General features: G+C 42.3%; 2 protein-coding genes and 2 non-coding genes across 8 annotated transcripts; 2 read left to right on the top strand and 2 right to left on the bottom strand.

Annotated features, from left to right (window-relative positions):
* Positions 1-1653: 1653 nt before the first annotated feature.
* LOC112913061 (U1 spliceosomal RNA) lies at positions 1654-1817 on the bottom strand. Its single transcript, XR_012002359.1, has one exon. It is a non-coding gene; the product is annotated as a U1 spliceosomal RNA (small nuclear RNA).
* A 5095-nt stretch (positions 1818-6912) lies between these two features.
* LOC140599471 (U1 spliceosomal RNA) lies at positions 6913-7076 on the top strand. The gene has a single exon (XR_012002364.1). It is a non-coding gene; the product is annotated as a U1 spliceosomal RNA (small nuclear RNA).
* Positions 7077-9035: 1959 nt separating this feature from the next.
* Positions 9036-25800, bottom strand: LOC112926607 (sorting nexin-6-like). Its single transcript, XM_072760476.1, has 6 exons — positions 25767-25800; positions 23071-23159; positions 20333-20419; positions 11884-12043; positions 11719-11804; positions 9036-9746 (listed from the first exon to the last, which is right to left on the bottom strand). Exons 1-6 carry the CDS (start codon positions 25798-25800, stop codon positions 9693-9695), a joined length of 510 nt encoding a protein of 169 aa, XP_072616577.1. The 3' UTR covers positions 9036-9692.
* A 2084-nt stretch (positions 25801-27884) lies between these two features.
* Positions 27885-50876, top strand: EAPP (E2F associated phosphoprotein). Of its 5 annotated transcripts, XM_072761406.1 has the most exons (6): positions 27885-28391; positions 33817-33998; positions 35571-35666; positions 37614-37731; positions 42640-42753; positions 50229-50876. In XM_072761406.1, exons 1-6 carry the CDS (start codon positions 28318-28320, stop codon positions 50503-50505), a joined length of 861 nt encoding a protein of 286 aa, XP_072617507.1. In that variant the 5' UTR covers positions 27885-28317; the 3' UTR covers positions 50506-50876. The 5 variants fall into 5 exon arrangements, with proteins under 5 accessions (XP_072617507.1, XP_072617508.1, XP_072617510.1 ...); XM_072761407.1 differs by lacking the exon at positions 35571-35666; XM_072761409.1 differs by lacking the exon at positions 37614-37731.
* Positions 50877-60948: the final 10072 nt, after the last annotated feature.

Raw genomic sequence — 60948 nt, 5'->3', positions numbered from 1 at the left:
AGAAGGGGCTGAAGGAGACTAGGTTGGGGGCTCATGGTGTAGACCAGCGGATCCTCCCCCTGAGCTCATGGACTGTTTTTTCACAGCTCTCACGGAGGGGCCCAAGCGCCCAAGCAAATGACCTTCAGAGACACTACTGTTGAAAATGACCAAGGAGAGAGTGTTTCCAACTCTGTGATTTCTCTGTAGGAAGGATACAGTGTTAATAATCTTACCTGGACTCAGAGCTAGAATCTGGAACATGGTTGGAATCTACTTTTTTAAGCCTGAGATCAGTAAGTGAATTCATGAAGTATATTAAAAGCCTATTACATAGCCATGCGCTATTCCAGCCAAGTATGAATGGAAGAGTCAACAAAATAAGCAAGAATGCCTGCCCTCAGGGAAGTTAGGTCCCAGTGGGTAAAGTTAGAAAACCCAAATATACACCGTGTTAGATCCGTGCTTCTCACACATCAATGTGTATAGAATCAACTGGGACTCTTGTTAAACTGGCGAGTATGATTTGGTAAGTTGTGCAAAGGGGAAGCCTAAGATGCCTCATCCTTTGGGGCAGAGGGAGCGGCAGAGGGTGAGGGAGAGGGAGAGGGAGAAAGTTACGCAGGTTCCACTGAGACCCTGAGATCACGACCTGAGCTGGTATCAAGAGTCTGAGGCTTAACCCAGCGTGACAGCTAGGAGTCCCTAAGATGCTGCATTCTTAAGCATGCCCCCAGGGTGGCAGGTGACGCTTCTGAGACTGCTGGTCACTGGACCACACTAATGAAGGTTTTGATAAAGCCTTGATAATAATTCTGCAGGAAAGAAGATGGGCAGGAAGAAGTGTTGAGTTGAAAAAGGGTTCTCAAATAAAAATCTTCAAAAAAGAAGAAGAAGAAAAGAAAGAAAGGAGGAGGAGGAGGAGAAAAGAGGAAAAGAAAAGAAGAAAAGAGAAAAGAAGAGAAGAGAAGAAAAGAAAAGAAAGAAAAAAGAAAAGGAAAGAAAAGAAAAAAAAAAAAAAAAAAGAAAAGGTAGCTCGGGTGACTCAGTGGCTTAGCGCCTGCCTTCTGCCCAGGCGAGATCCTGGAGTCCCGGGATCGAGTCCCAAATCGGGCTCCCTGCACGGCGCCTGCTCCTTCCATTGCCTGTGTCTCTGTCTCTGTCTCTGAAGAATAAAAAAAAATCTTAGAAAGAAAACGCGTTCTCCTGGTTTGGGCAGCCCAGGTGGCTCAGGGCTCAGCGGTTTAGCGCCGCCTTCAGCCCATGGCTTGATCCAGGAGTCCTGGGATCGAGTCCCGCGTGGGGCTCCCGCCCGGCATGGAGCCTGCATTTCCCTCTGCCTGTGTCTCTGCCCTCTCTCTCTCATGAATAAGTAGGATCCTAACAAAGCAAACAAACCCACAGGAGATTTGCTGAAAGCGACTTGCGCCTCTCTAGGTGAGTCTTTTCAAAGATACCGAAAACACTGAAACAAAGGATACTACCTCTCCATTGCTGAGGGATCCGGCCACCGCTCAACGTAAAGAAGTTGTTCTTCGCCACATAGAGACACCCGAAAGCGAGCACTTTCCGGGATGGTCACAAGGACAACAAGAAGAGAGAGAGGAGCGACCGAGGAGCCTCCCGGTGCGCCCTCGTGCAGAAGCGAGATCTGATCTTAGCCACCAAGACTGTCAGGGGAAAGCGCGAACGCAGTCCCCCACTACCACAAATTATGCAGTCGAGTTTCCCACATTTGGGGAAATCGCAGGGGTCAGCACATCCGGAGTGCAATGGATAAGCCTCGCCCTGGGAAAACCACCTTCGTGATCATGGTATCTCCCCTGCCAGGTAAGTATGAGTTGCTCCCCGCCCCGACGCACACACCCTCGCGCTCGCCCCACTCCTTACACACGGTCACTTCACGCCCGCCGCCTCCGCACCCCGCCTCCCCGCGCCACCCCCGCTGACACCTGCGCCCACCCCACGCACCGCCTCCGGCGCCTTTATCTCGCCCCACGCGGGCCCCGCGGGCCCCGGCGCTGCCGGACCAGCGGCCTCTGCGCGCCTGCTCATCTGCATACGCCACGCCCCCGTCGTGGCGTCCCCATTCCCCCCCGCCCCCCGTCCGGTCCCCGGCTCTGGGACGCCGCCGGACGTCCCAGTCTTTGGCCGCGGCGGCCGCGGACGCCTGGAGGGCAGGGGGCCGGGGTGGGGGTCGGGCGGCCGGGAGGCGGCACCCGGATCGGAGACCCGAGAAGGCGGGGTCCGCTGGAGCCCCGCGGGAGTGGTGGTGGCTCAGGGCTGGGGTTCGGTCTCGCCTTCCTTTCCGCAAAGATTACACGCAATACGCAACAGACAGTGGTCTAAACGTTACATACCAAGATGAGAGTTTTGTCACCGATTTAACATGACATTTTGTTTACCCGGGATGCCCGGTTGGCTCAGCAGTTTAGCGCCTGCCCTGGGCTCAGGGCGTGATCTCGGGGTCCCAGAATCTAGTCCAGCATCGGACTCCTCGTGGGGAGCCTGCTTCTGCCTCTGCCTCTGCGTCTCTGGTGAATGAGCAAATAAAATCTTAAAAAAAAAAAAAAAAAATTCTTTTAACCCTGATTATGACCTTTCAGATTATGGAGTAACCTAATCTTGCAACAAGGAAAGGAACCTTTGAACAGGACCCCGGGCAGGGCAAGGAGTCCCTTCACAGAGTAGATGGTGGGCTGGGGAGGAGTGTTGAATGCTCTCCCGAAATCAAATGAACAGAAATGTCCCACTTCCATCCCGCCGGGTTAGGTTACCTCTCACGCTGCCCACACTTGTCCTTTCCTCTTGTATACAAGAAGATCCTTTCTGGGTATCCAGTGGAGGTAAATATGAAGATCCTCTCCCGATATGAGCAAGATCATTGAATTGTTTGTGTCCCTGGATAATTGCTGCTCCGGAGCAGAGCAAGGCAAGAGACGGTCAGCAAAGGCTTCCCTGAGGTTCTAGCAGCTTAAAGATCCGAGGAAATGTAGCATAGCATCCTGTTTGGTTGAAAAAAGGGAACATTTTCAAAATGAAGGAATTCACGTTGATACAATATTATTCCTCTACAGGCATGATTCCATTTCCATCAATTGTCCCAATAATGTCCTTTACAGCAGAGGAAAATTCAAAATCGTGCGTTGCATTCAGTTGTCACCTCTCTCTCTCTCTCTCTCTCTCTCTCTCTCTCAAGATTTTATTGATTTGAGGGGTGGCTCAGTCAGTTTAACATTTATTTGTATTCGGATCAGGTCATGGTCCCAGAGTCCTAGGATGGAGCCCCACATAGGGCTCCCTGCTCTGCAGGGAGTCTGCTTCTTCCTCCCTCCCTCTCCTCTCTCTCTCTCTCTGTCAAATAAATACTATCTAGTGCACATGCACAAGCGGGGATGGGGTAGGGGTGGGGGTGGGGGGGAGGAGCAGGGGGAGGGGGAGGAGTAGACTCCCTGCTGAGCAGGGAGCCCAGTTGTCAGGTCTCTTTAAGCGACTTTACTATGAGATGGCTCCCAGGTAATTCTTTACGTTTCATTTTGCAGGCATTTCTGAAGACTACAGGCCAGTTATTTTGTAGAATATCCTTCAATTTTTGAGTCGTCCTATGTTTCCTCCTAAGTATATCCGGGTATGTATTTTTGATACCCAGACTACATAAATGATGTTGTGTCTGTTATGGGTTGGCTCACGTCCTTCCCCCAAAAATGTTGAAGTCCTAAGACCCGGTACCTATGAATGTGACCTTATTTGGAAAAAGGATCTTTGCAAGCACCGTCAGGTTAAGGCGAGGTCACTAGAGTAGGCCCTAATCCAGTGTGACTGTTTTCCTTATGAGAGGAAAATGCCTGGTAAAGATACTTGCAAACGGAACACGATGTGATGACAGAAGCAGGGATTGTAGTGATGTAGCTGCAAGCCGAGGATTGACCGTGACCGCCAGAAGCTAGGGAGTAGCAAGGAAAGACTCTACTCAAAGACTCAGAGAGCATGGTCCTACTGGCACCTTGCCTTTGGACCTGTAGCTTCCAGAACCGTAGGAGGACACAGCTGTGTTCTTTGAAGCTACCCGCTTTGTGGTACTTTATGATGGCAGATCTAGCAAATTAATACGGGGTGTTCCTCTGGGCACCACCTTTGGAGGCCCAGGAAGCGAGTTTGTTCAATTATTGGTGGTATTAACGTTGATCACTTAGGGGCGTCTGGGTGGCTCCATGGGTTAAGTGTCTGTCTGACTCTTGGTTTCAGCTCAGGTCAGGATCTCACCGGTCCTAGGATCTGGCCCCCCATCAGACTCCGCACTCCGGCAGTCTGCTAGGGGGGGCCCAAGCAAGTGGAGGGAGGGGCAGAGAAAAAGCATCTTCAAGCCAACTTCCCTCTGAGTGACTGAGCCAGTGAGGGCGGGGGGGCTTGATCTCAGGACCCCCGAAATCATGACCTGAGCCGAAACAGAGTGGGAACGTTGAACCGACCAAGCCACCCAGGCACCCCTAACACAATAGCGTCCTTTGAGGACTCTTGCGTTCTAATTGACAAATGTTGATCTTCTAATTCCATCATTCATTCTCCATTTATTAGTTGGCGTTGTAGTGTACGGAGGAACTTTGCCTCCTTCCCTGTGTACCATCCATATGAACTCATGGTGGTTATTTTATTCAGTTGTTTGTAACCAATAACTGTTTTTAAATTTATTTTGATGTTCAGATGTTATCAGGTTGGGCCTATGAAAGTCGGTTCAGGGTGGCTACTGTGAATCACTTCTCCGCCTCTTGGCTAAGATCAAGTGCAGGGTGGCTGCTGCTGTCCTTTGACACGTCCATACGATTATTGGAGCATTTCTTTGTCTTCTGGCACGAGATGTTCCTGGGTCACTTTGTGCCTTTCTTGACTCCTGAAAAAAATCTACTTTTCCAAGAGGCCTGGTTCTTTTAATTTTTTATATACTTTTTTATTTTTTTTAAGATTTTATTTATTTATTCTTGAGACACACACACACACACATACACACACACCCAGAGAGGCAGAGACCCAGGCAGAGGGGGAAGCAGGCTCGTGCAGGGAGCCCGATGAGGGACTCGATCCCGGGACTCCAGATTCACGCCCTGGGCCGAAGGCAGGCGCTAAACCGCTGAGCCACCCAGGCTGCCCGGCCTGGTTCTTTTTAGTGGAGAACGGCATTTAGAAAGCAAGATCCTGGCAGGAGGTAAGCTGAATGCTGTCTTTCCTTCTAGTCCCCTTTGGTGGATAGAGGTAAAAAAGAAAGAAAGAAAAAAAAAAATATATATATATGTATGTATGTATGTATACGTATCCGTACCTGTTATATTAATTCTATTAAAAGTAATGAGCCCATCCCAATACCGTCAATTTCCACTTTCAGTTTTACACACATGGATTCCCCTTGCCTTCCACCACCTCCTTTTTTTTTTTTTTTTTTCACCACCTCCTATTTGTATCTGTTTTCTCTGGCAGTGAGAACCTTGACTCCCCAATCTCCATTTACTCATTAGCTTAAGCCTACCATACATGCAACATTGTTACAGAATCGTTCCACAGACATAGCTATGAACTACAAACCTACTATGGGACAGTTCAGAGTTTGTCCGCAGTTCTTGTCTTTGGACAAGGTGTTTATGAGATGTTTATAGTCAGTGTACTGTGTCCAAAAGTCATTTCACTAGGTTATTTTTTATTTTTTTCCTATTTCAGTGGGGTTTATACTACTCATCTGAGACAGTTTGTTTCAGCCGTGCTTATATGCAATTTTAGGGATTTCCCCCCTGCAGTTTAAAAATACAGGTAAAGCATTGATAGAGTTCCCAAAATCAGAATTACAAAGAAGGTACACTCAGTAAAGTATCACTCACTCATCACTCTTTCTATTCACCCCGCCCCAACTGTCATCAGTTCTGGTTTATTATTGTCTTTTTGAAAGACTGTATACTTTTCTTGTTTTCACATTTTCTCTAGACAAACGGTAGAATACTATATATGTTTTTGGAGTTTATATGTATATATATAATATATTTAAGATTTTATTTATTTATTCGTGAGAGGCAGAGACACAGGCAGAAGGAGAAGCAGTCTCCATGCAGGAAGCCGGATGAGGGATTTGATCCCAGGACTTGATCCCAGGACTCCAGGATCACGTCCTGGGCCGAAGGCAGGCGCCAAACCGCTGAGCCACCCAGGGATCCCGACATTTATTTATTTATTTATTTATTTATTACCTAACATAGTTAGCGTGTCATCCCCAGAGAAACTTACAGGTCAAGGAAACCTGCCCTCACCTGCTGGAAGCCGCAGGTCAGCCAAAGAAAAAGTAGACACCCATGGAGGGATGACTGTCCAAAAGACTATTTCTCAGTGGCAAAAGGTTAGAAAAAGATAAGGAGAGTGTCAAACGCCTCAGTCTGGCCTTAAACTACAACCTAGCGTGTGGGGAGCCTGGCTGGCTCAGAGTACAGCAGGCGACTAGGAGGCGGAGCTCAAGCCCCCACACTGGGAGTGGAGGTTACTTCAAAACAAAACAAAACAAACAAAACAAAACAAAACAAAACAAAACACCAAAAATCAAAAACCGGAACTATAAACTAACGCTTATTTTCGCTTAAAAAAAAAAAAAAAAATCAGAGCAGATCCCGCCTGGTCGTCTATTTTTATCTGCAGGGCGCCGAACAGAAGCCGGAGAACGGCGGGACGGGGCGTGGCGTATGCAGATGAGCAGGCGCGCAGAGGCCGCTGGTCCGGCAGCGCCGGGGCCCGCGGAGCCCGCGTGGGGCGAGATAAAGGCGCCGGAGGCGGTGCGTGGGGTGGGCGCAGGTGTCAGCGGGGGTGGCGCGGGGAGGCGGGGTGCGGAGGCGGCGGGCGTGAAGTGACCGTGTGTAAGGAGTGGGGCGAGCGCGAGGGTGTGTGCGTCGGGGCGGGGAGCAACTCATACTTACCTGGCAGGGAAGATACCATGATCACGAAGGTGGTTTTCCCAGGGCGAGGCTTATCCATTGCACTCCGGATGTGCTGACCCCTGCGATTTCCCCAAATGTGGGAAACTCGACTGCATAATTTGTGGTAGTGGGGGACTGCGTTCGCGCTTTCCCCTGACATCTGGGTGTTTAACAGCAGCTTCAGTTATGCTTTTTGCGGGTCCAGCGTTCCTGTGGCTTCGCGGTTGGGGTCGCTTCGCGTTCTTATCTCGAGCCTGGCAGCGCCACTGCGGTTTATATTTGCGACTTCCCGCTGTGCGCACGGCCGGGACGCCGCGAGCCTGCGTCCGGTTTCAACGGCCTGCTTGCCCACGGCTGAACGCTGGAGTTTTCCTGTTTGGTCGGGCTTCCACAGTTCCCCCTCCTCTGCAGTTTCTTTATTTTTCCTTTCCCGCTCTCACCCGCGAACTGCGTTCCCCTGCTTCCCATCCCACCGTTCCCATCCCGGATTATTCCCAGTGCCTAGGTCGATCTTTTCCTCTCAGAGGGTCAGCAGTCACCCGCCGGAAACTCTATACTACCCGTGCAGGGTGGCCACCGGGCATCCTCCTGTTTCTCCTTCGTGTCCCCCAGGGGCACGGGGGCCAACAAACGTGTAATGAATGCCACGGCACGAGAGCCGTGAAACCTTGGTTTTCTGAAGTCAGCAACTAGCAGTGAAGTATGGAATGCTTCGGTCGTTCTGGAGGTACCAAGTAGAATCTTTCCTTAAGTAGGCCCTTGAGGGAGTAACCTTTGTTCTTATTTGTGTTTTGTGAGAAGGCCCTGGGACAGTGTGGTCAACTCATTTATATGTATTCATCAAGCCCCCCCCCCCCCCCCCCCCCCGCCCCATGCTCTAATACGTACGTACTGCTGCTTCCAGTCTAACCCACCCCAACAAACACTGTAAAAATGTAACCCAGGGACCAAAGGATGTATGTTAACACTCTCCTACGCCTTTCCCCCAAAAAGACCTCCTTGGTACAGAGTAGCTGAGGGCTACGTGGAACGTCGTACGTTGCTTTCTGCCCTGTACTTGCTATTTCTTAGCATTTACACAGCATCTTCACATTTCCAAAGCACTGTACCAATGTTTATTCATCCTCACAACACCCCTGTGAGGTAGGTCAGTACGTCCTTTGTGGTAGAGAAAATGAGGCAGACACGGGTCAAGCCAACCCGCCTCAGGCCACAAGGGCAGCCGGTGAAAGGACCGCACCCGAATCCGGAGGCCAGGGCTCTCTGTCCCATGTTCACCCACCGGAGAGCATCGCAGGGGCCTATTTTCACCAGTGAAGGAGACGTGGGGGAGGAGAAAACACAGATATTTCTCAGGCAACAGAAAAATCAGGCTCAAACGGCATCAGGGAACCACCTCAGTGAAAGAAACATTAAATGGCACACCAGTAAGGCAAGAGAACACGCGAGGCTGGAATCATGGTGACTACCCTTAAGACCCACAGACGGGGTCTGGGAAAATGTAAACGAGGAACCCACCCACCATACCTGTGGCTTCCAACTGGAGGAAAACTTAGACAGTGAAAAAGAAAAAAAAAAAAAAAACCATACAACCTAATTTTAAAGGAGAAATGACAGGATGTTAATTTACATCCAAAAGGCCAATAATATTCGTAATTACTGACAATTAGTATCCTTTTTATTCCAACTGTTCCCCCACCGACAAGTGCTGTTCCCTAGAGCACTCTTCCTCTCTACCTGCAGATTTACGCACCAGTATGACTATCAAGTGGCTCAATGGCACGTCGCATGGTTCCTTAGTTGAACTAGATGGAGACTGAATTCAGGAAACCGTAACAGACCATTTATTTTGTCTGCTCCCGTAGTTTAGAAATGGCTGTTTCTAACCTGCCTCTGCCCGATTCCATCTTCTATGAAATGCAAAAAAGCGCACACAGGAAAGCAGCTCATCCTTTTGTAGAGGGACTGGTGAACTTGGTTCAATATGCCATTTTAAGAAAAAGAAAAAAAGAAAACGTAGGACCTGTACTGTAAAGCATAACAAAGGAGTAGACGGGTTATAGCTACTCCAAATTTTAGAGTGATACAATGACCACAGAGTTAAAAAAAAAACTATCACTGTTATCACTTTTTATTTGATAATAGTTGGTTTAGTCTACAGTTTAAGGCAAACATACTAATGCATTTGCTTTTCATCAGAAATCATACTTATAAAGATTACATAAAGTCTGTCCCAAAACTTCTAAGAAATGTTCATTAATTAAAAAATAAGTCTGATTACGATGCTTTACCAGGATACATGAATGAACTAAGGTGGTACACAATGTCTTTTGAAAACAAAATTCAAAAGAAGGTGACGGCCGGCAATCTTTACCTTGTTTGAACAATGTATTTTGAAAAGGGTTAAACTTCAGAAAGTACTTAAACGTAAATGAGGCTGGCAGCCATAAGGAACACTACGCGTAAAATAAACACAGCTACGGAGGCTACTGAAGGAAAAGACTGAACTTTGGGCTTTGGAAGGGGAGGAGCGCGAGGTGACCCACGGCTGTCCCAGGGAGCGTTCGGGTACAGGAGGGCAGTGTCCCCCCACAGATCGGCAGAACCCACGGACGGCTCCGCTCCATTGTTTCTCAGAAAAAAGGAGAGTAGATGCACTTTGTCAGCTGTTTCTTTTCTTCCCGGTGAGCAGTAGATGCTTTAATATCATTCAGAAAACAAAAATAAAATCTGAAGGAAGGCAGCCCTTTTTAGCCGAAGGTGGAGTGCGGCTTATGTGTCTCCATTTAACACTGCCAAGCAGTTCTGCAGCAACTGTAGGTTACCCTAAACAGGAAAGGAGAGTAAGTTACGAAGCCCAGAAGAACCGGACCGGAAAGTCACAGCACGTGGAAAACAACTGCTTCCTTATACGGAAGTAACTGTTTAAAGACCTAAAACTATTCAACCTGTTTCACGTACAATATTTTCCACATAACCAGATGCTTCAGTAAATGTCCATGTACACCAATATTCCTGTTTTGGATTACCTGGCATGATCTACTGAGAGAGAAGAGGTGCTCTTTGTGTCCAAGTTAAACTACTGAACATTCTTTTCTTTTTTTCTTTTCTTTCTTTCTTTTCTTTTCCTTTTCTTTCTTTCTTTCTCTCTCTCTCTCTCTCTTCTCTCTCTCCCTCTCTCTCTCCCTTTTTCTTTCTTCTTTCTTTCTTTCTTTCTTTCTTTCTTTCCTTTCTTTCCTTCCTTCCTTCCTTCCTTCTTTCTTCTTTCTTTCTTTCTTTCTTTCTTTCTCTTTCTTTCTTTCTTTCTTTCTTTCTTTCTTTCTTTCTTTCTTTCTTTCTTTCTTTCTTTCTTTCCTCTTTCAGATTTATTGACTGGGGCCCCTGGATGGACAGTGGTTGAGCACCTGTCTTTGGCTCAGGTCGTGGTCCCGGGGTCCTGGGCTAGCGTCCCAGACCAGGAGCGTGCTTCTCCCTCTGCCTATGTCTCTGCCTCTCTGTGTCTCTCATGAATAAATAAATAAAATCTTTAAAAAAAAAAAAGTGATTTTTTTTTTAGCTAATCAAAACACGATACTGGTTTCCGTCCTAGGTACTAGAGTCTCGCAGAGCTGACCGTTTGGAGAAACTGTAGATATTCTTGTTTGAATTAGGTGCTCTGTAAAATCCCTCTCAATTTTCTCTCTCTGGCTCTTTTAAAAATTTTATTTATTTATTCACGAGAGACAGAGAGTAGGCAGGGACACAGGCAGAGGGAGAAGCAGGCTCCCCGTTGGGAGCCCGATATAGGACTCGATCCAAGGGCCCCGGGATGACGACCTGAGCCAAAGGCAGACGCTCGACCACTGAGCCACTCCGGCGCCCACATCCCTCTCAATTCTAAGATTCTTTAGTTTTAAAATCACTATAAGGTTTGGGCCAAACTTTATCCTTTTTAAAAAAATGGTTATTTGAGGGATCCCTGGGTGGTGCAGCGGTTTGGCACCTGCCTTTGGCCCAGGGCGCGATCCTGGAGACCCAGGAGTGAATCCCACATCAGGCTCCCGGTGCATGGAGCCTGCTTCTCCCTCTGCCTATGTCTCTGCCTCTCTCTCTCTCTCTCTCTCTGTGACTATCATAAATAAATAAAAATTTAAAAAAATGGTTATTTGAGAGAGAGAGAGAAAACGAGTGGGAGCGGTAGGAGGAGAGGGAGAAAGAATCTCAGGTGGACTCCATGCTGAGCCTGGAACCCACAACTCCAAGACCACCACCTGACCCCAAAGCAAGAGTTGGACGCTCAACCAACTGAACCACCCAGGTGTCCCCGAAGCTGTATCTTTATATTAACTACAAGAAAGGGCTTGATGTGAAGGAAGCAAACGCTACAGAAAAACCCCAGAAGAAGGATGTTTATTTTCTAAATCAGAATTATTTTGAAGTAGTAAAATAATCTTCAAAAAGTATAATTCCAATTATTATGAATTCTAATTCAGAAATACTTCTTTGTGTATGCCTGTAGGAAGAAGGAAAAGGTCATTAAAGAATTATTATCAATTCCACAATGAATTTCTTTCTTTCTTTCTTTCTTTCTTTCTTTCTTTCTTTCTTTCTTTCTTTCTCTTTCTTTCTTTCTTTGTTCCTTCTTTCTTCCTTTGTTCCTTCTTTCTTCCTTTCTTTCTTCCTTTCTTCCTAAAGTAACCTTTACACCCAACATGGGGCTCAAACTCAGGAGCCCAATGAGCTGGCCAGGCACCCTGTAACTGACTCATTCCTAAATTAGAAGTCATTTAAATTATTAAGCCTTCAATGTGACACTAACCTTTGCATGCTTCAGTTCTAACTCTGCCAATTCCACTAAGTTTTTTCTGAACGCAGCAACTCTTCTTGTCTTAAAATCTATAAGTTCTGTGAACAAAAGAAATGAGATTAATTTTATAGAATAGCTTGAAGTATACTTCAGGATCAAACGGTAAGCTAACAGTACCTTGTTTTGCAGATTCAGATATTTTTTCAAATTTCTGACAACATAACTGTTGGGATGTTTCAGCCTGCAGGACATCTTTATTTTTTGCTCTTGCTTTATCCAGTGCTTTATTCGCATTTTCATAATCCACTAGTGACCTAGATCTTCGATACAGGAGATCCTATAAAACAGAATGCTTCCTGGTAATACACGCTGCATGTTTCTTTTCTTTCTTTTTTTTTTTTTTAATATATTTTTTTAAAATTTTTCTTTATTTATGATAGTCACACACACACAGAGAGAGAGAGAGAGAGAGAGAGAGAGAGAGGCAGAGACATAGGCCGAGGGAGAAGCAGGCTCCATGCACCGGGAGCCCGACGTGGGATTCGATCCGGGTCTCCAGGATGGTGCCCTGGGCCAAAGGCAGGCGCCAAACCGCTGCGCCACCCAGGGACCCCACGCTGCATGTTTCTAATAGTTACGCCGCCACCCCATCATCAGCAGAGGGAATACTTCAACTATGGATACAGCACATGCCAGTTACTCTTCTAGATGGTTTTTATAACAGCTTTACCGAGAGAAATTCACCTATGAGGCACCTGGGTGGCTCAGTGGTTGAGCGTCTTCCTTAGGCTCAGGTGGTGATCCCGGGATCGAGTCCCGCATGGGGCTCCCTCCACGGAGCCTGCTTCTCCCTTTGCCTATGTCTTTGCCCGCAGCGACCCCCCCCGCCCCTGCCCCATCTCTCATGAATAAATAAAATTTGAAAATCTTTTAAAAAATATTTTATTTATGTATTCATGAGAGACACACAGGCAGAGGGACAAGCGGGCTCCATGCGGGGAGCCCGATGCGGGACTCGATCCCGGGACTCCAGGATCACGTCCTGGGCCGAGGCAGACGCTTAACCGCTCAGCCACCCAGGCGTCTCGTTATTTTTGAAATTTGAACATTTTATTTATTTGCGGAAGAGAATCCCGCATGAGCGCGCGTGGGGCCGGGAGCGCAGAGGGAGAAGGAGAAACAGACTCTACTGAGCAGGGAGCAACAAGTGGGGCTTGATCCCGGGTCTCTGGGATCATGACCCGAGCTAAAGGCAAACGCTTAACCGAATGAGCCACCCAGGCACCGCTCAACAGTTTTTAGTTGCACAACCAGAATTGCACATCCAACACTGCAATCAGTTTTAGAACAATTCTGTAACCCAAAGGGAAACCTATCCATCAGTAGTCATTCTTCATTTCCTCTCACACCACCGTCCCCCCCCACCCCACCGCCCCCCACAACCACTAATCTGCTTTCTTTGATTTGCCTATTGTGGACAGTTCATAAAAAAAAAAAAAAAAAAAAGGGAATCCTATAATATGGGGCCTTTTATGCCTGGCTTTCTTTACTTAGCATAAAGTTTCAAATTCGTTCACGTTATTGTGTGAACCAGTACTTCCTCCCTTTTTATTGCGAAATAATATTTCATTATATGGAAATACCACATTGATTTATCCACTTATGAGTTGACAGACATTTGGTTTGTTACCATGTTTTGCCTATTATGAATAATACTGTTATGAATACTTGCGCAAGTTTTTTGTGTGAACATGTTTTCCTTTCTCTTTCATATCTCATTACTTAGGAGTGGAATTGCTGGGTCATTTGGTAACTCTATGTTGAACCTCTTGAGAAGCTGCCAGACTGTTTTCTAAAGCAGCTGTACCATTTTATGGTGCACTCTTGCTTGCTTTGCTTGTTTTTTTTATAACATTTTATTTATTCATTTGAGGGGGGCGGGGAGAGAGCGAGCAAGCATGAGCGGGGGCGGGGGCGGAGAGGGGCAGAGGGAGAGGGAGAAGCAGACTATCCACGGAGCAGAGAGCCCAACACAGGCCTCCATCCCAGGATCCTGAGATCTGCCTTGAGCCAAAGGCAGACGCTTAACCCACTGAGCCAACCAGGCACTCCCCATTTTCTATTTGCACTGACCGCTGTATGAGGGTTCTAATTTCTCCACATCCTTGGCAACCCTTATCTGTCTTTTCGATTAAAGCCACCTAGTGGGTGTGAAGTGGTATCTTGCTGTGGTTTGGTTTTGTTTTTAAAGATTACATTTGTTAAGCGATCTGATCTCTAGAACTGACAATTCCAAGATCAAGAGTCGCATGCTCTACCCACTGACCCAGCAACCCTTGCCATGGTTTTGATTTGCATTTCCCTGACGAAGAAGCGTCTTTTAATGTATTCATTAGCCATTTGTATATTTTCTTTGGAGAGAGGTTGATTCAAGTCCTTTGCCTATTTGGTAACTGGGCTATTTGTCTTTTTATCGAGAAGATAAAATTAGTTCTCTACATTCTCTGGATCTCAGCTGCTTATTAGGGACTCGTATGACTTGTAAATATTTTCTCCCAGTCTACGGGTTGGCTTTCCACTTCTCTTCATAGTGTACCGTGACACACAGACGTTTTTAATTTTAATAAGGTTTGTCCAATTTATTTTTTTTTACTTTGGTTACTGTGTTCCGGGTGTATCTGAGAAACCAACATCTAATCAAAGGTCACAAAGATTTACATTTGTTTTCTTCTAAAAATGTTAAAGTTTTAGCCGTTACAGTTAGGTCTTCGATTAATCTTGAGCAAATTTTTATGCACAGTGTGAGGAAGGGGTCTAACTTTATTTTCATGTGACTATGCAGCTGACACAGTACTACCATTTGTTGAAAAGTCTATTCCCCACTAAATTGTCTTAGCACTTTTGTTAAGAATCAACTGACTGGGGGGGCCTTGGTGGCTCAGTTGGTCTGCCTTCCGCTTAGGTCATGAACCTGGGGTCCTGCGATTAAGCCCCACATGGGGGGGGGGTCCCCTGCTCAGCAGGGGGTCTGCTTTTCCCCCCTTCCTCTGTTCCTTCCCCAGCTCGAACTCGTGCCTGAGCTCTCTCAAATAAATAAATAAATAAATAAAATCTTTTTTTTTTTTTTTTTTTTTTTATGATAGTCACAGAGAGAGAGAGAGAGGCAGAGACACAGGCGGAGGAAGAAGCAGGCTCCATGCACCGGGAGCCCGATGTGGGATTCGATCCCGGGTCTCCAGGATCGCGCCCTGGGCCAAAGGAAGGCGCCAAACCGCTGCGCCACCCAGGGATCCCAATAAATAAAATCTTAATAAAAAAAAAAAAATCAATTGACAGCTGTCCTAAAAAAAAAAAAAAAAAAAAAAAAAAGTTTCTGTCCTTTAAAGAAAAGCAACTGTTTCAGCGCACAAGGAATATAAAGTGTTTCCTCGACTGGATAAGGAACATCTACCAAAAACCCTATAGCTACCATCACACTGAATGGTGAGAAACTGGAGGCTTGCCCACTAATATCAGTAATAATGCATGTTCCCTCTCATCACTCCTTCTCAACATCATACTGGAAGCCCTAGCTAATGTGATAAGGAAATAGGAAGTATATAGATCGGGAAGGAAGAAATAAGACTGTATTTATTCACAGATAACATGACTTGTTTACGTAGAAATTTGTAAAAGGCAACAAAAAACCCTGGAACTAAGGAAGGAGTATGATAAGGTTGTAGAATACAACATTAATACACAAAAATCCATGGTTTTCTTATATACCACCAACGAACAAGTGGAATTTGAAATTAAAAACATGTTTACATTAGCACCCCAGAAATGAAACTCCTAGGGATTAATCTAACAAAAGAAATACAAAGTCAACTTGAGGAAAACTACAAAACTCAAGTGTAGGGGCAGGACCCATGGACAGAAGGAGTTGCATCTTCTGCTGCCTGCTGCCAAAACGACAAAACCCTGATAAAAGAAATCAAGGAAGAGCTAATAAGTAAGCAGAGAGCTATTCCATGATCATGAATATGCAGACTCAACACTGTCAACATCAGTTCTTCCCAACTTGATCTATTCCTTCTTCCCCCCTAGGGGATAGGTTTAACTAATCCCAATCAAAATCCCAGCAAATTATTTTGAGGATCTTGGCGAACAGATTCTCAAGTGTAGGGAGGCAAAAGGCAAACAATAATCATCAACATATTGAAGGAGAACAACAAAGTCAGAGGACCGACGTATGTACTTGAAGCCCGACTATACAGCTACCGTCTAGGCAGTGTGGGACTGGTGACAGAACAGACACGTAAGTCAACAGACAGGACGGAGAGCCCAGAACCAGATACAGTTACCTATTTGTTCTTTGGCAAAGGAACAGGAGCAATACCATGCAGATAATACAGTCTTCAACAAATGGTGCTGGGCAAGCTGGACATCCGCACACGGAGAAATGAATTTACACACAGACCTTACGCCCTTTACAAAAATTAACTCAAAACGGATTATAGCTCTAAATGTAAACCTATAAAACCCCTAAAAGGTAACATAAGAGAACATGTTGGGTTTGGTGAAGACTTTTTAGATATAATACTAAAGGCATGATGTATGAAAGAAATAATTATAAGGTAAGCTTCATTAAAATAAAAAACGTCTCCTCTACCAAAGACACTATCAAGATAATGAGAAGACAAGTCACAGACCAAGACAAAGTATTTACAAGAGATGTATCTGAGAAAGGACCGCTATCCCAAAAATAGAAAAAAAAAAAAACAAAAAAAAACAGGGATCCCTGGGTGGCGCAGAGGTTTGGCGCCTGCCTTTGGCCCAGGGCGCGATCCTGGAGACCCGGGATTGAGTCCCACGTCGGGCTCCCGGTGCATGGAGCCTGCTTCTCCCTCTGCCTGTGTCTCTGCATCTCTCTCTCTCTCTCTCTATGTGTGACTATCATAAATAAATAAAAATAAAAAAAAAAGGAAAGGAATACAATAAATTCAATAGTAGGAAAATGAACAACCCAATTTAAAATGGGCCAGGGACAATTTATTTTATTTATTTTATTTTATTCTTATTTTTTAAGATTTTATTTATTGACTTGGGAGACAGAGAGCAGCGACAGAGCATGAGCAGGGGAGGGGGGAGAGGGGGAGGGACAGGGAGAAGCAGAGTCCTTGCTGAGCAGGGACCCTGATGTGGGGCTCAATCCCAGGACCCCGGGACCATGACCTGAGCCAAAGGCAGATGCTTAACCAACTAAGCCAACCCAGGCGCCCCTGAGCTGAGCCATTTTTAATTTTTATTTATTTTTCAAGATTCTCAAACTCTCAACTCTGAGATCAAGAGCTGCATGCTCCACTGACTGAACCAGCCAGGTGCCCTTATCTTTCTTTTCCCCACTAAAGACTCTTATTTGTTTGTTTAAGATTTATTTATTTGAGAGAAATAAGAGTGCATGAGGGGCGACGGCAGAGGGAGAGGGAGAGAGGATCTCAAGCAGACTCCACGTTGAGCTTGGAGCCCGAGGCAGGGCTCGATTTCATTATCCCGAGATCATGACCTAAGCTGAAACCATGAGTTACATACTTAACTTACTGCACCACCCATGCGCCCCTAAAGACCCATTTTAATTTTTATTAGTTTTTAAAGATTTTATTTATTCATTTGACAGAGTGAGAGAAAGCACAAGTGGGAGGGAGGAGCAGGCTCCCCAGTGAGCAGAGAGCCCAATGCAGGGCTGGATCCCAGGACTGCAGCACCACATCCCAAGCCAAAGGCAGACACCCAACCAACCGAGTCACCCAGGTGCCCCTAAAGAGAGGGAGAAGCAGACTCCCCACCGAGCAGGGAGCCCGGCGTGGGGCTTGAACTCATGGACCCTGAGATCAAGAGTCGCATGCTCTATCAACCGTGACCTGAGCTGAAGGCAGACAGTCAGCTGACTGAGCCACGCAGGTGCCCCCTGAGGTGCCTTTTAAAAATGGGTCTTTAGAGTCTCTGTGCTCAGCATGGAATATGCTTGAGATTTTATTCACTCACTCATGTTCAAGTAGAGCTGACACGCAGTATTACATTAGTTTCAGGTGTGCAACAGTGATCTGACAACTCTGTATGTTATGCTATGCTCACCACAAGTACAGCTACCATCTGACACCATACAATGCTATTGCAGTGCCATCGATTCCTATACTCTCTCTGCTGTACGTAGTTTTAATTTTTTTTTTAAGATTTTATTTGTTTATTCATGAGACACACAGAGAGGGGCAGAGACATAGAGCAAGAAGCAGTCTCCTCGCAGCGACCTGATGCGGGACTCGATCCCCCGACCGGGATCACACCCTGCGCTGAAGGCAGATGCCCAACTGCTGAGCCACCTAGGCGACGCTGTAGTTTTAATTATTGCAATTAAATTTCAATTATTTCTTGTGGTCACTAATAATTTGGATTTACTTTTATTTTTATTTTTAAAGATTTTATTTATTAATATCGTGAGAGAAACTGAGAGAGAGGGAGGCAGATGCTTAACTGCTGAGCCACCCTGGCGTCCCTGCATTTACGTCTAATTAGTCAATTAATTAATTAATCTTTATTTAAAAGATTTTATTTATTCATCACACACACACACACACACACACACACACACACACAGGCAGAGACACAGGCAGAGAGAGAAGTAGGCTCCATGCAGGGAGCCCGATCGGGGACTGGATCCCGTGTCTTCGGGATTGTGCCCTGGGCTGAAGGCGCTAAACCGCTGAGCCACCAGGGCTGCCCTGCATTTATTTTTAAAGCCATGTTCTAAAAAGTATGCCTTAGCAACTGCGTAGTATAATAAAATAATGAATTTAAAGTCCTCAAAGTAAGTAATTCATTTTATCCCTGCCCACACATGTGAATGGTTTATAATCTGATATGGACAGTATTTTTGCAAGTACCTAAGTCCTCAAAGTTGAAAGAGTTATTCAGGGACACCCGGGTGGCTCAGTGGTTGAGTGTCTGCCTTCAGCTCAGGGCATGAGCCTCGTCCGAGTCTGAGTCCCGCATTGGGCTCCCCACCGGGAGCCTGCTTCTCCCTCTGCCTGTGTGTCTGCCTGTCTCTGTGTTTCTCATGAACAGACACAATCTTAATAAACAAAAGGGTTATTTATACTTTATGGTTATTTATTTAAGTAATCTCTACACTCAACATAGGGATTGAACTCATGACCCTGAGATCAAGAATCATATGCTCTTCTGATTGAGCCAGCCAGGCACCCCTATGATATATATATATATATATTATATATTATATATATTATTATATTATATATTATATATATTATATATATTATATGATATAATATATATATATATATATATTTTTTTTTTAATAAGCTCTGTGGAGGCACCTGGTGGCTCACTGGTAATCTCTACACTCAACATAGGGATTGAACTCATGACCCTGAGATCAAGAATCATATGCTCTTCTGATTGAGCCAGCCAGGCACCCCTATGATATATATATATATATATTATATATTATATATATTATTATATTATATATTATATATATTATATATATTATATGATATAATATATATATATATATATATATATATTTTAATAAGCTCTGTGGAGGCACCTGGTGGCTCACTGGTTTAGCATCTGCCTTTGGCTCTGGGTGTGATCCTGGGCCGGGATGGAATCCTGTAGTAGGCTCCCTGCAGGGAGTCTGCTTCTCCCTCTGCCTATGTCTCTGTCTCTCACAAATAAATAAATAAAATCTTAAAAAAAAATAAAGTAAGCTCTGTGTTCAATGTGGGGCTTGAACTGAGGGATCCTGAGATCCCTCAAGAGTTGCATGCTCTACCAACTAAGCCAGCCAAGTCCCCAAGGGTTATTTATAATTTGATAAGGAATGAAAAACCGGTATAAAGCACCACTGATCACATGGGAATTTTCTGTACAATATATCGATTCATAAATTAACAATGAGTTTAGAATATCTTTTTTTTTTCCCTAAAGATTTTATTTATTTATTTGTGAGAGAGCACAAGCTGGGGGAGAGGCAGAGGGAGAGGGAGAAGCAGGCTTCCCACTGAGCAGGGAGGGAGCCTGACATGTGGTTTGATCCAAGGACCTGGGATCATGACCTGAGCCAAAGGCAGACGCTTAATGGACTGAGCCACCCAGGTGCCCTGAACTTAGAATATCTGGGCCACTACATTTTCAGAGCTTTAAAGATGCTTCTGTGTAACATTGTTTTGATTCATAAGAGTTTTAATCTTGCACACAGACTTCCAAAGGGAAATGTGACTTGCCTTAAAATAAAACATATCCTGGTTTTATAGCTCTTTCACCTTCAATAGAGAACTTAGGAATCCTTCAGCTATATAGACTGTTATTTGGAGGTTTACTTTTTGTTTTGTCGGCATTTTAACTGAATGAATATACCAAGTTAACAAAAACGAAAAAGTTCTAGATTATACCATGTGTTAAGTTTATAGAGGAGACTTATGTGGGGTTCAATGACCAACAATTTATAAAAGGAGAACAAAAATTCACACTTGAAAATCAAATTTAAAAGATAATCATTAACAATCTTAAGTCTAACAACCTCTAAAGAGATGGATTTTTGTAAAACAATGAAGAATCAAATTACCTTAGCAGCTTGAGATTCTCTTAAGTAATATTTTAAAAGGTTGGAAAGCTTGAGGTCCTCATCGGCAGACACTCGTGCTTCTATTTTCTGACAAAGGGGGAAAATTAGGCATTTAATTAGCACATGTTCTACAGCCAATGTTTTCTTTAACTACTATAAAAAATTTAAAGTAATAAATAACCAGAGTATCCATTCTTTTTCCACCTGAGGTTCCCTGCCTTCCCCTTTCCACTAGCCTATTCCTTTTCTTTGTGACTCTGACAAAAAATGAACAGAAAAAAGAACGAGATCAGATAAGATGACTGAAATTACGGAAGGACTCTATATTTGACTCAAGTTCTTGGCTATGACTTTTAATATCTTTCGGTATGACTTGTATTTCTCTCTTGTTACACTATTTCAATGATGTGGACACATGATTTTAAAGTGATGAAGGCTGGGACGCCTGGGTGGCTCAGTAGGTTAAACGTCCAACTCGATTTCAGCTCAGGTCATGATCTCAGGGTTGTGAGATCAAGCCCGAGTTGGGCTCCATGCTGCGTGTGTAGCCCGCCTAAGATTCTCTCTACCCCTCCCTTTACCACTCCCCCTGCCCTAAAAAAAATAAAGTGATAAAGGCTGACAATGGAAGACTAGGTCATTCAAAGCAGCCTTCCTACTGAGAACAACCAGAAACATAGTCAAAACATTAACAAAATGTGCCAGCAGCCACCAAGGAGTAATAAAAAGATGTAGATAGTTTGAGGCAGACTGAAATGATGAAACTAGTCAATTTAGTGTGGAGAGACAGACAAAAAAAAAAAAAAAAAAGTACTGTGTCAATCAAATACAATATAGGGACCTTGTTTGAATCCTAACTCAAACGAATTCCACTGTAAAAAGCCATCCTAGGCAACTGGGATCGTCTACATACTGAATATTTGATGATATTAAAGGGAATCATAGATAATTGTATTGAGTATATTAAAATTAATTCTTATCTGTTTAAAAATTCTTATCTTTTTTTAAAAAAAGATATGCACAAAGGGCAGAAGAAATGAATATGGGCCTTTTGGGGGAAAAGTACTTTTTATTTTATTTTTTTGATTTTTTAAAAAACTTCTTTTTTTTTTTTTTATGATAGTAACAGAGAGAGAGAGAGAGAGGGGCAGAGACACAGGCAGAGGGAGAAGCAGGCTCCATGCACTGGGAGCCCGACCTGGGATTTGATCCCGGGTCTCCAGGATCACGCCCTGGGCCAAAGGCAGGCGCTAAACCACTGCGCCACCCAGGGATCCCCGAAAAGTACTTTTTAAAAGGAATATTTTAATTTTTTTTTTTAAATTTTTATTTATGATAGGCACACAGTGAGAGAGAGAGAGAGGCAGAGACATAGGCAGAGAAGCAGGCTCCATGCACCGGGAGCCCGACGTGGGATTCGATCCCGAGTCTCCAGGATCACGCCCTGAGCCAAAGGCAGGCACCAAACCGCTGCGCCACCCAGGGATCCCTAAAAGAAATATTTTATTTACTTATTTTAGAGAGAGAGAGCTCTCTCTAAAAGAAGGGGGAGAGGCAGAGAGAGAAAAAAATCTTAGGCAGACTCCATATTGAGTGCGGACCCAGACTCGGGCTCCATCTCAGGACCCTGAGATCATGCCCTGAGCTGAAATCGGGAATCAGACGTTAAATGGCTGAGGTACCCAGTTGCCCCTTTGGGAAAAAGTACTTTAAGCAATGTAGAAAATGTTAACATTCAGGAAATCTGGGTGACACATAAACAGGGTTTCTTTGTACTTTTTTTTTTTTTTTTAAAGATTTTCTTCATTTGTGTGTGTGTGAGAGAGAAAGAGAGCATGGGAGTACAGGCAGAGGGGAGAAGCAGATTCCCCACGCAGCAGGGAGCCTGACATGGGGCTTGATCCCAGCACCCTGAGATATAATAGGAGCCGAAGGCAGATGCTTTACCACCTGAGCCACCCAGGCTCCCGTCTTTGTACTATTCTTGCAACTTTTCTGTAAGTCTGAAATTACTGTTGCAATAAAGTTATAATTTAAAAACCCTACGCATCCTGCAGAATAACTAAAACAAAAAAGATAGGGCAGCCCCGGTGGCACAGTGGTTTAGCGCCGCCTGCAGCCCAGGGCGTGATCCTGGAGACCCTGGATCGAGTCCTATGTCAGGCTCTCTGTATGCTGCCTGCTTCTCCCACTGCCTGTGTCTCTGCCTCTCTATGAATAAATAAATAAAATCTTAAAAAAAAAACTTAAAAAAATAAAACAAGAAAATAACAAATATTACAAGCCTGTTCAACAACCCAATGCTCACATTTCTTCTGGTGGGAATGTAAATTAGTAGAATCACTTTGGGAAACAGGGGAACGGTTTGGCACTATGAAGGCTTTTCACATAGAGACTCTATGGCTCCTAGTTCTCCTCCTGATTATACACACCCAACAGAAATACATATTTATTTTCAGCTGAAGATATGCAAGAACGGTCTTAGAGGTACTATTTTTTTTTAAGATTTATTTATTTTTCATGAGACGCACACACACAGAGAGAGGCAGAGACACAGGGAGAGGGAGAAGCAGGCTCCATGCAGGGAGCCTGATGTGGGACTCAATGCCAGGACTCCAGGATCATGCCCCGGCCCAAAGGCAGAGGCTCAACGGCTGAGCCACCCAGGCGTCCTAGAAGTACTATTTGTAAACAACGGTGCCGGCCCAGCAGCCTCTGCGCGCTGCTCATTTGCGTACGCACGCCCGCGTCATGACGTCATCCACGCAGTCCCGTCCTGGACTCTGGGCCAGCGGACGTACTATTCCCAGGCGGAGGCAGCCGGCGACTGGAGGGCCAAGTGGAGGAGCGGGGATTTGGGATATGGGGTGGAGGTTGGGAGGTGGGGCTTTGGGGGTGAGGGTGAGGGTGGGGGTAGGGGTGGAGGGATGGGCGGTGAGGAGTCTGCGGCCAGGAGTTGCATGTTGAAGGGGAGGTTCTCCCAAGTCTGGTCTCCCCCAGGTAGTGGAGCCGTTGCCCGCCCCACTAGAGGGTGGATGGGGGCCGGAGTTTGATCCCGTTCCCCTCAGCGAAAAGGAAGTTTCAGTCGGTTTTGCTTAGCCGCCTTGTCAGCTCATCCTCATTGGACAGATTAGTAGGTCATTTCCCCTTCTGAAAGTGTGTCCCGTAGGATTAATGAGGTTGAAGCTTGCAGAAAATTTAGTTTGTTTGTCAGAGAACATTTTCCCCGAATCAGCTATTGTGTCTTTTTTTTTTTCCTTGAAAGATTTTATTTATTTGACATAGAGGAAGCACAGGCAAGGAGAGTGAGGGAGAAGGAGAAGCAGGCTCCCCACTAAGCAGGGAGGCTGATGTGGGACTATATCCTGGAGTCTGGCATCATGACCTGAGCCCAAGGCAGACGTTTAACCCACTGAGTCACCCTGGTGCCCGTATTGTCTCTTTTCTGACCCCCACTAATGAATTTTCTAGGTGTCCCTACAGAAACCTGGATTCAAGGCCAACTAATTCTGGTTCTCTAGCCTCTGACCTATATAATCTATATAGCCCAAGGTAACCAACCCAAGATCTCATCCAGTTTATACCAGCTCTTGGAGCATGCCCATAGCCCCTTCTCATTGTCCTAGGATAACCCGATGTGAGGGACTGAATTTGTTTTTTTCTGATGTTAAGTCTCCACTTGAAGCGAACGTGGGAAGTATGTTACATATACACTTGAGCAATGCGCATGCTCCATCTTTACTCATGAATGGTCATATGTTTCTTTGCTCTTTTCATCAATATTTATGTATGCAGCCCCCATGATTATAAAAAACTTGTTCTCTCCCCCTTCAAGGAAGCAGATTTGTGGTTTGCTCTCCAATCTCCTCCTTTGGCTGCCTCTCAATAAGCCCTTTATTTACTGCATACCTGGTGTCACATTGGTCGGTTTTGTGTGCATCAGGCAGACAGACATAGGTTCAGTTACACTCCCCCCTCAAGCACTTAAGTACTAAAACTTCCCCAACCAACTTAACAAGGATCATTTTTTTGTGGCATCTTCCTGAGTAAGCCTGTCATAAACTCCTTCAATATATGAACTTCTTCAAAGTACACAAGTAAAGCGGTATCTAGGTGGCTTAGTCAAGTGTCTGCCTTCTGCACAGGTCATGATTTCAGGATCCTGGGAGTCTGTTTGTCTCTCTCCCTCCCCCCATTTTTGTGTTCTCTCTCTCTCAAAACAACAAAAACAAAACAACCCCCTCCATATATGAGCAAGCCTAGTAAAACCTAAAGGAGGGGTGCCTGTATGGCTCAGTCGGTTAAGCTATTGATTTTGGCTCAGGTCATGATCTCAGGGTGGTAGGATCTAGCCCCAACTTTGGCTTGCCCTGGGCAGGGAGCTTACTTGAGAGTCTCTCTCTCTACATCTCCCTCTGTCCCTTGCTACTACTCTAAAAAAAAAAAAAAAACCCTAAAACACCGTAAAAGAAAAAAAGTCAAGACTCTAAACTCGAAGACAGAAAAACACAGCAAAGTGCAAACTTCATCCACTGAAGAAATTATGCAGGGGCCAAGTACATATTACTGTTAAAATATTTTTATTTTTATTTTTTTAAAGATTTTATTTATTTATTCATGACAGAGAGAGAGAGAGGCAGAGACACAGGCAGAGGGAGAAGCAGGCTCCATGCAGGGAGCCTGATGTGGGACTCGATCCCGGGTCTCCAGGATCACACCCTGGGCTGAAGGCAGGCGCTAAACCGCTGAGCCACTGGAGCTGCCCTAAAATATTTACAAATACTTGAGAAACTATAAGTATACTATTATGTTTTCTAGTCAATTCACAACATCTGAAACATTCCATTTAGTCTGTTCAGCTTTCTTTCTTTTTTTTTTTTTTAAAGTAGGCTCCACACCAAGTATGGAGACTCATACTGGGTCTGAACTCAGGACCTTGAGATCAGTACCTGAGCTGAGATCAACAGTTGGAAGCCTAAGTAACTGAGGTGCCCCATTCTCATTTTGCTTTTAGATGGTGAGCCAAATGCAATTTTTTAGGCTGTAAACTGAGAACTTTTACATCTTGGCTGCTCTGTCCATTGAGAGGTGGAGTCTATTCCTTCCCCTGAAATCTGGATGTAGTGACTAGCTTGATCAATAGAATGTGGCAGTCATAATGTTCAGGGAATTCTTTTTTTTTAAAAATATTTTATTTATTTATTCATGAGAGACACACAGAGAGGCAGAGACACAGGCAGAGGGAGAAGCAGGCTCCATGCAGGGAGCTCGTGGGACTCGATCCTGGGTCTCCAGGATCAGGCCCTGGGCTGAAGGCGGCGCTAAACCGCTGAGCCCCCCCGGGCTGCCCCTGTTTAGGGAATTCTGAGGCTAGGTCAGAAGACCCAGCTTCCATCTTGGTCTCTGGGAACACTGTCTGGGAGATTTGGGATACCATGTAAGAAGGCTAATTGCTTCGAGGCTGCCATGTTGTGAGGAAGCCGAAGGCTTTGTGGGGAAAGATGTGTAGAAAGAGTGATGCTAATCCCCAGCTGTTTCAATCTCAAACTGAGACCCCAAATAGACCCAAGCAGAGTAAGGCCGGCCAAAATTGCATATTTGTGATCAAAATAGAGGACTGTTTTTGTTTCAAATCTCTCAAGTTTTGGGGTGTTTATTTGTGCAGCAGTAGAGAATGGAACAGGGAGATGGAAACAAGCAAACAAGTAATATGAAGTAGAAGAAAAAAAAAGTGGGCTAAGGGATAGAGAAGATGGGATAGAGAGAAGGCACTGGGGAGGAGGGCTTAGAGCTTTTGACAAGGGAGTTAAGGGAAGCCTCTCTGCTACATAGTCCTGCTTTTCTTTGCTTGTTCATCATCAGCACACAAAACTCCCCAACAGCCACCCCAAAATGGCAGTCTCATTTGGCAAATTCCCTGAGCTTCCTTGTCCTATTATAAGTTCTAGGACCACGGCTAACTCCTTAGAACCTCCAATTCTTGGTTTTAACTTTATGAGAATCAGTAAATAACGACCCAACCTTTGTGGAGCAGAATGGACATGCTGTTAAGGGCATATGCCAGAGGAGGGCAATGAGTCCCAGTAAAGAGAAAATGGGTTCCCCAAAAGATATCTTCTTGTCATCACTGTGACTCAGGGAGAGTATAATATTTCTCAAAAAGTGGGTGGAACAATTGAAAACCAGAGAAATCCATGGTATGTGATTGGTACATTATCCCATAAGAGTTCAAAGCAGAGAAATATCCCATGTAGAGGGAGAATCTGAAAAGGCACTGTAGAAAAGGTACAGGTTAACTTCTTATTACTGCAGCATCTCATAGCTGAGAGATACCCTAAAAAGGTCATTCTGTCTAGTTACTGACCCATCCATTGCTTGCAAATGCATCTTGAAGGATAGGTAGGGTTTGGATAATGGAATTAAAGATAGGAGGAGGAGCTCCAAGGAACAGCATAAACAAAAGCCTAGTCATGGAAGGCATGATACGTATTCTTTTTTTCCTTCTGGGACACATTCTTGAATCAGCAAATTGTGTTGGATATGTGTAGGGATATCAGTTTGGCATGATGTATTGAAGCATTGTGGAGGGCCAAGAATACTGCATGATAAGGTGAAAAGATCAACAGGTAAAGGCAAACTATTAGAACTTTTTAGGTAGGAAATTGTCCAGATTGGAAAGGGTTACTCTGCTATATAGAGTGGCATAGAGGGAACTAAGCAAACAAGGCTGTCAATTAGGAGCCTATATCAGTAGTCAAGGTGAGAGGTGGGGAGATAGGATGTGCATGAAAGAGGCATTACTAACTGATCATAGGACTTGGGAATTAAGGGCTCATGGAGGGACAGAGGAAGGAGTCAACCAAGATTCAAGCCTATAGCAGTAGTAAGGATGGAGGAAGTGAGCAGAAAATCAAGAGTCAAAATAGCTATTGGTTGAGGTATAGAAATGGGGTGGAAGATGCTGAGTTGGGTTTGGACTACACCGATTTGAATTACCAGTGGTGCAGCTGTGGAGATTATCTGCCCAGGCAACTGGAAATCCATTATAGTACCCAAGGAGAGGGCAAGGACCAAATAAAATGGGTAGTTATCTGAATAGGATCACGAAGAGGAACAGGAGCTTGAGAAAAGGCCACTATAGAAACAAGGCGGCAAACAGTTTCACAATCAAGAGGCCTCATTTCAAATTATCATCTGCCTCACCTCAAGTACTGAGCGGAAATGGACAAGGACCAAAGGCTGGGACTGAGAAGAGGCCAAGAAAAGGTAATTAGGAATTAACTGGTGACAGCTAGCAACTTTCAGTAGACAGTCGGGCCGAAGTCAGAGGAGCGAATAGCGGCGAAGATGAAGGTGAGGCAGCCGTGCGGTAAAAAGAAGTCAGAAGGCCTTGAGGCTTGAAGGTTGGAGGGACATCAATCAGGTGCTGGTGTCTGGGACCTACTGGCTCAGATTTGTCTGCATGTCCCCTCAGCATCTAGTTTTTTTTTTTTTTTTTTTTTTTCTCTTTTAAAATTTATTTATTTATAGAGACACACAGAGAGAGGCAGAGACAGGCAGAAGCAGGCTCTATGCAGGGAGCCCGACGTGGGACTCGATCCTCGGTCTCCAGGATCACACCCTGGGCTGAAGGCGGCGCTAAACCGCTGAGCCACCCGGGCTGCCCAGCATCTAGTTTTCTGCTTCTTCACGTCACGACGTGAGACGCTGCACATAGAGGGCTCATCTCAGAGACTGCTACTTAGGAGGCTGCCGATTAGTATTTTCGGTAATTAGGCAGCTGCTTCCAGGTAAGCAGAAACCGCGCACCGCTGCGGAGAGGCACTAGGACTCCGCCCCCGCCCTGGGACGATCTGCGCAGGCGCGCGGGGAGGGCGCGGAAACGTCGGCGGAAGTGGAGGTGCGGACGCTCTAGCCCGGGTACTTGTGGCGTAAACAGATGCTGTGTGGACGCTTGTAGTCGGCGTCCGAGGGTGTAGGTCACCATGAGCCGGCTCCAGGATGAGTACGACCCCTACGCAGTGGAAGAGCCTAGCGACGAGGAACCCGCTTTGAGCAGGTGGGCCCCGGCCCGGTTCCGGTCCCCGAGGCTTCGGCCCGAGGCCTGGCCTTGTTAGCCTTCTCCAGTCGCTGCGCCTGCCAGGCCCTTGCGGACCCTTGGCCCAGCCGTTCGGGCGCCTTTTGCGCCCCGCTCTCGCCTGTGGGACGCCGAGTGGGGTTCTGGTGAGGTGGCGCAGCCCCGGGGAGGCGGGGCCGACACTTGAGCGGGGAACCGGGATTTTCGGCAAGGACGCGTAAGTCTTCAGAAGCCTTGGGATCAAATTCTGCCTCTGCAACTTATTAGCACTGTGGGTGAAAACAAGTCACTTACCTTCGATTTTCCTCGCCTATAAAAAGGAAATATAATAGCGATATCTGAAGTGTGTTGTGAGACTAGTGGGGCTTGATGTGAAATGACCGTCTTGAAGACTAAAGTGCCATCAACAGAAATAAGGGAATGCTCAGGCTTTTTTTGAGCACCTATTATATGCTTGCTCGGGGCTACAGTTTTCTACGGGCTCTCAGTGTAGTAGGGGAAATAAGATGCGTATCTCGGAACATATATATATACCTTGGAAATAAGTATGTTTCTCAGAAGAGTATTTAGAAAACAAGGACCTGAGATAGACACAGATGAAGTTCCATGGGAAATTCCAGGAAGAGGGATTAACCCTACTTGGGGGGAACATGCAGGTATGTTGGCAAGAGATTTCTTGGCAGATTTATCCGTTTTTTATTTTTTTAAGATTTTATTCACGAGTCACAGAGAGGGGCAAAGATACAGGCAGAGGGGGAAGCAGGCTCCCCACGGGGAGCCCTGTGAGGGACTTGACCCAGTCACACCCTGAGCTGAAAGCAGACCCTCTACTGCTGAGCCACCCAGGCGTCCCTTACCCCGTTTTAAAAGCTGACAGCAGATCCTGTTCATAAACTCTAAAGCATTCTGCTCAGCTAAGCTTTCTGTGAAACTGTCTTTCCTCCAATCGTAATGTTTCCTCATATTATCCTGGGGAAGAGTTGTGGGCTTGGGAGATCGGACTGCTGTGAAGATTTCTCTTGTGGGGAGTGAAGATGGATTCCAAGATTTCTTGCGAAAGTTTCAAGTAATGGGTCTGGTCTGTTAAAGGAAGTATATGAATTAGTAGGCCTCACTTAGTAATTCAGTTTATTTTTTTATTTTTTTCAGTTTATTTTAAAAAAATATTTTATTCACTTATTCATGAGAACACAGAGAGAGAGGCAGAGACACAGGCAGAGGGAGAAGCAGGCTCCATGCAGGGAGCCCAATGTGGGACCTGATCCCATCCCGGAGCTCCAGGATCACACCCTGGGCCAAAGGCAGGCACTAAACCACCGAGCCACCCAGGGATCCCCCAGTAATTCAGTTTAATTGGAATATAGCAGTGTTTCCTGGACCTGAGTTAGTCAGCCATTACAATTTCCACATTCACATGTTACAACTTATTTAAGATTTTTAAGTTTTTTATAGTTCTTTTCTTTTCTTTTCTTTTCTTTTCTTTTCTTTTCTTTTCTTTTCTTTTCTTTTCTTTTCTTTTCCTCTGTAATCCTGTGACAGTTGCCACTGGTAAGGTTAACTAAAAATAAATGCTGTGAAAATGAAACTAATTACAGTTGTGTTTTTTTTATTTTTTTGGCCTGCTCGAGGCTCTGAATCTAGTGCTTGTCCTTTTTTTTTTTTTTTTTTTTTTTTTTTAGATTTTATTTATTTACTTGAGAGAGAGTGGGCCTGCAGAGAGAGAGCAGGAGCCGGGGGAGCAGCAGAAGAGGGAGAAGCACACTCTCCACTGAGCAGCGAGCCTGATGTGGGGCTGGATCCCAGGACCTTGGGATTATGACCTGAGCTGAAGGCAGACGCTTAACCAACAGCCACCTAGGTGCCCCAAGTGCTTGTTGTCTTAAAAAGGGAGATTGGAGAGATTTGAGAGGTGTTTAAGAGGTGTCTCTCAGGATTTGATTTTACCATATTTATAAGCTAATATTTTATAGCGTGTTACTGTTTCATAGAACCTGGCAGAAGATATGAGACTCCTAGGTCAGAGACTACTCACGGTGCAAGCAGCATGAGCATCATGTTCGTGTTGGTTGCTGTTACTTCCCAACTCTTACAGGGGTTGCACAGAGAGACTCAGGTGGATGCTATACACTCAACGGGTTGGCATCATGGCTAAGGACCATTTGAGCTTGGAGCATCCACTTCTTTTACAGTAGTCAGTAAATAAGCAAGTCCTTTCTTCTGGAAAGAGACATCACCTCATCCCTCAAGGTTACATACTACAAACATAACCCTGAGAAATGGCCTGAGTGGTGAGAACCTTGCATTCTTGACACACTCATTAAGAATGTACATGGCCGGTAATATATCACCTCACCTAGCAGGGCTAAACACTTCTCTTGGAATAATCACAAGGATTAGATAAAGTTTGTAATAAAACTAACTCTCTTGCCTTGTGATTTAAGTTTTTAAATTAAACTTTATTTTGAAGTAGGTTCACATGTAGTTGTAAGAAGTAGTATGCTAAAAAAAAAAAAAATCAATGAATTGGGGGCACCTGGGTGGCTCAGTGGTTGAGTGTCTGCCTTTGGTTTAGGTTATGGTCCCAGGATTCTGGGATTGAGTCCTGCATTGGGCTCCCCTTAGGGAGCTTGCTTCTCCCTCTGCCTATGTCTCTGCCTCTCTCTGTGTGTCTCTCATGAATAAATAAAAATAAAATCTTAAAAAAAAATCAGTGAAGTTTATATTTAAAAATGCATGAACTGGGATCCCTGGGTGGCGCAGCGGTTTGGCGCCTGCCTTTGGCCCGGGGCGCGATCCTGGAGACCCCGGATCGAATCCCACGTCGGGCTCCCGGTGCATGGAGCCTGCTTCTCCCTCCGCCTGTGTCTCTGCCTCTCTCTCTCTGTGACTATCATAAATAAATAAAAATTAAAAAAAAATGCATGAACTTATGACAGTAAATTATGCCACAAGAAAAGTTAGAAAATAATACAGAGGGATTCTGTGTCCCCTCTACCCAGTTTCCCTCAGTGTATTTTACAAAATTTTAGTGTAATATCACAACTGGGGTATTGACATTAATGTAGTCGAGATAGAGAACATTTCCATCACCATAAGAATCCCTCATTTGCCCACTTCTGCCCCATTGTGCCCTACGTAAATGCTGGTAACCATTAATCTATTCTCCACTTCTATAATTTTGTCCTTTTCAAGGGTATTAAATAAATGGAATCATGCAGTATGTGACTTTTGGGGATTGGCTTTTTTCATTCAGTGTAATTCTCTGGAGATTCATCCACATTGTTGCAAGTATCAGTGAGTCATTCCTTTTTTATTGCTAAGGACTATTTCACATTTGTTTTAGCCATTCCCTTATTGAAAGATGTCTAGTTATTTCTAATTTTGACTCGTGAATAAAGCATCTATAAACATTCATGTATGGGTTTTTGTGTGAATGTATTTTCATTTCTCTGGGATAAATGCCAAGGAATGTGATTGCTGGGTTGTATGGTAGTTGCATTTAGTTTTATAAGAAACTAAGCAAGCTGTTTTCCATAGTAATTGTATTACTTTAGATTCCCACCAGCAATGGCTTCAGAGTTATTAGTGGCTTGTCTATCCTGAGACTCCTTAAAATAATCTACATTCCACTTTGGAAAAACTGGAATATAGGATAGATGAGAGTTTCTCAGCCTCAGTAGCATTGAGATCTATTGTGGGGGCTGTCCTGTGCATTGCAGGATGTTTAACAGCATCCCTGACCTCTGCCCACGAAGTGCTACTAGCCCCTCTTCCTTGTTGTAACAGTAAAAAATGTCTCTAGCTATGCTATATGTACCCTAGAGGGCAAAATACCCCCCAGTTGGAGACCAGTGGTGTAGTTCAAGGGTGAGATGTAAGGTTGAAAAGATAAGTTGAGGGCAGCCCGGGTGGCTCAGCGGTTTAGCGCCACCTTCAGTCCAGGTCCTGATCCTGGAGACCCAGGATCGAGTCCCATGTCGGGCTCCCGGTGCATGGAGCCTGCTTCTCCCTCTGCCTGTCTCTGCCTCTCTCTCTCTCTCTCTCTCTCTGTGACTATCATAAATAAATAAACAATTAAAAAAATATTTTTATTTATTCATGAGAGACAGAGAGAGAGAACATATGGAACATAATATAAAGATTTTGAAGGCCTGGAGATTCTTAGTATATGGTGGGACGGGCAGAGTTAAGAGGACCCAAATGAATATAGTGGTAATGGAGAAAGGGAGCCTCATCCTGGTCAGGATGAGGAATGTTAGATGGGGAATTCTCTTGGGAGTAGAATCCGGCTAAGGCCTCCATTATTAGCAAAATTGATTGGTGTGAATTGCATTTTTTGGATTTATCTTTTGCTGGAGGCTCAAAAGCATTGTTCTAGAAGAAGAAAACAGAGGAATAAAAACCAGGGGCATTCTGTTGCTGTTCATCAGACCACAAATAATTGGACATTATTTATGTCCTATTGATTATATTAGAAATACCTTAGGTGTTTCCTTCATTTTGATAACATTTCGTTCTTTCTGATATCTCCTTTAATCCTGTCATACTGTTACTGATGGGAAACCCAGGTGCAAAGGGCCAAGTAAATTAGCAGTAATTGCTCAGGAGAATTTGTAATATAATCTTACTTTCTCTTTATAGTTTTCTATAGCGTTGTGCCTTTATAACTAATATGTAATTATATTTTAACATTTTGTTTGGGTATATTATCTGTATGTTAGTTACATATATTAAGTTTTATTTAAATACTCAGAGTTTAAAAAAAATCCCAGTTCTGTGAAGTAAACTTTTCACTGCTGATGGAGTTAGGAATTGATGCAGTGCTTTAGGAAAGCAGTGTGAAAATTCAAGAAGTCAGAAAGATGTTTATATGTCTCCTTCTAGACATTTATCCTAAGGAAATCAATGGAGAGAAAATTATACTTTACAAAGATATTCATTGTATTAGCAAAGAGTTACAAGTGTACAGCATCTATAAAAGGAAGTGTAATGCAGACATTAAAATTGAATTTGGAAATATGTAGAAATGGTTGATCTTTATTTTTTTTTTTAAAGATTTTTATTTGTGAGAGTGCAATTACATGTGCATGATGGGGGGGCAAGGGGCAGAGGGAGAGGCAGAAGCTGACTCCCTGACTTCCCACTGATTGATGTGGGGCTCTATCCAGGACTCCATGATCATGACCTGAGCCAAAGATAGATATTTAACTGACTGAGCCACCCAGACATTCCAAGAAATGAGAATAGCTATATGTAGTATGATAGATAAATGCAACCTTGTAAAACTTAAAATCGTTGGACGGCGAGATGATGGATGTTTTAAATTATTTTAATTCTTTAGTATTTATATGTTTTATGATTTAAATGCATACTAGTTCTTTTTTTTTTTTTTTTTAATGCATACTAGTTCTGAAGATGAAGTGGATGTGCTTTTACATGGAACTCCTGACCAAAAAAGAAAACTCATCAGAGAATGTCTTACTGGAGAAAGTGAATCATCTAGTGAAGATGAATTTGAAAAAGAAATGGAAGCTGAATTAAATTCCACCATAAAAACAATGGAGGACAAGTTATCCTCTCTGGAAACAGGTAAACTTTTAGTTAGATTTTCATATAAATAATTTTCTAAGCTCCACGAGAATAGGAGCCTGACATGGGGCTTAATCCCAGGGCCCCAGGATCATGACCTGAGCTGAAGGCAGACACTTAACCAACTGAGCCACTCAGGTGCCCTGTAATTTTTTTTTTTTAAGATTTTATTTATTTGAGGGGATCCCTGGATGGCTCAGCGGTTTAGCGCCTGCCTTTGGCCCAGGGCACGATCCTGGAATCCTGGGATCGAGTTCCGCGTTGGGCTCCCGACATGGAGCCTGCTTCTCCCTCTGCCTGTGTCTCTGCCTTTCTATCTCTCTATGTCTATCATGAATAAATAAATAAATAAATATTAAAAAAAGATTTTATTTATTTGAGAGATTTTATTTTTTTATTCATGAGTGCACATGAATGGGGGTGGAAGGGAGCAGAGGGAGAGGGAGAAGCAGACTACTTGCTGAGCAGGGAGCTTAATGTAGGGCTTGATCCCAGGATCCTGAGATTATGACCTGAGCTGAAGACAGATGTTCAACCCACTGAGGCACCCAGGCTCCCCTCCTTTTGTAATTTTTACCCCAGGATAAAAAAGACACAAGCTTTTAAAGGTATTTTTAGGATTATATAGCACTGATATGGCAGATTGAATGATTGGTCACCACAAATTCCTATCTCATTTTATTTTATTTATTTATTTATTTTTAAATTTTTATTTATTTATGATAGTCACACACACAGAGAGAGAGAGAGAGAGAGAGAGAGAGAGGCAGAGACACAGGCAGAGGGAGAAGCAGGCTCCATGCACCAGGAGCCCGACGTGGGATTTGATCCCAGGTCTCCAGGATCACGCCCTGGGCCAAAGGCAGGCGCCAAACCGCTGCGCCACCCAGGGATCCCTCCTATCTCATTTTAGAAAGTAATGAAACATACTTCATTTTGATACTTCATTTTTATGTAAAGTGTACCTTACCCAAAAACTGATTTGTGCCTCAGCTTTGGTTTCCATGTATTAATTGTTAGGAACAGAAAACATATATAATAGTAATAATAAAAACAAAAGCAGATGTGAATTAAGAGGAAGAATTAGGGAGACAGGGATATGAGGACATGAATATAGTCTGAGTCATGGCATGAGGGAAGACTGAAGAAAGGAAGAGTGTGTGTCCCTGAATCATGCCCCTTGCCTCTCTTAGGGCTCTTATCCTCTCTCGCTTAAAGCCCCCTACAATGAGATGTTTATTCCTTGTTTGTCACAGTGTACTGCATGGCTGAAAGGTAGAGCTGTGTATGGTGGCAACTTAGAAATAGGCTATTTTATTGAATTAGATTTGTGGGAAAGGTGAGAGATTTTCTCATGATCTGGAACACTTAATTACTGTAATTAACAATTATAGTCCTCTGTAATTGCATAGGGCACAGAAATTCAGTAAGTCATTGATGTGAAAGTCTTTTTCCACCCACATGAGATTGGAAATGAATTGATAATACTTTGAGGTGATAGAAGAGTATATTGAGTTTTTTTCCTTTTTAGTTCCATATGATTTAGTCTGTAAACTGTCCTTATGTAAATAGGGTCTTCCTCAGGAACTGGAAAAGTTGGAACAGCTCTGACAAAGTACTATGATGATATATATTTTGATTCTGATTCTGAAGATGAAGACAAAACAGGTTAGTAGCATGTTTACCAGGTTTAGTGGTTACATTTTATAGAAAAAAGGTTTACCTAACAATTTTTGGACATTAGGGTTTCCCTCTGAGTTTTATCTTTTAGAAATTGTAGGCCATTGATGAAAACAAAAGCAGGAATGATGAATAAGAACAGATAGGAATGCACATATGAGGACGTGGGACCAGCCATGGTGCTGCATGGGCATACGACAAGGAGAGTGTGTCCTGACTCAGTCTTGACTTCCTTAGGGCTCTTGGCCCCCCCTTCCTTAAGGTTCCTTAGTGCAATAATATTTGTTTTCACACCTGTGAATAGTTCCTATAGTTTTACAGAAAATATACAAACATATATATTTTATATTTTTCTAACTCATTGCTTTTTTATTGGCTTCTCTATTCTCTGGAATTGATTTTGTATAAAATCTGAGCAAAAGTGAACATAAGAGTTAAAATTAATATCATAATTACACTGGAATGCACAAGTGACATTTATATGGTAAAGAAAAAAATTTATATATACATATTTTAAAGATTTATTTGTTTATTTTAGAGAAAGTGCACATGCATGTATGGGGTGGGGAGGAGCAGAGGGGGGAGAGAGAAAGAGACAGAGAGATGGAGAGTTTCAAGCGGACTCTCTACAGAGTGGGGCTCAGTAGGATCATGATCTGAGCCAAAACCGAGTGCTCAACTGACTGTGCCACCCAGGCACCCCAAGAAACAATTTTATATTTTTATATATTATTACTTGAGATCATGACCTGAGCCAAAACCGAGTGCTCAACTGACTGTGCCACCCAGGCACCCCAAGAAACAATTTTATATTTTTATATGTTAGTACTTAAATATTAACCTATATAAGTACATTTTAAAGTCTAGTGCATGGGGATAACCAGTGTTTTTTCACTTTTTAAAAAAGATTTTATTTATTTATTTTGAGAGCGATCACATGTGCATGTGCCTGCTTACGGGAGTCGGGGGAGTGGCAGAAGGAGAGGGAGACAGAACCTCAAGCAGACTCACCCTGAGTTCAGAGCCTTACGTGGGGCTCGATCTCATGACCCTGAGATCATGATCCAAGCTAAAATCATGAGTTGAATACTCAAGTGACTGAGCCACCCTGGTGCCTTTGTTTTTTCATTTTTGAAATATTTTTGTTCTGATTTCAGTAGCATTTTATATATAGGAACTTGTTGAAAATTATAACATCAAAATGTTTCTGATCTTGGTTCACTTTGAGTGGCTTTTCTGAGACCAAATTCTCATTATGTCAGTTCAGTTCTTGAGATAGCACTATGTTTTTATTTTTTTTAAGATTTTATTTATTTATCCATGAGAGACACAGAGAGATGCAGAGAGAGAGGCAGAGACACAGGCAGAGGGAGAAGCAGGCTCCATGCAGGGAGCCCGATGTGGGACTCAATCCCGGGTCTCTAGGATCACGCCCTGGGCTGAAGACAGCGCTAAACCGCTGAGCCACCCGGGATGCCCAGCGCTATGTTTTTTTTTTTTTTTTTTCCCCCAGCACTATGTTTTTAGTGAAGAAACAATTTTTTCATCTTCTGTTATCTTTGATTTTTTTTTTAAAGATTTTAATTATTTATTTGACAGAGACAGAGAGTACAAGCAAAGAGAGCAGCAGGGGGAGGGAGAAGCAGGCCCCCTGCTAAGCGGGGAGCCCAATGTGGGGCTCGATCTCAGGACCCTGGGATCATGACCTGAGCTGAAGGCAGATGCTTAACTGACTGAGCCACCCAGGTGCCCTGTCATCTTCATTTTAATGCCATGTTAATTGGCCAAGAGGTTTATTTGGAGGAAGCGTTAAGAATTTTTTTAAGGAAAATATAAATAGAAAAAAAATGTAGCTGAAGATTCTGTGTTCTGTATTAAAGAGGTATGTATTTGAGACATGATACTTAGCCATATCCTTAACGTTTTCAAAATTAGCACAGGTAACCAAGAAGAAAAAGAAAAAACGACACAGGATTCCAACAAATGATGAGTTATTATATGATCCTGAAAAAGATAACAGAGATCAGGCCTGGGTTGATGCACAAAGAAGAGGGTAAGAACTTAACTTTAATATTTAGAATCTTTAGAGAAAAATAATTAAAAGAGGATTTTCACTACATTCACATTTTAATGTATGTATATGTTCACATAGACATAAAGAATTTTGAAAAAAAAAAACCTGCTGAATTGTTTATTTTGAAATTTACCAGCACATTTCAGTCATGATTATTTTATTTTATTTTTAATTAAAAAAAATATTTAATTAGAGAGAGTGAGAATGAGCATGGTGAGGAGGAGGAGAGAGTCCTATGTGGACTCTGTTTTGTGCCTAGAGCCCGACATGGGGCTTGATCCCACAACACTGAGACCACAACCTGAGCTGAAACCAAGAGACAGATGCTTAACTGACTGCCATTCAGGTGCCTGTCAGATGATTTATTTGTTTATTTTAAAGATTTTATTTATTCATGAGAGAGAGAGAGGCAGAGACACAGGCAGAGGGAGAAGCAGGCTCCATGCAGGGAGCCCCATGTGGGAGTTGATCCTGGGCCTCCAGGATCATGCCCTGGGCCGAAGGCAGCACTAAACTGCTGAGCCACCCGGGCTGCCCCAGATGATTTATTTTTAAAACACTTGTTGAATTTAAAATGCTGTAGTCAGTCTCTCCAAGAAACAAAGTTGACTTTTCTCAAATAGACATAATTTTAAATAATTTGATTTTTTTAAAGGTTTTGTTTATTTGAGAGAGAGAGTATGTGCACACAGGAGAGTGGAGAGCAGGGGTAGGGGATAAAGGCAGAGGGAAAGGGAGAAGCAGACTTCCTGCTGGGTGGGGAACCCCATGTGAGGCTCCATCCCAGGGCCCTGGAATCACGACCTGAGCTAAAGGCAGACGCTTAACTGCCTAAAGCACCCAGGTGCCCCACAAATTTGATTTTTTAAAATTGAGATAAAAATAAATTAATTGATTTAAAATTAATCTTTTTACAGCGAACAATGTAGTAGCATATAGTGTATTCACAGTGTTATGCAACTACCACCTCTGTTTAATTTCAAACCATTTTCATCATCCCAAGAGGAAATGCCATCCTTGTTTTCCAGTTTGATTTTATGAAGGCTGACTTGTTATCAAACTAAAAGCTAGGGCACCCCTGGTGGTGCAGCGGTTTAGCGCTGCCTGCAGCCTGGGGTGTGATCCTGGAGACCCAGGGTCGAGTCCCGTGTCGGGCTCCTTGCATGGAGCCTGCTTCTCCCTCTGCCTGTGTCTCTGCCTGTGTCTCTCTCTGTGTGTCTTTCATGAATAAAAAATCTTAAAAAAAAAAAAAACCCAAAAAACAAAACTAAAAGCTAGTCAGTATACCACTGTTGCCGAGTGCTTCCCTAACCTGGCTGTGCTTCAGAATCACCTGGGAAGGATGAAATGCATACCCTGGAGTCCTACTCTAGGAAGCTTTGATTTAGTTAAGGTAGGGGCTAGGATGATAAACCCTTGAAAACTGAACAACAAAAGATAAATCCAGTATTTTTAAGCCCAGAGAGATTTTGGTGTTGTTGGGTGTTTGTACCTTACCTTTTAGCCTCCAGTCTCCCACTTTGTTCTTTTTTCCTCTCCCAGTTTCACCCATGCACCACTTCCTCCAACTGCCCCTCTCATTTATTTAAGGAATATTTTTTGATTATCCCCAATGTAAAATGAACATAAGTCTCTGAATGATACTGAGATAGTTAAGGAAATTACACTGTAGCTTTCGATTCTGGTAACAGAATTTGTCAGTGAGGTAAGATGGAATGTATTTTCATTGTTCTGTTATCTTCAAAAAAAATTTTTTTAAGTAAACTCTACCCATAATGTAGGGCTTGAACTCACGACCACAAGATCAAGAGTCAAATATTCCACCAGCTGAGCCAGCCAGGAGCCCCATTCGTTATATAATCTTGAGAAGAAATAACATTTTATTGATTTATTCATATTCCTGCATCAAGCAGTAGTTGTCTTTTTTTTTTTTTTTTTTTTTTTACAATTTTTAGAAAGATGCAGGTGCACAGGCAGAGTGAGAGGGAGAAGCAGACTCCCTGCTGAGCGGGGAGTCCAGTGATGCAGGGCTCAATCCCAGGACCCTGACTGAGATCATGATCTGAGGCAGATGCTTAACCAACTGAGCCACCAAGGCACCCCCAGTAGTTGCCTATTAGGACCACAGAAATCAACTTAAAATAATGAACTTGCTACCTTTTAAGTGCCACCAGGGCAGTGATCATGGCTGTCTTGTTCACTGCTGTATCCCAGAAGTCATGCACTTTGTTAAATGGGCGCTCATTAAGTATCTATTGAATGAATATATTACTCTCTTGGGTTTGGGATTTGAAATCTGATAAGCATTGGAGGGATTTAACAATAGTTATAAAATATGTACACATATTTTCAGTATTTTTCCCCAGAGACACTAAAAGAGTTTGGGAAGTAATGTTAAATGATTTATCTTTTGTTGTTCAGTTTTTGGGAATTTACCATAAGTCCCTTTTAAGAATATATACTTTCATATTTTAGTACTTTTATAAGTAGATTCATGCTATATATATATATTTATATATTTTAAACGATTTTATTTATTTATTCATGAGAGACACAGAGAGGCAGAGACACAGGCAGAGGAAGAAGCAGGCTCCATGCAAGGGGCCCCACGTGGGACTTGATCCTGCGTCTCCAGGATCATGCCCTGGGCTGAAGGCAGGCGCTAAACCGCTGAGCCACCCATGCTATATTTTTGCAATCAGCAAATGTTTATTGAACATTTACTATGTACCAGACACTGTTCTAGATTCTTGAAATGCAGCAAGGAACAACACAGACAAAAGTCTTTACGCGCCTAAAGCTTACATGCTTGCCTTTTTTTTTTTTTTTTTTTTTTTAAGATTCTATTTATTCATGAGAGAGAGAGAGGCAGAGACATAGGCACAGGGAGAAGCAGACTCTCTGTAGGGAGCCTGATGTGGGACTCAATCCCGGCATCATGACCTGAGCCAAAGGCAGATGCTCAGCCATTGAGCCACCTAGGCATCCCACATGCTTGCTTTTTTTTTTTTAAAAAAACAACAGAAGTTTTTTTTTTTTAAATTTTTTAATTTATTTATGATAGTCACACAGAGAGAGAGAGGGAGAGAGGCAGAGACATAGGCAGAGGGAGAAGCAAGCTCCATGCACCAGGAGCCCAACATGGGATTCGATCCCGGGTCTCCAGGATCGCGCCCTGGGCCAAAGGCAGGCGCCAAACCGCTGCGCCACCCAGGGATCCCACATGCTTGCTTTTTAAATGTAGCTTTACTGGGTTTTTCAAATTAAGAGGCTATTTATTTATTTATTTATTTATTTATTTATTTATTTATTTTATTTATGAATGAGAGAAAACACATGGGGGAGTAGCAGAGGGAGAGAATCTCAGGTGACTGTCTCCTAAGTGTGGAGCCCGATTCCAGGCTTGGTCCCACAACCCCTGAAATCGTGACATGAGTTCGAACCAAAAGTTGGAATGTCAACTGACTGAGGCGCCCGGACACCCCAAGAGACTTTAGTTTTTGGAATAGTTTTAGATTTCGAGAGAAATCGAGCCAATAACAACAGAGTTCCCGTATACTCTCCCACAACAACACACACATGGTTTCACCTATTATTACATGTTACATTAAGATGGTACATTTGTCACAATTAATGAACCAGTATTTATACATTATTATAAACTAAGGCCCATACTTTATTTGGATTTTCTTAGTTTTTACCTATTGCACATTTTCTGTTCCAGGAGCTCATCCAGCATACTGTGTTACTTGTAGTTGTAATGTCTCTTTCAGGCTCTTCTTGACTATGACAGTTTCTGAGACTTTACTTGGTTTTGATGACCTTAACAGTTTTCGGGAGTACTGGTCAGGTATATTATAGGAGGCCACACTATTAGAATTTGTGTGATGGTTTTCTTGTGATTAGACACTGGGATTATGGGTTTTGGTGAGGAGGAACACAGAAATAAAGTGCCATTTTCATCACATTGTAATTAAGGGTACACACTGTCAACATGATTTATTTATTTATTTATTCAACATGATTTATGATAGTTAATGTTGACCTTGATCATCTTAGCAAGGAATTGTCAGGTTTCTCTACTGTAAAGTTACTTTCTGCCCCTCCTGTCTATACTGTACTCTTTGGAAGGAAGTCATTATGTGCATTATGCTCCACTTCCTTGAGAGGAGAGTATCTTCATAAATTATTCTTCCATCTGGGACATTTGTCTGTTCTCCCTCCCTCTGTTCTTCCCTCATTCATTCATTCAGTCATTAGTCATTTGTATCAGTATGGACTTGTGAGTATTTATTTATATTTTGTATCCAATACTGCTTTATTTTATTGTTTTAATTGTTTCAGCTTTGGCCAACTCTAATTCTTTGAGTTGGCTTCTGTGCCCCTTGATATATCTACCTCATTGTTTTTGAGCACTTCCTTACTTCCTGGCACTACAAGATGCTCCAGGTTCATTTCATATGCCTCATTCCTAGAATCAGTCATTTCTCTTAGGAGTACTAGGTTCTTTTATTGGAGGGTGGCATTAGAAATCAAGGTCTCGGGGATGCTTGGCTAGCTCAGTTGGTAGAGCCTCCCTCCTTCCTTCCCTCCTTCTGAGAGGGTGGGGAGGGGTAGAGGGGGAGAGAGAATCTTAAGCAGGTTCCATGCTGAGTGGAGCCTGACTTGGGGCTTGATCTCACAACACTGAGATCATGACCTGAGCCAGAATCAGGAGTTCAATGCTTAATTGACTGAGCCACTCAGGTGCCCCAGAGCATGTGACTCTTAATCTTGGGGTCTTGAGTTCAAGCCCCATTTTAGGTGTGAAGCCTACTTAAAAAAGAAAATCAAGATCTGGCTTTAAAGTGTGTGTCTACCTCCCCACGTTTTCTTTTTTTATTCTAGCTACCATGGTTTTGGAATACAGAGACCATATCAACAACAGCAGCCTGTTCCAAATAGTGATGCTGTCTTGAATTGCCCTGCCTGCATGACCACACTATGTCTTGATTGCCAAAGGTAATGGATAAAGGGTGTCATAGCACACCACAAACACACATACACACACATGCACACACAAAATGATGAAAAACGACTTGTTTTTTTTTTTGTTTAAATCAGAAATAGACTTTTGAGGTATATACGTAGGAATTCTGATAAAGTTCTGTCTTCCTGTGTCCTTGCTGCTACATAATTAATCTTTATACAAATAATTTTAGTTATACATAGTTCTAAGTAGTTTTTCTTTTTTTTCTTTTTCTTTTCTTTTTTTTTTTTTTTAAAGATTTTATTTATTTGCTCATGAGAGTTACAGAGAGGCAGAGACACAGGCAGAGGGAGAAGCAGGCTCCATGCAGAGAGCCTGATGTGGGACCAGATCCTGGAACTTCGGGATCAGGACCTGAGCCGAAGGCAGACGCTCAACTACTGAGCCACCCAGGCATCTCATAAGTAGTTTTTCTAATAAAGCAAACACTGAAAAGGATTCAGTGAAACTGCATATATATTGTGGAATGATGTAATCTGTCAAATACATTCTTTTTTAAAAAATTGTGATAAAACATAAAATTTACTATTTTAACCATTGAAAACTTTTTATTAAAAAAGAGTACATCATTTGGGTATTAAATTTATTGTCAACTAGACCATTTAAAAATTTAAAATCATTTCCTAGCTTTATCGAGATATAATTGACACATAACATTATGTAAGTTTGAAGTGTAGAACATGATGATTTGATATACAAATATATTGCTAAATGATTACAATAAGGTTAATGCATCCATCACCTCATGTATTTTCCTTTTATTGTGTTGAGAACTTTTAAAATTAGTTTTTTTAGCAACTTCAAGTATGTAGTACAAGATTGTTAACTGTAGACACTGTGTTTATTACATCCTCAGACCTTCTTCATCTTATAATTGGAAGTTTGTACCACTTGACGGTCTTCACTTGTCCACCCTTCCCCCACTAACCACCAGTCTACTTTGTTTCTTACTGTTCATTTTTTTTTGGGATTCATATACAAGTGAGATCATTCAGTAATTTTTTGTCTATGACTTCATTTAGCTTAGTGCCCTCGAGGTTCATTCATGTTTTCACAAATGACAGGATTTTCTTTCTTTTTTTTTTTTGTATTCCATTGTATCTATACACCATGTTTTCTTTATCCATTCACGTAGCATGTACACTTAGTTTCCATGTTTGGCTATTATGAATAAAGCTGCAGTAGGTTTTTGGGGAGAAGACCACAGAGGTAAAGTGTTGTTTTCATTACATTATATCAAGGGCATGGACTATCAACAACAACAAAAAATCAACAGATTTATAACTGTTAGTGTTGACCTTGATCACCTGGCTGATGTCGCGGTGCAGATATTTCTTTGAGAGAGTGATTTCATTTCCTTCAGTTATATATCCAGAAGTGGGATTGCTGAATCATATGGTAGTTCTATTTTTAATATTTTGAGGCGCCTCCATACTGTTTTACATAGTTACTATACCAATTTACATTCCCACCGTAATGTGCAAGTGTTCACTTTTGTCTTTTTGATAGTCATTCTCATTCTAACAGGTGTGAGGTAATACCTCACTACAGTTTTGATTTACGTTTCCCTGATGATTAAGGATGATGAATACCTTTTCATGTACCTGCCGGCCATTTGCATATCTTTTTTGGAAAAATGTCTGTTCAGGTTCTTTGCCTTTGCCTTTTTTTTTTCTTTGCTATTGAGTTGTATGAGTTTCTTGGATATTAGCCCCTTGTTAAAAACATGATTTGCAAATATTTTCTTCCATTCCGTAGGTTTCTATTTCCTTTTGTTGATGGTTTCTTTGCTATGCTGAAACTTTTTAGCTTGTTGGTTTTTTTTCTATTTCTGTGAAAAATGCCATTGGAATTTTGATAAAATTGCATTGACAATAGATGGCTTTGGATAGTATGGACTTTTTTTCTTTTTTAAGATTTTATTTATTCATGGGAGAGAGAGGCAGAGATATAGAGGGAGAAGCAGGTTCCCTGTAGGGAGCCTGTTGCAGGACTCGATCCCAGGACCGCGGGATCACTTGTGAGCCCTTAGCCGAAGGCAGACACTCAACTGCTGAGCCATCCAAGTGTCTCACTATGGACGAATTGACTATTTATTTTTTAAAAGATTTTATTTATTTATTCTTGAGAGACACAGAGAGAAGCAGAGACATAGACAGAGGGAGAATCAGGTTCCTCACAGGGAGCCCAGTGTGGGGCTCGATCCCCACACCGGGATCATGCCCTGAGCCAAAGGCAGATGCTCAACCACTCAGCCACCCAGGTGTCCCTCATTCATTCATTCATTCATTCATTCATTCATTCATTCATGTGAGACAGAGAGAGGTAGAGACATAGGCAGAGGGAGAAGCAGGTTCCTCACAGGGAGCCCAGTGTGGGACTCGATTCCAGACCCTGGGATCATGCCTTGAGCTGAAGGCAGATGCTCAACTGGTGTTTCTCTTGTTCCTTATTTTAACCATTTTAAGTGTACAATTCAGTGGCATTAACTACTTTACAATATTGTGCATCTGTCACCACAATCCATTTCCAGAACATTTTTGTCATTCCAAACAGAAACTACCCACTAGACAAAATTCCCCATCCCTTCCCGTCCCAGCCTGTGGTAACCTCTATTCTGTTTTCCTTTCTGGATCATTCATGGCTTGCTCATTTATAAAAATGAACAGGCTTTTGTGTGTTGATTTTGTACTCTGCCGCTTTGCTAAGTTAGTTTATCAGCTCTGATAGTTTTCGTGCAATTTTCAGAGTTTCCTCCATAAAAGATCATGTCATTGGCATGCCTGGGTGGCTCAGTTAGTTAAGCATCTGACTCTTGATTTTGGCTCAGGTCATGATCTCACGGTGTGATTGAGCCCCACATTGGGCTTTACTGGACGTGGAGCCTGCTTGGGTTATCTCTCCCACTCCCCTTCTTCTCTTGTAAAGATCATATCATCTGTGAACAAATTTTACTTCCTTTCCAGTGTGGATGCCTTTTATTTCTTTTTCTTAGCTAATCGCTGATTAGAACTTCTAGTACTATGCTGAATAGAAGTGGTGAAAGCAGGACTTTTTTAGTCTTTCTTTTTTTTTTTTTTTTTAAGATTTTATTTATTTATTCAGAGAGAGAGAGAGAGAGAGAGAGACAGGCAGAGGGAGAAGCAGGCACCATACAGAGAGCCTGATGTGGGACTTGATCCTGGGTCTCCAGGATCACGCCCTGGGCTGCAGGCGGCGCCAAACCACTGTGCCACCAGGGCTACCCTTAGTCTTGTTTCTGATCTTAGAGGAAAAATTTTCCGTCTTTCATCATTGAATATGATGTTAGCTGTGGATTTTTCCTATATGGTCTTAATTGTATTGAAGAAATTTCCTTCTGTTTTCAGTAGATGGTGTGTTTTTACCATGAATGGGTGTTGAATTTCATTAAATGCTTTTTCTGGGGCAGCCCCAGTGGCCCAGTAGTTTAGTGCCGCCTTCAACCTGAGGTGTGATCCTGGGGACCCGGGATTGAGTCCCGCGTCGAGTTCCCTGCATGGAGCCTGCTTCTCCCTCTGCCTGTGTCTCTGCCTCTCTCTCTGTCATGAATAAATACATAAAATCTTTAAAAAAAAAATGCTTTTTCTGAATCAATTGAGATGATCATGTGTTTTTTTTCCTTTTCTTTTTTTTAATTTTTAATTTTAAGTAGGCTCCACTTTAATTTTAGTGGAACCCAGTATAGGTCTTGAGCTCACGACCCTGAAATCAGACCTGACCTGAGATCAAGAATTGATTGAGCTGATTGAGCCACCTAGGCACCCCCTTCATTCTTTTAATTAAATAGACTCTTAACCTTTTTTCCTTTTCTCCCCCCTCTTTTTAGTGGCTTCATAAATTCCTAGCTTAGTCCATGTTTTGAATCAAATTAACTTGAAACTAGGTGATGTTGTAGGTGATGGATTTCTTCTAGGAACCAATGAATAGCCAACTATAGTTTATCTTATTAGTCAGCTTGAGTTTGAGTTTTTTTTTTTTAAGATTTTATTTATTTATTCTTGAGAGACACAGAGAGAGGCAGAGACATAGGCAGAGGGAGAGGCAGAGACATAGGCTCCTGCAGGGAGCCTGCTGTAGGACTTGATCCCAGGACCCTGGGATCACACCCTGAGCTGAAAGCAGATGCTCAACCACTGAGCCACCCGGGCATTCCTAGCTTGAGGTTTTTGGTCATCTACAACAATTAAATGTTGTGCTTTCTGGGCAGCCCCGGTGGCACAGCAGTTTGGCGCCGCCTGCAGCCTGGGGTGTGATCCTAGAGACCTGAGATCGAGTCCCACATCGGGCTTCCTGCATGGAGCCTGCTTCTCCCTCTGTCTGTGTCTCTGCCTCTCTCTCTCTGTGTGTCTATGAATAAATAAATAAAATCTTTAAAAAAATTTAAAAAAATGTGCTTTCCATCTAAACTCTTAAGCTTTTTGTGTATAAATTGACACTCAGAGCATGTTTATGGAATGCAGAAAAAATAAAATGTCTCTGTACTTAAGTTGTTTCTCTTCCAAATTAACTGTTACTACGTAGTTTCTGTATCCAGAATAAGTTTTTAATGATAGAACAGTAGAATCTACATCTACAACAGTAGATGTAGATTGCATAGTTTGCAATCTTGCATAGTTTAAATTCCTGGTGGTGGTGGTGATGGAGATCAACATTTGGAATTAATAAAAGTATAACTTGAGTTCACTATGTTTCGCCAGATATTTCTGTTGCATGAGGTTTAAGGGGGAAAAAAAACATTAAGTGGGGAAAGAAGTAGGGAAAATACTGAGTATATGAGGAGAACAAATGAAGCATTATCTATTCTTTAGACTGTTGGAATAAAGCCAAAAGTGGGCATTATAAAAGTCAGAAGCTCTTTAAGCTTTTAAAACTGTAGCTTAGCACCACTAAATGGTTAAAATGGTGGTAAGAATGGTACCACTTTAAAAATTTATTTTTTAAAAAATATTTGAGAGAGAGTGCATGCTTTTGTGTGTGTGTGTCCGTGTGTGTGTCTACGCACAACTGGCGGGGAGTGGGGGGTTGGTGCTGAGGGAGGGGCAGGGGGAGAAGCGGGCTCCCCACTGAGCAGGGAACCTGATGCACGGCTTGATCCAGGACTCCAGGATCATGACCTGAGCCAAAGGCAGACTGTTTTTTCCTTTGTGTTTATATAAGTTCGATTTGCCAACATACAGTATAGTATAACACCCAGTGCTCATCCCATCAAGTGCAAAGGCAGACTCTTAACCAACTGAGCCACCCAGGTGCCCCAAGAATGGCATCAGTTGTAATGAGAGGAGGGCAGAATTGTAGGCCTCAGTGCGAAAAGACACAGTCGAAGATCGTTTAAACATTAACTCTTAAGTTTCCAATAACTTTTCTAAGTTTGAAGAGCAAACAATTTTTTTTCCGAGATAAAAGTTACTTCTAAAGTAGTGAAAAAGAAAAAAAAATAAAGTAGTGAAAAAGAGGATATATTCATTCTTTAAACTATTCTCTATTAACAAGTTTTTCCTATTCTTAAAATAACATTTCTTTAAATTTCCCATTTTGTTCTTATGTTTTTCATGAGAATGCAATGTTGTATTTTAGTAAGTTTTTTGTGTTCTCAAATTTTAACTATATGGAGAGGCAGGGCGCCTGGGTGGCTCAGCATTTGAGCATCTGCCTTTGGCTCGGGTTGTGATCCCAGGGTCCTAGGATCGAGTTCTGCATCGGGCTCCCCATAGGGAACCTGCTTCTCCCTCTGCCCATGTCTCTGCCTCACTCTCTGTGTCTCTCATGAATAAATAAATAAAATATTAAAAAAAAAACTATATGGAGAGGCAAGAATATACAATGGGGAAAAAGAGTCTCTTCGATAAATGATTCTGGGAAAACTGGACTACTTTCTAACACCATACACAAAAATAAACTCAAAATTGATTAGGACCTAAATGTGAGACTTGAAACCATAAAGCTCCTAGAAGAAAACAGGCAATAGTTTCTTTGACATTGACCATAGCAACATTTTTCTAGATATGTTTCCTAAGGCAAGGGGAAATAAAAACTATTGAGACTACACCAAAATAAAAATCTTTTGCATGGTGAAGGAAACCATCAACAAAAAGAAAAGAGAGGGCAGCCCTGGTGGCGCAGCGGTTTAGCACCGCCTGCAGCCCAGGGCGTGATCCTGGACACCCTGGATCGAGTCCCACGTCAGGCTCTCTGCATGGAGCCTGCTTCTCCCTCTGCCTGTGTCTCTGCCTCTCTCTCTCTCTGTGTGTCTCTATGAATAAATAAATAAAATCTTTAAAAAGAATAAAAAAAAAATGAAAAGAGAACTCACTGAATGGGAGAACATATTTGCAAATGACCTATCTATAAGGAATTAAAACCAAAATATAAAAAGAACTGATACAATGCAACACCAAAAAAAACCCAAATCTGATTAAAATGGGCAGAGTACTGAATAGACATTTTTCCTTTTTTTTTAAATAGACATTTTTCCAAAGTAGACATATAGATAGATGTCCAACAGATAAATGAAAAGATGCTCAACATCATTGATTATCAGGGAAATGCACTCAAAACCACAGCGAAGTGTCATCTTACGCTTGCCATAATGGCTAAAAAAAAAAAAAAAAGATGTGAAATAAAAAGTGTTGGTGAAGATGTGGAGAAAAGGGAACTTTTGTGCACTGTTGGTCGGGATGTAAATTGGTGCAGCCACTGTGGGAAACAGTATGGAGAGTCCTCAAAAAATTAAAAATGGAAATAACCTTATGTTGTGATTCCACTACTGTTTATCCAAAGAAAACAAAAACAATAATTCAAAAAGATATATGCACACTTGTGTGTATTGTATTATTTACAATAGCCAAGATAGGGAAACAAGTGTGTTTTGATGAATGAAGAGAGAATAGTTATATATATGCAGTAGAGTATTACTTCGGCATAAAAAGGATGAGATCTTGCCATTTGTGACAACATGGATAGACCTAAAGGGTGTTACACTAAGTGAAATAAGAGAAAGACAAATACTGTATGATTTCACTTATATATAGAATCTAAAAAACAAAACAATTGAATAAACAGACAAAAAAGCAGAAACAAACCCTTAATTACAGAGAATAAACTGATGATTGCCAGAGGGGAGCAAGGTAGGGGATGGCCAAAATGAGTGAAGGGGAGTGGGAGACACAGGCTCCTGGGTAAGGAGTGAATAAGTCCTGGGGGTAAAATACAATGATAATGTAACAGCATTGTATGTTGACAGAAGGTAGCTATCCTCCAGTGAGTATAGCATAATTAGTGTAAACTTCTTGAGTCACTGAATTGTACACCTGAAACTAATGTAACACTGTGTCAGCTAATTTCTTCAATAAAATCTTCTTAAAATCTGAATGGATAACCTATTAAAATTGAACATAAATCCAAATTCTCCATCTCATTTTCTTCTTAGGCATGAATCATACAAAACTCAGTATAGAGCAATGTTTGTGATGAATTGTTCTGTCAACAAAGAGGAGGTTCTAAGATACAAAATCCCAGAGAACAGGAAGAAAAGGCGAGGCCATAAGAAGATGAGGTCTAACCACGAAGACGCTGCAGAGCAGACAGAGGCACAAGCGGAAGAAATCTATCACCCCGTTATGTGCACCGAATGTTCCACGGAAGTGGCCGTCTATGACAAGGACGAAGTCTTTCATTTTTTCAACGTTTTAGCAAGTCATTCTTGAATAATTCAGTTGGCATTTAATTGCCCAATACAGTATATAAGGCAAACATGGACAGTTATTATCCTCTTGCCTATTCATATCAAGTAACATTCTGAGCGGTTATCTGAGGATGCAGTGTTTATCTTTTTGAAAGAGAATGGTTGTCAGCCTTCATCCCTCCACCCCCTTTAAAAATTTTTTCCCCAGCTCTGATGGGACTGATAATTCATTCCCTCTTTGATGGGCATTTGGAAACTATGGGGCTTTTCATGTATTAAAGCTCTTTAGAATTAAAATGTTCTGCAGTTATAAGTAATCTTTGATTCAGTGTTATTTTTATTTTTTATTTTGGATATACTTGTGGTATTATTAAACTAGAAACTATTTCCTGGCTTCTGTGCATATTGTTTTTGCTAAGAAGTATCTTTTTACTTTCTACCCCATAGAATGGAGTGACAGTATTTAGTAACTGTTACAATTACGTGGAGTTAATATTGCTGGGTGCTCTGAGTAATTGATACAGGTCTTTCCCTAAAAGGATTGTTTAGTAACAGTATTCTAAACTTAGTGAATTAACACAGTAAATACAAATATATGGTGAAGGAAAAGAACCTCACCCTCTGCACTTAGACTTCAAACTCCCGTTGCTGCCTCTTTTGCCCTCATTTGTTCTGGAATTTCTACTGCCAGCAACCAAGGTATTATTTTTCCTTTTCCTTTTTTTTTTCTCTTCTATTTTGCTATTAATAATATAAAAATCATCAGTGGCAGCTTGGAGGAAATTACATTATAGGTATTTGTGCTTTTGAAAAGAACGATTGGACTGTTTCCAAAAACATTAGGAAACTTAGGGTTCTCCTGTTATGCTAATAGAGATATGATAGAATGGGAAAAAGTCAGGAATTTTTAAAAACTATTTTGTTAATTTTTTTGAGAGAGGCAGACTGAACACAATTAGGGGGAGTGGGATAAGCAGACTCCCTGCTGAGAAGGGAACCCGATGTGGGGTCAATCCCAGGACCTTGAGATCACAACCTGAGCCAAAGTCAGATGCTTAACTAACTGAACTACCCAGACACCCCAGGAAATACGTTTTTTAAAATTTTTTAATTTTTAAAAAAGATTTTATTTATTCATGAGCGTCACAGAGAGAGAGGCAGAGACATAGGCAGAGGGAGAAGCAGGCTTCCTGTGTGGAACCCAATGTGGGACTCGATCTAGGACTCCGGGATCACACCCTGAGCCAAAGGCGGGAGCTCAACCACTGAGCCACCCAGGTGTCCCTAAAATATTTTTTAATAATAATAATTTTTTAAGGTTTTGTTTATTCATGAGAGAGACAGAGAGAGGCAGAGACATAGGCTGAGGGAGAAGCAGGCTCTGTGCAGGGAGCCCAATGTGGGACTAGATCCCGGGACTCTAGGATCATGCCCTGGGCTGAAGGCAGGCGCTAAACCGCTGAGCCACCCAGGCATCCCTATTTTTTAATAATTATTTTTTAAGGTTTATCTGTTCACTTGACACAGAGCATAAGCAGTAGGAACAACAGGCAGAGGGAGAGGGACCTGATGTGGGCCGTGATCCCAGGACCGAGGGATCATGACCTGAGATAAAGGCAGTCACTTAACCGACTGAGCCACCCACGTGCTCCTTATTTTTAAATTTTTTAAAGTAATCTCTAATGTGGGGCTGGAACCCATGACCTTGAGATCAAGAGTCCCATGCTCTACTGACTGAGCCAGCCAGTTGACTCAAGAAATGTTTTTATTATTATTATTATTATTTATTTATGATAGTCACAGAGAGAGAGAGGCAGAGACACAGGCAGAGGGAGAAGCAGGCTCCATGCACCGGGAGCCCGGCGTGGGACTCGATCCCGGGTCTCCAGGATCGTGCCCTGGGCCAAAGGCAGGCGCTAAACCGCTGCGCCACCCAGGGATCCCTCAAGAAATTTTTTTTTTTTTTAAATTCTTTTTATTGGAGTTCGATTTGCCAACATATAGCATTAACACCCAGTGCTCATCCCGTCAGGTGCCCCCCTCACTGCCTGCCACCCAGTCACCCCATCCTCCCGCCCACCTCCCTTTCCACTATCCCTTGTTGGTTTCCCAGAGTTAGGAGTCTCTCATGTTCTGTCACCCTCATTGATATTTCCCACTCATTTTCTCTCCTTTCCCTATTTTTTATATTCCCCAAATGAATGAGACCATATAATGTTTGTCCTTCTCCGACTGATTTACTTCACTCAGCATAATACCCTCCAGTTCCATCCACGTCAAAGCAAATGGTGGGTATTTGTCGTTTCTAACGGCTGAGTAATATTCCATTGTATATATAGACCACATCTTTATCCATTCGTCTTTCGATGGACACCGAGGCTCCTTCCACAGTTTGGCTATTGTTAAGAAATGTTTTAATTCAGGTTCTATCACACTAATCTTGGGCAAGTCTGTTCTTTGAGTCTCAGTTTTCTCATCTATAAAATGAAAGATTGGCCTAAAGCAGTGATTCCTTACAGAGGTCAGGACTCAGCAAAGCTTGAGGGGGACCTCTACATATTCCCTCAGAGAATGATACACCTCCAGAAGGGAAAACATGTCCTTGCCACTGCCTTGCCTTCTGTGATTTCTAAAAGCTACACAGGAGAGCTGGATGGAACCAGTGATAGTGTGTTCATATGAATTGGGTAGAGGCAGAAAAATTATAGTTAACTGAGCCACCCAGGTGCCCCTTTCCAATGTTTTAATAGTATATTCTATAATTTTTATAATATGCTGATATCTGATTTGAAGCATATACACACTTAAATGTTTCAACATCTTGCCGGATGATATGTTACAGAATAACACTACTAGTCTATTTTAACCTTATTTTTGCCTTGTTTTTGCCATATTACAGCTTTGGAAGATCTTTCCTACTTACTGTCATTGCAAACCCTACTTTCTTCCTATCCTACAACCACTGCCTCCATTTTACCCTCATCTCCATTTTACTACAAGGTTCTCAGTGGTCTTATACATAAAGATCACCTGGGACAGATATGTTAAAGGTCCTACTCAGAATGCGAATCAATAATAAAAGTAAGGCAGGAAATCAATATATAAAGATATAATTTCTAGCAATAATATAAAGGGGATGGACAGAACTGTGTAGAAGCAGAGTTTTTTATACTAGCGAAGCTAAGTTCAAGCTAGTTTGTTAGAAATTGAAGATGGCAATTGTAATTCTCATAACCGTGAAGATGTTGCAACAAGAATATTTAAGGTGAGGGATGCCTGGGTGGCTCAGTGGTTGGGCATCTGCCTTCAGCTCAGGTCATGATCCTATCCTGGGGTCCTGGGATCGAGTCCTGAATCAGGCTCCCTATAGGGAGCCTGTTTCTCCCTCTGCCTGTGTCTCTGCATCTGTCTCTGTATCTCTCATGAATAAATAAAATCTTTAAAAAATATTTAAAGTGATCTAAGAATATAATATATACAGGTCTTTATGTCCCTTTATTTCTTATTTTTTAAATTTTTAAAAATTTGTTTGGGAGAGGGAGTACATGAGTGGTGGGGGTGGAAGGGGGAGGGGCAGAGGGAGACAGAATCTCGGGTAGACTCCATGCTGAGCACAGAGCCTAATAGTATATTTTATAATTCTCATGACTGAGATCATGCATGACCTGAGCAGAAATCAAGAGTTGGATGCTTAATTGGTTAAGCCACCCAGGTGCCCCATATCCCTTTATTAAAAAAAAATTCCTTGAAATATCACTTAAGGAAATTGGTGGTGCACAATTCTGGTTTGAAGCAGAGAGGGCTGTGATAGTTTTTCCATCTCAGTTTTTTTGTTTTGTTTTTGACCTGGTGTGGAGCCCAGTGTGGGGCTTGAACTCAACCTTGAGATCAAGACCCAAGCTGAGATCAAGAGTCAGATGCTTAACTCACTGAGCTACCCAGGTACCCCCGCCTCAATTTTTAATGCATAGTTTTGGATATATTTCTATTCTTTTTGTTTTCTTAGGGTGTTATCTGTAATGTGATATCTACAGATTATTCAACAATCAGTGCTTTTCAGCACAGCCCTTTCACATTTTGTAATTGTAAATGTTTTTCTCTTATCTCTATTATAGGAGCCTTTAAAAAAACGCTTGTGGGGGATCCCTGGGTGGCTCAGCGGTTTAGCACCTGCTTTCCGCCCAGGGTGTGATCCTGGAGTCCCGGGACTGAGTCCCACATCAGGCTCCCTGCATGGAGCCTGCTTCTCCCTCTGCCTGTGTCTCTGCCTCTCTCTCTCTTTCTCTCTCTCTCTCTCTGTCTGTCATGAATAAATAAATAAAATCTTTTAAAAAATAAATAAAAATAAAAAAAACACTTGTGGCCTTAATCTGCTACCATTACCTTTTTAAATGAAACATAAATTATTTAATATTTAAGTGAAGTTTAAATAAACATGTAGGCCTGGAGCTATGGTTTGGTGATCCCACTGAAATTAACTGTTCTTTTTCCTGTTCACCTTGGCTCACTGTATTAGTTTTTATTGCTATGTAACAAATGACCACAAACTTAGTGGCATAACAACGACACATTTATCACCCCATCATTTTTGTGAGTTGGGAGTGTGGGTACAGCTTAGTGTCCTCTACTCAGGGTCTCAGAAGGTTATAATTGAGTTGTCAGCCAGGTTACATTTTTGTCTAGAGACTTGATTGGGGAAGATTCCACCTGTGAGCTCCCTTAAATTATTGGCAGGATCCACTTCATGCCTGTTTCCTTGCAGTGCCAAATGGATAAATTGGTTTTGTTTGACTCTTCCTGTGGATCAAATGGATAAATTGGTTTTGTTTGACTCTTCCTGTGGATCAGTAGGGTTGGCAGCAGTTTATGACTATCCCGTACTAAGAAAATTAAGCAATTTCAATAATTCTTAATAGAATGATGGATTTTACTTTCACTTAATAGGTGTTAGTTTATGGGACTTAGGGGAGCACCGGAAAAATTTTCTTCATACTAAAGCAATTCTAGGCAGAATACTTTTCGTTTAAATCAGTGCTTTAGTTTGCTAGGGCTGCCATACAAGATACCACAGGTTGAGTGGCTTAATATAAGTTTATTTCCTGATAGGTCTGGAGGCTAGAAGTTCAAAATCAAGGTGTCAGCAAATTTTGTTTCTTCTGAGGTCCCTGGCTTTGCCTTGCAGAAGGGTGCCTGGTTGCTGTGTCTTCACATGATGGTTCCTCTGTTCACAAGTGTGTGTTCTAATTTCCTCTTGATAGGAACCAGTTACAGTGAATTAGGGCCTGGGGTGAATTCTTTCCCTGCCCAAGCCACCTGTTTCCACCAAAACATCACCCCACATTTGTGGGCCCCCATCTGATTGGACTAACCCCTCATTTAGACACCACAGTTAGGACTTAAGCATATGAATTTTGGGAGGATGCAATTAAGCCCATAAGAATTGTCATCCTTCATTTTGTGAGATGAGCAAAGATGAGATAAAGCACATTTCAATGAGGGTGAGTCTTATTATTTTTTTTTTTTTTTTATTTATTTATTTATTTATTTATTTATGATAGTCATACAGAGAGAAAGAGAGAGAGGCAGAGACACAGGCAGAGGGAGAAGCAGGCTCCATGCACCGGGAGCCCGATGTGGGATTCGATCCCGGGTCTCCAGGATCGCGCCCTGGGCCAAAGGCAGGCGCCAAACCGCTGCGCCACCCAGGGATCCCCTATTTTTGGATTCTTAAAAGAAGATTTTATTTATTATTTTTTTGAGAAAGAGACAAAGATAATGAGAGAGAGCACAAATGGGGAGGAGAGGGAGAAGTAGAGTTCCTGCTGAGCAGAGAGCCCAACCAGGCGCTTGATCCCAGGACTCTGGGATCATGACCTAAGCCCAAGGCAGATGCTTAACTGACTGAGCCAACCACGTGCCCCTAGTTTTGGGTATTAATTAATTAATTAATTCATTCATTCATAAAAGACACAGTGAAAGAGAGGCAGAGAAATAGGCAGAGGGAGAATCAGGCTCCCTGAAAGGAGCCTGATGTGTGACTCACTACCCGCCCCTGGGATTACTCCCTGAGCCGAAGGCAGATGCTCAACTGGTAAGCCACCCAGGTATCCCTAGTTTTGGATTTTTATTTTTATTTATTTTTATTTATTTTATTTTATTTTTTTTAGTTTTGGGTTTTTAAAGTATAGTTAAACAATATTACTATCAGGGAATCCCTGGGTGGCTCAGTGGTTTGGCGCCTGCCTTCAGCCCGGGGCATGATCCTAGAGTCCCGGAATCAAGTCCCACATCAGGCTCCCTGCATGGAGCCTGCTTCTCCTTCTGCCTGTGTCTCTGCCTCTCTCTCTCTGTGTGTCTCTCATGCATAAATGGGTAAAATCTTTAAAAAAACAAAACAATATCACTATCATGGTCTCTGTTAGAATGCTTTAACTTTAGTAAATGTCTGGCCTAGATTATTTTATTTTATTTTATTTTATTTTAAATTTTTATTTATTTATGATAGTCACACACAGAGAGAGAGGCAGAGAAATAGGCAGAGGGAGAAGCAGGCTCCATGTACCGGGAGCCCGCCGTGGGACTCGATCCCGGGTCTCCAGGATCGCGCCCTGGGCCAAAGGCAGGTGCTAAACCGCTGCGCCACCCAGGGATCCCTGGCCTAGATTATTTTAAAAATTTTTCTATTTTTACTTGAAGTATAATTACCATGTTATTATATTAGTTTCAAGTGTACAACATAGTGATTTGGCATGCCAAGTTTTCAGGAATATGGGAGTTTACCAAAATGACTGAATATGATATATATTTATACATATACACATATATATCTCATATATGTATATATATGCATATGTATATCTCATTTTGCTTTAAATGGGTGAGTTGTATGGTATATGAATTATACCTTAGTAGAGCAGCTATATTTTATTTTATTTTATTTTTTATTTTTTAAAAGATTTTATTTATTCATGAGAGACACACACAGAGAGAGAGAGAGAGAGGCAGAGACACAGGCAGAAGGAGAAGCAGGCTCCATGCAGGGAGCCTGATGTGGGACTCAATCCCAGGACTCCAGGATCACGCCCTGGCCCAAAGGCAGGCACTAAACTGCTGAGCCACCCAGGGATCCCAGCTGCTATATTTTAAAAAATCTGGTATTTGCTTTTGGATGAGACTCGAAGTCATTCCTTTTGTTTGCACAAACCATAAACACTCAGTCACTCAGTCTCCATTCACCAAAGCTCTACACTCATTGGCCCTCGTTGATTTAAAAAAACATAATGGCTGTATTGAGATACAATTTGTATACTGTATAATTTGTCCATTTAAAGCCAGTTGATTTTTTAAATTTAAATTTTAATTTTTATTATTTTTTTAAAAAATTTTATTTATTTATTCATGAGAGACACACACAGAGAGAGATCGGCAGAGACATAGGCAGAGAGAGAGGCAGGCTCCATGCAGGGAGCCCGACGTGGGACTCGATCCTGGGACTCCAGGATCACGCCCTGGGCCAAAAGCAGACGCCCAACCGCTGAGCCACCCAGGTGTCCCTCTTTTTTTTTTTTTTTTTTAAGATTATTTATTCATAATAGACATAGAGAGAGAGGGAGGGGCAGAGACACAGGCAGAGGGAGAAGCAGGCTCCATGCCAGGAGCCTGACACAGGACTCGATTCCGGGACTCCAGGATTGCGCCCTGGGCCAAAGGCAGGTACCAAACCGCTGAGCCACCCAGGGATCCCCAAAGCCAGTTGATTTCATAAATCTATCTTATATTCAGTCATCTTGCTAGATTTTTGTGTTCCTAAACTTTTGTCTTAGCTTTTTTTTTTTGAGTAGACAACTCTATCATCTATGAATGATGGAATTTCTTTTTTCCTTTCCAATCATTTTACATAAAAGGTATAATAAAATAAAAGTTCTTTATTTTACTGGACTGGTGAGGATCTCCAGTAAAATGTTGAATATAAGCATTGATTGTAGGCATTCTTCTTTGTTCCTGACTTAAAGAGTATGCTTCTAATGTTTTTTATTTTATTTTACTTTATTTTATTTTATTTTATTTTATTTATTAGAGAGTTCGAGAGAGAGTTCGAGAGAGAGAATCTGAAGTAGGCTCTGTGTGGAGCACAGAGCCAGTCATGGGGCCCAATCTTATGACCTCAGGATCATGATCTAAGCAGAAACCAAGAGTTGGCCACTCAATGGACTGAGCCACCCAGGCACCCCTGCTTCTAATGTTTTAAGAAATAATGTTTGATGTAGATTTTTTTTGGTGGATATATTTTATCAGATTAATTTATGATTGGCTAAAAGTTTTTATAATTAATGTGTATTGAATTTTATCAAGTATGTTCTCTGTTTATTGAAATGATTAATTTCTTTTAATTAGGGAACAGCCTGCTTCTCCCTCTGTCTATGTCTCTGCCTCTCTTTCAGTTTCTCTCATGAATAAATAAATAAAATCTTTAAAAAAAATTAAAAATGGAACTACCCTATGATCCAGCAAGCACACCCTGGCGTGTTTACCCCCAAAATGCGAAAATACTAATTCAAAAGGATACATTGCACCCCTGTGTTTATGGCCACATTATTTATAAAGTAACCAAACTATGGAGGCAGGTCAAGTGTCCATTGATAGATGAATGGGTAAAGAAGAGGTGGTGTGTATATATATATATATATATATATATATATATATATATATATATATATAGTGTGTGTGTGTGTATCTATATATCTATATCTATATCTATATCTATAGATACACACACACACAATGGAATATTATTCAGCCATAAAAGAATGAAATCTTGCCAATTGCAGTAACATGGATAGAGCTAGAGAGTAAAATGCTAAGTGAAATAAGCCAGAGAAAGACAAATACCATATAATCTACTCATATGTGGAATTTAAGAAGCAAAACATATGAGCAAAGGAAAAAAAAGAGAGATAAACTGAGAAACTGATGGTTACCAGAGAGAAGGTAGGTGGGGGGATGATAGAAATAGGGGATGGATGTGAGTTAAAGAGTACACTTGGGATCCCTGGGTGGCGCAGCGGTTTGGCGCCTGCCTTTGGCCCAGGGTGCGATCCTGGAGACCTGGGATCGAATCCCACGTTGGGCTCCCGGTGCATGGAGCCTGCTTCTCCCTCTGCCTATGTCTCTGCCTTTCTCTCTCTCTCTCTCTCTCTCTGTGACTAGCATAAATAATAAATAAAAATTAAAAAAAAAAGAGTACACTTATGTTGATGAAAAAAAGAAAAACATGTCAAGGAAAAAGCAAGCCCAATAACATTCAAACATTCATCCAAATGCAGACACCTGCTACTATTTTCCCTCTGCTTCTGGTCAGGTGGAGGTGTGTTGCTTCTACTTTTAGGGCTAGAAAAACTCTAGCCCCAAACATACTCCTGGTGTGGAATTTTGGTGTTTGGCTTATCAGTGCCAAACATGGCCTGGTTGTTTTTTTCTCTTGATCTCACTTCTTAGCCAGGGCTAAGTGTTTGCTATGTTACAGGGCTTTGAGAGAGGTTGTGGAATGTGAGAATGTGCAGAATGGATTTGCTCACAGCAAGACTGTGGAGCTCACTGATAAATACTCACAGATGATTCATCTGCACAAGGGATGGAAATTTTTTTGGGGGGGGATGGAAATATTTTGAGCCAAGGGGAGACAAATTGCAACGGCCTTATCACAGATCCAAGGACTGAGAAGGACATTTTAAAGGCCGAGATGCTTGGGCTCTAGGAATCATGGTTTGTTCAAAATCCTATCTGGCAAGCAAAAACCCTGATATTCTTTAGTCTTGTTTTGGGATTATGACTAGAAAAATGCCCTCCCCCTTTTTTCTCTTTTATACTTGTTTTATCTGTTTTTGTTTTTCAAATATTTCACTGTTCCACCTGGAATTTATTTTGGCTTGAAATTGTATTAAATGTATACATATAAAATAATAAATGTATACATTAAATATATTAAGTGTATACATTAAGTGTATACAGTGTCAGGACACTGGCATTTCATGTTTTCAATTTACCAGGACTTCTTGTTGTTAAAACTTTCTTTCAGTTTTTGTAAATTCATAGAAGACCCACACATTTCCAACGTTTATCCCTATTTTTGTTTTTTGTTTTTGCTATTGCAAATGGGATCTTTTGTCCATTATATTTTCTAACAGATTGTATTTGGAAGAAAGCCATTGATTGTTGTAAGCAATTGCCTGCTGTATTCTGTAACTACCACCTTGCTGAACTTCGAGTTCTAATAGTTTTTCAGGTTATCCTCTTGGGTTTTCTGCCTGTCGTCCTCAGGCAGTACTTCTCCATTGGTGTCTGGGATATTGCACAGCCCCACTCCTTCACAACATACTCTCCTACCCTTTTTCTTCTTCCTTTCCTCGAGGACTTTGCATTCTTGAGATTGCAGTCCTTCTACTACTCTTCCTTAGAGAATTCATCT

The sequence above is a fragment of the Vulpes vulpes genome, chromosome 6, assembly GCF_048418805.1.
Source record: "Vulpes vulpes isolate BD-2025 chromosome 6, VulVul3, whole genome shotgun sequence".
Classification (NCBI taxonomy): domain Eukaryota; kingdom Metazoa; phylum Chordata; class Mammalia; order Carnivora; family Canidae; genus Vulpes; species Vulpes vulpes.
Note: the sequence above shows the minus strand (reverse complement) of the source record. Positions and strands in the feature narration are given on the sequence as shown.

Excerpts from the sequence above, each read along its gene's own strand:
- EAPP (XM_072761406.1), top strand. The coding sequence starts at position 28,318 with ATGAGCCGGCTCCAGGATGAGTACGACCCCTACGCAGTGGAAGAGCCT. Across the intron at positions 35,667-37,613 it reads TGAAGATGAAGACAAAACAG|CACAGGTAACCAAGAAGAAA; the intron begins GTTAGTAGCATG and ends TTTCAAAATTAG. Across the intron at positions 37,732-42,639 it reads GTTGATGCACAAAGAAGAGG|CTACCATGGTTTTGGAATAC; the intron begins GTAAGAACTTAA and ends TTTTTATTCTAG.
- LOC112926607 (XM_072760476.1), bottom strand. The coding sequence starts at position 25,800 with ATGGCAGCCTCGAAGCAATTAGCCTTCTTACATG. Across the intron at positions 20,420-23,070 it reads ACGTCATGACGCGGGCGTGC|AAAATAGAAGCACGAGTGTC; the intron begins GTACGCAAATGA and ends CCCCTTTGTCAG. Across the intron at positions 11,805-11,883 it reads ATCTGAATCTGCAAAACAAG|AACTTATAGATTTTAAGACA; the intron begins GTACTGTTAGCT and ends TTTTGTTCACAG.